Below are 72,089 nucleotides of genomic sequence, written 5' to 3'. Positions count from 1 at the left end.
CACTTTTATTGAATCAAACTTGCTTGATTACAACCAAGCTGGACACTCCCTATCCTAGCAAACTCAGGTCATAAGAAGAGAACTCAGCACACTACTCTCTTGTTCTCCCCTCTTCCTATTAATATCATATCACTACCTAAAGAACCACCTTCCAAAAAAGTATGTGCTTGGTGTGCCAACCCCCATTCAATGATTAGGTGTGTTGCCATGATCAACTACACCTCCGCTACAAAATTGTTGCCTGGCTGACCCCATCACTTCCAACTGAGGTCGATGTTCGATGACCATGCATGATTATTAGCCTAACCCTGGGGCTAACAAAGTTCCCAATTATCACCCCCCTTTCCACCCACTTCAAGGTTACACTAGTAGCCACTCAAGTAGAAGCCCTAGGTCAGATTTGATCCCAAATGTCCTCTCCCAAAACTAAGATTTTAAAAAACTTTTACAACACCTCAATTCAATTCTTCACACCCCTGCATTCTAGAGATAATGCCACCATACTATCTGCAAAGAGCTAAGGATACATCTGATTACTAGAAGGTAGCATCCCACATAGACACCTTTCTTAATCATATGAACCAGAGGGACTAGACAAATAGCAAATAAAAATGGGGACAAGGGACATCCTTGCCTCACAGTTCTCCTAAGTTCAAACTTCCCACCACTCCTCCATCCAAACAAATAATAGTAGTTGCATTCTTAAACAAAGCTCCTACCATTGTTTAAAAACAACACCTAAAGAGTGCCTGTGTTTCCTAGGTTAGATTCGATGAAATGGCAGATATTTGCAGTTCCTAGCTCATATGGCAATTCCCTTGAATGCACTCGCTCATATGGAACCGAAGGAATTTTTATGGAGTGAGGAATGCGGCAAAGCAAACCGGCAACTCAAAATACAACTCTCATGAGCATCGGTGTTGATTTCTCCCGATTGGGAGAAGAATTTTCATATGTTTGTTGATGCTTCAGATAGGGCAATTGGTAGTGTCTTGATGCAGGAAGATGCCGACAAATGGTATCGCCCAGTCTGCCATGAGACCATGATTTTGGGCATACCTTATGCAGATCACTTTGGTTATAGTTTGAGCTATGTGTGCTCATTTGTGGTTTGCATTTGGTTGCAGTGGATTCTTTATAGTCCAATTGGATGCATTGCGGTCCATTCTCCACAACGTCATATGAAGTTGTGGAGAATGGCACTTGTGCCATTCCTCACATGGATTGTGGAGAATAGCACCAATGCCATTCTCCACAAACTCACATGGAGATTGGCATCAGTGCCATTCTTCATGTAATTCTTTGGAGTATGGCACTGGTGCCAGTCTCCATGAGGGTTTGGCACTTTTCACATTTCAAAACTCACATGAAGATTGGCACCGTGTCATTCTCCACAAACTCACATGGAAAATGGGACTATTGCCAATCTCCATGTGAGTTTATGGAGATTGAATCTATTTCCAATCTCCATGTTTGTTTATGGAGAATGGCACTGGTGTCAATCTCCATAATCCATGCAAGGAATGATGTTAGGAGAAGGGCACTGGTGCCATTCTCCACAACATCATATGAAGTTGTGGAGAACAGCACCAACACCATTCTCCACAATCTATGCAAGGAATGGCACCAAACAAATTTTCCATGACACGTGATATTCTCCATAGTCCATGTGAGGAATGGAACCAATGGCTTTCTGACCTTACAAAGAGGGAGAATGGCACTAGTGCCATTTTGCCATTGCAAGAGGGGGTTGGCACTTGTGCCATTCTCCACAACCCATGCAAGGAGTGGCACCAAACAAATTCTCCATTGCAAGAGGAGGGGGGGGGGGGAGGGGTTGGCATTTGTGCCATGCTCCATAATCCATGCAAGAAATGGCAACCAAAAATCTCTATGTGAGTTTTGTGGAGAATAGCACTAGTGCCAATCTCCACACTTTGTGCAAAGAATGGCACCAAATATATGTTCCATGATAGCATGAATATTGCAAGTGCCATTCCCCCCATTGCAAGGTCCAACTCGCACTCCTAGTATTCTCCCCATTGGATGGGAAGAACAGCACTAGTGCCATTCTTCCCATCCAAGGAGGGAATGACACTAGTGCCATTCCTCATGCAAGGGGGTAGATGTCTTTCTACTCTTGCAAAGAGGGAGAGGAGAATGGCACTAGTGCCATTTTGCCATTGCAAGGGGGATTTAGAACTTGTGCCATTCTTACCTTTGCAAATGGGATTGCCACCAAAGCCATTCTACCCTTCAAATGGAGGGAATGCCACTGCATCATTTTTCCCTTCAGCTGGGGGAGAATGGCATTCTTCCCCTACAAGTGGGAGCATGGCATTGGTGCCCTTGCAAGAGGGGGGGGAGGGTGTTATACAAATTCCCTATGGGGGTTGTGACTATGAGTGCCTTTCTTCATACCTCATATTGACAATGGCTACAGTGCTATTTTCCACAACCTCATAGAGATAGATAGGATAATGGCACTAGTGTCACATCCCAACACCTTATGGAGAGAATGGCACTAGTGCCATGCTCCACAACCACAGCCGATTAAGGATTTTGGATTATTAGTTCAACTTGTTTGAGATTGTCTAATGAAATAATTCGGTTGTGATTTTATTTTATAATTGGAATGGTAGGGGATGGATTTCAAAAGTGGGAACAAAATCATGATGATGATGGGGAATGAAGTGGTAGGAATTGGTTCAATCTATATGATAGACACGCAGAGGGCTAATGTAGTGGTGTGAAGATTAAGGCAAAAAATGTATTGCCAGTTCCCACTATGGATGCACTGCTTATTGGTGAAGCATTTTAGAGTGTTGTTTGGTAGCCTAAGACCTCTCTAAAACATGTTGGTGATGCTTTAGATGAGCTAGTATCTCAAGGAGTTGCACTAAAGGAGCCTAAGCAAACTTGTGTTGAGGCAGTGCTAGTTTTTTCATTAGAAACTGACAACCACATTCAGGAATCTTGGAAGGAGAAAAAAGGTTGTCTTGTGGGATGAGGGCAAAACAAAAACCATGGGTATGGTTTCCCAAATTACTTTATAAACTTTGATCTATCAGGTAATGATTGCATTGGTGTGGGTATTGAGAAGAAGGAACAAACTACAAGAAGTGGCTTAGAGTCTTCTATGCAAGACATTGGTTGTCTTAGCCTAGTTAAGTGGTCCATCATGCAAATTACCTTATTGAATGGAATCCCATTACAACAACATGTGCCCATGGACAAGGACACTAGCATACATGAACATGGTGGCTAATGATCAAATGTTGCAAAAGGATGATCCACCTTCAAGGAAAAGAAGATACATTTTTGTTCAAAGGGAGCCTAAGCAAAGAGAGCCTCCAACATCAATGTACAAAATATCACTAGATTCGGTGAGCATGTGTCTTCCATAGATTGTTGCAAGAGTAGATGTTTCATGATGAGCAAGACTTCTTAATGTCTGTAAGGAAGAATTTTAAGGGTAGCTCCTTTGAGTCTCATAGAAACTTTGTATATGATGTGTTTTCACAACAACTTGGCATCGTGACTTGGCTAGGAGGATATGCTATAACTTTAGGATGAATGGTCGAGAGGTGTGTTGTAGAGCATGGCATGAGATGCATAGAATACCAAGGACATCATTTTATGGATACACGGAGCAATTTGATAATGGTATGCAATGATATGTGCATGGGAATTCAGGGATTATGAGGAGGAGCAAGGAGCACAAAGGTATTGGTAGGGCTTTCATTCAACAATTTGTGGATAATAACTCAAAGCAAATGTCTCACAAGAGTAGAACCATATTAGATGACTCTAGAGAGACACAACTAGTGATACCTAAACTATACAAGCAAATAGACATCCTACATGAGGTCAACACCGTTGAAACTGTGGTTATGAGAGCCTATCCACATCTACATTTGGCAAGATTTGGAATGCAGACTTAAAAAATGTAGCCCTTGCTAAGACTAGTGAATTCTCTAAATGCAGCTTGTGCAGTGGGATCAAGGCTCAAATGGCAGCCACAAAAAGTCAAGATTGCTATTTGCTACTAAAGGAGAGAAAAAAGCATATGATACAACAATAGATTTATTGTTGCCAATAGGTTGTCCAAATATAGTGCTAATTACTGAATTTGTGAGAGTCCACTTGCAAATAAGATTAAGGATAAAGGATTACATTAATTTTTGGGAGAAGTGTGCAAGTGGAAAGAATGCATCAAGTGAGGGTGAAATCATGCTACAGTGTATGTACTATTGGCAAAAATGTAATCCTATATATTAGTATTATTTCAAAATAACTTGAGTTAATGCATGCACACGTAATCATGCACACACACGAGACAAACTTAGGATACATTCAATAAAATCTTTTCAAAACTTTCCAGGTTCTGGCTTTGTCTTTTGTTTTCAAACACACGTTGATTCAAGATTCTATCAACCACCTCATTCTCACTATGACCTCTAGCCACCTCAGTCTCAATGTGACCTCCAACCACCTCATTTTCACTATGACCTCCTCATTGGTTTAGCATTTTGTCAAACACGTCGGCTAGTCAATTGAACTATTGAATCTTTCTTTTCTTCCGAATAAAGAAGTGCATCTAGGCAAGAGAGTGCACATCGATTGGAGGGATTCTAAACCAAAAGGTGACTATTTGAGTTTCTCTCTCTTTCTCGCTCTCTCTTCTTCTTTTTTGACTTTCACCTCTACATATCACTTTTGCAAACTGTAAAAGGCGACTCTCTCTCTATCTCTCTTTTGTAAACAGAAGCAAACACGTCTCCAAAGAAAGCCTAAGGTCACTAGGAAAGATCAACAAATCCAAGAAAGAGCCACATATCCTCTCTCCCACAAAGAGAACTATAACAAAGGAAAAAGGGAAGGGCAAGGCACTTCAAACCCTTTCAATTCCAACTAGGGTGAAGCTTGGGTGGAAGTTTTTCCTTAAATCTAGGCCAAAAGTTTACCAGGACATGGATGAGTGGATGTAAGACTCCTGGGGCACCCCGAACAAGGCAAGACGGCAAGGCTATGATAGTAGAAACCTCAAGAGAGAATTTTATGAAAACTTTAGTTTTATATATAGAAGGATATACCATATTGGCACAGTCATGAACAATTAGGTAGGCACTATATTGGCCTGTGCATATACTACATCTATTCATAGCACTGAGGTGGATTGGGACAATTTTGCCCACCATTGAGAAACCAACGTGAGGAGTGCTAGTTAGGACAACACCTGTATCAAACAGGAGCATGCTGTGGGAACCCCATTGGAAAGCCTTACAAAGGAACATCCTATGAAGATAGACTTGAGTACTATGTTGTGTGAGACACTAGCTAAGGATCAGCAAGTGGTCTTATCTAATTGGGGCCTCGAGGAGAAACAAAACTGGACTTAGACTTAGAAATGGCTACTGCATTGAGTCAAAAGCCACAAAATAGATTGACTCATATGAGAGGGAATGTGAGCACTGCAAAATGGTCACCCAACTCAAGCATGTCTACCATCTGGTCTCTATCCATTGAGAGTTTACTATATCATATTCTATGGCTCTTGCATTCAGGGCTCCAGCATGCAAGGTCCATGTACCTGCATGAGATAAATTGGTGCACTTGTCCCATGTTTCATCCATACAGAATGAACAAAAGCATGATAAACCTCTAATTAGGGCTTGTGTAGGATCTTTGCAACTAAAACCAAATATGCAGTGTATTGACCGAGTTCCTTTGATGGTCTGGCAATCCCATGCTTTAGTCTTGTCTTCATCTCCCCCCTTTACTTCCATGGAGAGTCTTTTCTTCACATCTTTTCCTATCTTCTAAGTCAACCGGTCCACAACCTCATGATCATTTTGTAGCTTCACACCATTTGCATCTAATTGTTCGGCAGTTAATGCACCCTTTATCACTATAGGATCGTCATGTCTCCCTTGCCATCTTTACTACCAAAAAAGCTCCACATCATCCGAATACCAGCAGTTAAAGAGTAGTACGTAGCACAATCAAAAGAGGAAGAAGTTTGTTATATAGTACTTCCAAATATATAGCATCTTCACATTGATGTAGAAAACAACAAGGACCTATTGCGAATTCCTTACCTTGCAACAAAGTAAAATCGGTATGCTCCCTTCAATTAAGATGTTGTCCCATCTTACCAAATTCAGTGTCTTTTCAACTTCATGCCTTTGGATGGTAGCCATTGGTAGTGGATCATAAAGCAATGTTGCACGAATAGTGTGTCATGCTATTTGTCACCTCAAATGTAAAAGATGGATTGCTTTATAATCTCTCCCACCTCCCAATAATAGCAAATCTGAACCATGATGGTACATTGGTCATTATGCCAATGCATTGGTTGGATTTCATTCTACACTTTAAAAGTATAGTTCTCTGCAAATTTAACTACTGACACCACCACATCCTCTAGGAAATTTTTGATACACTCTTTAAATTGAGAGTTTTGCTAGTAACTATAGAAGTTATGCAAGTTGGATGATGGTGGGTGGAGCTGTTTCATTGTATGCAAGTTTGATTTTTCTCTTTTGATTCTTAGTGACATACTCATATGTCTTCCACCTTATCAATGCACCATTTGCATCATTCAGCTCACGTGGGAAAAAGAAAGGTTTTGGGCATTGTTCACATTTGCGACATAAGCAGTCAAGATTATGCCATTCAGCATCCTCTTTCTTTGGACATACTACTGACCTCCACATTTCAGATACAAAAGAGTAGATGCTAGTGTAGGAAACAAATGTTCCTTCTCGTGCTGTGCATAAGTAATCACACATAGGCCCATGAAAAGACACCGAATCTTGTCTCAGGGCATTCACTGCTACTCGCAATAAATCTATCCTTGTATGATAAATGCAACAGCAAGTATTCCTCTCCTTCTGTTTTTAACATAGTATAGCTTAAGATTCTGAAATGCGCAGCCAATGTTTACCTCTGGATCAATCTCTCTAAAAATTCATGAAGAATTCTGCATGTGCATTCAATCATCAAACATTCTATCATCAAGAAAGGGTTGTGCAATGAAGAGAATAAGTATCTATGATTGCATTGGCCTTTCATAAAATTACAGATATTACACATTACAATTTGGAGATAGAAAATTTATTTTTTGATTATGATCTTGTTACAATGGACGTAATATTCTTGTATTGGAATATATTTATAATTTTATTAAAGGCCAGTGTGCACCACAAGCAAATGCCTTATATATGAAAGTGGTACTTAGCTAAATAGTACTAAATATGATAGTGGTACCTAATAGTACTAAGTATTACCTAAGTAGTATCTAGAAAGTAGCGTTAAGAGTATGACAATAGTACCTAAATAGTACTAAATAGTGGTGACAATACTACCTAAATAGTACTAGTAATACCTGAGTCGTACCTAGAAAGTAGTGTTAAGAGTATGACAATAGTACCCAAATAGTACTAAATAGTGGTGACAATACTACCTAAATAGTACTAAATAGTGGTGGCACTATTTAGGTAGTACTAAACAAGATAAAAAGTAATTGAGAATCAAGTACTAAGCAAGATGCCACCACAAGTATGAGAGTAAAGTACCAAGGTCACCTATTATCGATAAAATAGAGATATTTTTTGGCAAAGCATTTACTTCTTTAGAAGTATTTTTTGGAAAACATAAGAATTCCTTGGTAAACCACTGACTCCTTCAGAACTATTTCCTAGTGAATAGAACTATTTAAAACTATTTCCCACCAAATAGGACTATCTCCTCACGATGTAGATTGATGAATGCAAATTTTGATCGATTGAATGATATGTCTTTGATATGTTTGATGATTGGCTTGTGATATTAATGATGACAATAAAGGACATGATGCAAATGGCATTGCCAAGTTGAAGAAGAATATACAATTACGAAAGTACAACTATATCAGAGTTGTCAGCAACTCTTCTAGTCTTAAATCTAAAACACAATTTAAATTACCTTTTTAGATTATTTCTTTGAAGATAGTCCATGAAGCCTTTGATACACTCAAAGGTCTCTTGGTCTTCTCCATATATGATTTTCTCTTGGATTATATCACGTTTAGAAATGTTAGGATACTAGGCAACTAAGAAGCATATTTTGTATATAAGACGTTCACATGTATAACAATCAATTTTTCATAATGTGGTTCAAAATATATAAAAAATGCCAGTATAGACTAACATTTTGGTCTTTTTTTGCAAGGCAAATATTGAAGTATTTTCTATTATGCTTTGCAGAATGCTACACTACAATCATGGCTAATCACTTCCCTTAAAGATAAGAGAGTATAGTCTGAGGTGTCCCCAACCTTGAGTGTTACACTACAATCATGGCTAGTCACTTCTCCTAAAAAGAAGAGTGTGTAGTCTGAGGTGTCCCTAGCCTCAAGATAAAAAGTAATTGAGAATCAAGTACTAAGCAAGATGCCACCACAAGTATGAGAGTAAAGTACCAAGGTCACCTAGTATCGAGAAAATAGAGATGTTTCTTAGCAAAGCATTTACTCCTTTAGAGTATTTTTTGGCAAACATAAGAATTCCTTGGTAAAATATTGACTCCTTTAGAACTATTTCCTAGTAAATAGAACTATTTAGAACTATTTCCCAATAAATAGAACTATTTCCCACTAAATAGAACTATTTCCTCACAATGTAGATTGATGATGGAGACAGTGAGATGGATCGTGATGCAAATTCTAATCGACTAAATGATATGTCTTTGATATGTTTTATAATTGGCTTAGTGATATTAATGATGATAATAAAGGACATGATGCAAATGTCATTGCCAAGTTGAAGAAGAATATACAATTGCAATTATGAAAGTACAACTATATCAAAGTTGTGTACTACTTAAATATTACTAGATATGATAGTGCTTCCCAAATAGTACAAAGTAGCATATGACAATGGTACTTTGGATCTGAGAGTATGGCAATAGTACCTAAATAGTACTAAATAATACTAAATAGTACTAAGTAGCATATGAAAATGGTACTTAGCAGCTGAGAGTATGACAAAAGTACATAAATAGTACTAAATAGTACTGAGTAGCATATGACAGTGGTGAGAGAATATAACAGTAGGACCTAAATAATACTAAATAGCATATGAAAATAATACTTAGCATCTTGACGAGTAAATATCCTATGATAAAAGTACATAAATAGTACTAAGTAGCATATGACAGTGGTGAGAGAATATCACATTACGACCTGAATAGTACTAAATAGCATATGACAATAATACTTAGCATCTCAGAGAATAAATAGCATATGACAGAAGTACCTAAATAGTGCTAGATAGTACTAAATAGTATCAAGTAGCATATGATAATGGTGCATAGCATCTGAGAGTATGAGAATAATACCTAGAGAGTCCTAAATAGACTGAGTAGCATATCACAGTGGTACATAGCATCTAAGAGTCTAAGAATAGTACCTAGACAGTACTAAATATTAATGAGTAGCATATGACAGTGGTACATAGCATCTAGGAGTATGACAATAGTACTAAATACGATATGACAGTGGGTAGTATAAAACTTAATGGTGTTAAATAGGTACTAGTACTCATAAGATGTATCAAATAGTAGTAAGTAGTAGCACTAGCATATATAATAGTGACAGTTTAATGTTGTTTAGTACTAAATAGTATTCAATAAAACTAAATAGTACTAATAGCACTAGTACTTTTCAAGTATACGATTGTAAAATAAGGCTGATGTACCTTTGTAAGCTCCAAGTAGTGGGTGGAATGTCATGCATACTGATTTGGGCTAAGCCTCTGCTTGCAAACATCCTTCTTATTTGGAGACACCCTAGTGTTGTCTCTCTAAAAACTGATGACAAAATTAACCACCTCAGAACTTAGGCAATCTTGTATGTGCCTTGGACTTCCATCAGCCCATTGAAATTTGCTCCTTTAATGTTGACACGATGCATCTTTAAATTGTGTGGTTGAGTACCAAGGGCTTTAGCCAATTTTATATCACTAAATTGTTTTACCATTGATGTGTTGGCAATCATGTGGAGTGCAGCTCTCTTTGTTGTAGTTAACTTAATAGAACTTTGCGCTTTTTTGACAACACTGAGTGACATCTTCAAGTTATCAACAATCGCCCTTAATATTTACTCCTTGGGAAATTCCGTCTCATTCACTACCTTTTTCATATGTCTGGATGTTGTATAATCTTGGTCAAAATGTCTGCCTTTGCACTCAAGTCAAATTTCCTAGTCACTTGTTTGAAGTGTCGCACTATTGTTACCAATGTCATGTGTTGCATGCTCTATTCCGATAACTTTAATAAAGATGAGCAAGATTTGTCTTCACTTGGTAGAATTGTGTTAGATGGTTGGGCTAATGGGATGACATCGATGTCATACTCCACTACATTTGAAGTTGAATCAACCAACGTGTACACAACCTTTCAATGGCTACACTTCAAAAATCTATCTTGCACACAAATGAGGGACTCAGAGGCTAATCTCGATAGCTTAATGAATGGTGACACCAAATATTGATGAACTAATACAAGCATGCTTGGTGAAGAAATATTACGTATTGAAAAGAGAATATCGTGTCTGTTGAACCTTCTGGTGTTGCTTTTAGATCACATCAAACGACAAGAATTAGTGTCCTTAACCTGCATGTGAGAGAGAGCTTAAGAGAGGGAGAGTGTACAAAAGAAGCAAGGGAGGGACCTATGCGAGATAACAACAGAGGGATTGGAAGCCTGCAAGAGAGAGAGATGAATCCTACGAGATAATAAGAGAGACTAGAGATGAAGAGAGAGAGAGAGAGAGAGAGAGAGAGAGAGAGAGAGAGAGAGAGCACTACTAGAGGGACATCGAGAAATAAAAAATCATTGTTGTGTGGGGGAACATTTGATTGGAGATCATAGAATCCTTGATGTGCAGGAAAGGATCCCTCGTTTTACAAAATACTACTATACTATTTAGTACTAAATGGCTTCTCAGAAATCCATCATTTTTTGCCAAAAAGAGTACCTTTTACATACACCGTAGCGTGCTTTCACCCATGAGTTATATATTAGGTCAGTGAGAGATTACTAGAAAAACCTGATCGGTGAGATCTCAAAGACGCACATTGATTTTTGGTCGAGAACACAGTCACCTGATGAGGAGGATAATAAAGATGCTCATGGTAATGAGTTCGAAGGCTATGAGGAATGGAATGATCCACTATTGCGGGTCTCTTAGAGGTAAGATGAGGGAGGAGTTTAGACCAAAGGTATATGTTAAGCAAGGTGATGTTGTCTTGGTAAGGCCATTAGATCCTATATACTCCATATGACTTGGGGTTGTTTGGAGATTGGTTGGATTTCATTTGGAAAGTTTTCGTTGGATTTCCTTAAATTTGGGAAAAAAATTGTTGATTATGAAAAATTCTATGAATTATGCGAATTATGCTAATATTGAAAATTTTATTAATTCTAGGAAAATCCAATGATTATGGAAATTTTCATTGGCTGTGGAAAATTTCATTGCTTGTAGTAACTGGATTGTAGCATTATGGTAGTGTGGTAGAGTTTGAAATCATGTAGTTGGTGGTACTAATAAACACCATTTGGAGACGATGTGGATAATTTATTAGCAATGTTAATGAACACCAGTTGGTGATACTAACAAGAGTGCATGTGTGCACAAAAGCACTGGCTTCAACTATGAGGCTCTATCAATTAAGACTCTATCCAAAAAAAATTTTAAAATTTTTTTTTTGCACCCATGTAGTTAGAAAAACGCATTAAGGCTACTTCAAAGTGGGTAGCTTCTACTTAACCCTTGCTTATTATTATCACTAATAGCAAGAACCATGATTGAAAGATAGGACCCCAGGGGATTCACAAGAGGAAACTTATGATATCACGTGAGTGTACAATAGGGGGGTTTTTTTTAATGAGGCATAAGCTTATACATTAGGGGTGGGGGGCCTTTATTTTTTCCCAATATTGAATTTAAGTTAGGGGGGCCATGCCATATTTAAGAGGGGGGGACATAGTATAGGCTACCTTGGGTGACTAGTCCAAACAAGTTTGGTTTTGTGTATGGTTTTAAATCGTCATAGGGAAAGTAATCTAAATTGCTTATTGTGTGATCTAAATGCTTGAGAAAGAACGTAGATTTAAGGAAAGGGGGGACATAATAGAATTTTGGTGGTATCTTATAAGCTTAAATAGGGGTGTTTTATCATCCTACATGGATCTTAAATAGGGGGTTTTCTTGAAGTTCATGCACGCAGGTGATGTTCCCCTTTCATGAAGAGTGAATCCCCCGGGGATAGGACTTGTTGCAATACGGGACTGCTTGAATGAGACGGTTGATGCCACATTATTGATATGTAGCTTTGCAAGATAACTGGCATAATAGTTTTTTTGACAGAATAGCTTTTTGGCAGAGTAGCTTTTTTGGCACTATATAGTTTTGCAGAATAGCTTTTTCGACAGAATAGTTTTTTGGCAAAATAGCTTGTTTGGTAGAACAATCCTTTTTTTTTTGTAGAACTGTTTTTTTCTCTTTTTTTATTTTTTTATTGAGTAGATAACAATGTTTTCACTGGAAGGCATAAAGCCCGTTTGGCAGGCATAAAGCCCGTTTAGCAAGCATAAGGCCCGTTTCAGCAGGCAAAGCCCTTTTTGATTGAATAACTTCTTAGCAGCTTCAAATGCATCAAAATTTCCCCGATAGTAGTGCAGCTTTTCATCATGGAGGTGGATGATATCAGTGCATACGTAGTTTAGGAAGTCCCGATTGTGTGACACGACCACGAGTGTTTTTTTTTTTTTCCACCGGTATGGATATTCATCCAACCGCAGCACAACCCTCAAGTCCAAATGGTGGTAGGTTCATCCAACAATAACAAGGTCGACTACACAAATAGAGCTCGTGCCAACAAAATTCACATCCTCCAACCTGTACTAAAATACTTAATGATGTGTGTCTGGTGAATTCGAACCCATGCTAAGATTTTCCATGCCTGCTTCGGCCTATAACTTGAAGTCTTTCATATACCTCTGTCAACTTTATTGGCTTCGCACAATGATCGTCCTCATCCAAGGTAAGTTTCCAAAGATGTTCAAGTTGAATCTCCAAACACTGCTGCCTCTGCAAGTGCCTAAGGATGAGTTTCCAAAGTGCCCAACACCGCACCTTTCGCCTAATGTTTTAGTGTGTTTGGACCACCCAGTAGTTCTTGATCAGAAGGCCTTCAGCGAAATATCGATGACAACAGATCCTTTACTCTTTTGATAATCTGCAAGAGCTATTTAGGCTACACAGGCCCCATCCGTAGATCTATTCCAGCTACACAGGCCCAACGAGATGAGACGGACAACTAACACATCCTTCCTAACGATTGCTCTCAATGCTACCTTCTTCTTGGCGCTTAGTCGTCACAACCCAGAGTAATTTAGCCAGCCTCTCTCTCCTAGCACTTATCGGGCAGATCCAGCTCCAAGAAGACACCATGAGACGCAACTCTTCCTCAAATGCTCCTGCAACTCCTCAGGCCTTCCACACATCCGCCTGTGGAGCCTGTCGTGGTCGTGGATCACGCTTTGGATGGGGTTCCTTTTCTCGAGCAACTGCGCCACCTTTGCTTCCAACCCCATCCTCCGCGGGGTCCTATAATACATCTCAACGGTTTCCAGACTTGGAATCGTCAACGAGGATGCTGTGGAGCACGGAACCCTACCCCCTCCCGTTCCCGCAAACTTCTCCGTCTGGTCAGATGTCTTCCCTTCAGCTGTTCTGACCTTCTACATTGGTATCGGTTCCAATTGATCACAACGACAACACTTGGTACCTTGATACGGCTGCATCTGAACACATGACCTCTCAAAGGTCTTGGTTCGTCCAATACACTGCCTTCTTAGCCCCTCTAGCAGTGTTTCTTGGTGATCGTTCCGAGCTCCAGGCTCATGGAAAGGGCATCATCGTCTTCAAGTTCTTGAACGGGCAGGAAGTTACCATATCTGAGGTATATTATGTACCTCGTCTTCGCAAGAATCTATTCTCAGTTGCCTCTGCATCCCTTCCTGGGTGCCGATATCCACCTACAAGGCAACACATGCGTAGTATGTCTCTCCCATATCGACTGTAGTTGTCCACAATCCAATAGCTAGGTTGTACACGATTGGCACCAGTCAACCCCAGCAACTTCATACCACTGCTGTGTCTACTTCACAGAGTGTTGCACACCTCTGGCATGAACGGTTGGGCCACCCCAATTTTGCTTACCTGCATCGCCTATCAGATGATGGCCTTGTTGATGGACTCCCAATGTCCCTCTCCACCACGGATCCCTTCTGCACGACCATTGTGTCCTTGCAAAACATACCCGAGCCTCCTTCACACAGGTCCATCTGCGATGAAAATTTGGGACGCCATTTACAAAGACAATGCCTTACTGCCCATACTGCTCCACGAGTTCAGTGAGGAGCCTGCACAGCCATCGCGACATCATAAACTCTGAGCCCACTAAGATTTGTGTAGTTTCTAGTGCACACTGCACACTTCCGGGGACCATTGGCCCTTGATGCATGGCCTTTTGAATTCTCATGCGGCCTGATATTTACGGGCTTCCTTCCTGGTGACTGGATAGTCGATTGTGTCTCCTTTGGTGAAGCCTTTTCATGCAGACCTCCTCCCGTTGCATGGATTGAGATGAATCCCTCTGTCTGCTCTAGCGAAGTGAGTACTTTTGCCAAGGCTTCCGTCTGTACATTGTAAAGCCGAGCTACTGGAAAGCTCGTTCCTGCTCTTTGGCCTTTCCTCATCTTGTGAAGTTTGCCTAAAGCCTTCCAGTTCTCTGTACTTCTGATTCTCTCTTAGCTGCTGCAGATCGAGAAGTTGTACATCGTGCGACGTGGACTCTCCTCGCATATGCATATAAGTTCTGTAAATCTCGATGAAACAAGCAGCTGGCTCGTCACACATGGCGGCAAACCCTGTTGAGTTTCGAAATGCACGTCTTTTCTCACATGCTCAGGATAGTCCGTGAGAGGAACATGGAGGTGCTGTCCGTGTTCAGGGATATTGAGAGGTTGTGTATGGTCTCCATCGCCTGTTACAAGGTGATTATTCAAAAGCCCCGAAAGCCCCACGAGGTGTTGTTCCACTTTATCACCTCTGCAAGCAAGGAACGAAAATCTTCAGATTTGTTCTCTTCCCTCTTCTAGGGCCTCTCTGAAGGTGGCGGGGAGTTGAGAGGAGGTGATGATGCAAGGGGAGGCGACGAGGGTGGGTGTCCATGAATGTGGGAAGCTGGATCGATTCCAGTTTTTGGCAAGTCAAGTGCTAAAGGGGAGCTTAAGAATTTTAAAAATTTCCCCAAAATAAAGGATAATCACAAAACTTTGCCCAATTCGATCCTTAAGCACTATCTCTAGGACACTGCTAATAAACACCTTGAAAAAGTAAACCACAAGGAACAAATTGGTATAAGATTTCAAATAATGTAAATTGCAGTATTAATATACAACTATGCATCGTTAAAGATCACAACAAAATTGATGAGAACCTTCACATGGGAGAATATATTATAGCAAGGCTCATGGTTCGAAAGATCAACATTGTCAAGGAGAAAATCATTGCCATTTTCTATACTCGGATACCAAGCAAGATTTCTTGTGCTTTGACACATGAATTTTGTGGAATTTTAAAGTTCTTGGGTCGATTTATGGCTTTTGATGTCTATGACTAGGCCACCGCATCAATACACCCTATTTTCTACCCAATACTTGTTCCAATAATCAACATAGACATCCACATCACCAAGACCTTTTCTCTTAGCTGCTCATGTGCAATATTGAATTAATAATTTCTAGAAGGTAGGAGATGTAGCATTCATCTCGACACTTGATTAGAACTCCCAAAATGCGAGATTTTTCACGCTTTATTTGATATGGTGCTAAAGGTTAATGGTATAGAAAGCTCCATGTATGTAGCCTAGATTGGTCATATTTGTGCATTACAATACATGCTCTCTTTAGAAGTGCTAATGTGGATGGGATGTGGATTTAGACAAAACCTGGAGGAGAAAGAAGGCTTTCATAATTATTTATTGGACTTGAAATCTCAAAGGCCCTCGGAAGAAATTAAAGAAACGTGCAGAATGTTTAGGTAAATCAATTCCATGTGTTCTAATGTTCCTCGATGTGTGTATTTTAATAGAACAAAATATTAATGATGCTACACAGATGTTTAGGTAAATCAATTCCATATGTTCTAAAGTTCCTCGATGTGTGTATTTTAATAGAATAAAATATTAATGATGCTACAGGCAAGGCGTTCTTGTCCAATGAATCATCTCGAAGTTTTTACCCAACACTATCCCTAGTCCTAATAATGATGCTACTCCCCTATGAGACTTATTTGAAAGAGCTTAGAAAGAAAATTCCATATTAACCTTCACTTTAAAGAATTGACTATTAATTTATATATTGGCATAATTTTTTGTCCAAGAAATTTTCATGGTTAAGATTCATTGAGAACTATGCAACATGGGTACTTGTTTGAAAGAGCTTAGAAAGAAAAATCCATATTAACCTTCACTTTAAAGAATTGACTATTAATTGATGCAATATATCCTTGTATTAAAAAGTCCTTGTAAGCTTTAGTCAAATTGAGCTAGTGCATACCGGAGTGGGTACCAATGAAAATGGGATTCCTTTGTAGGTGGGAAAAGACATAGTCGTAGGTGGGAAAAGACCCCTATTACAAAAATAATCTCTACTTAACACAGAGAAGGGCCTGAATAACATACAAGAATGATAGCTGTTGTAAGGAGGGACAATATCTGCAATTTTCCACACGTAAATCTATCTATTGAACAGGCGGGTGAAGAAGTTCCCAGTATTGGACTTCTCCAGGCAGGCGACATGGGCATACCGCCCAAAGTTATCAACAGTCCGCGGCTCGCTGGTCGTCTCTTTCCTGCAAAACCTGCATCTCTTGTCCACCCATCCTTCCTCCACATATTCTCCGTCAACTGCCATAAGCTTACCAGCGCAGGTCAGAACCATGGTGTTAGAGGACAATTGCAAACTTCTAAACTCAATGCAAAATCTATTGTCTTACCTTCGATGGAATCTTTGAAGAAGTCTTTATATGTTCCCCCAATCTTCCTTCTAAGCGCTCCGTACTGCATAATCAGTTTGTATATAAGTTAACAATCAGGCAGCCTGCACGAGAAGTTCTTAAGCAATATCGACAGGCCATACGAAGGTCCACATAGCAGGTCCCGGTCTACCTTCTTTCTGCCTGTCCATGATGCGCAAATCAACGAAGACATGGAAGCACAAAGCGCATTACTCCATGAGAGCTTACCTGCTCAGGAGTCATTTTCTCCCCACCACGGGCCGCGGAGCGAGCGTCATCAAGCAGTTGGGCATCCCTCTCGGACCGCACCTGGGAAAAGTCGAGGGCGTCGGTAATTCTCCCAAACAGGGACTGATTCTCCTCCTCAGGGGAGGTCGAGGGCGTCTCGCTTGAACCCTGGGCGGCAAACAGGGAGGTGGAGGCGGGAAAGCGGGAATGGGGCAGCTTGAGCTGAGGGGAAGCAAGGAGTCGACCAAGGGAACCAGGGTGAGAGAAGGATGACGACGAGGGGACGGGTTTACAGGATGAGATGGAGCTGTTCGCCATGGCACCTCTCACGACTACCATGACTCCCTCACTGCTTCTTAACCATGCATGACCAGTGCCAAGGCCACAAACAAAACACGTGGCATCCTAACAGCCCTCATCTTTGCTACTCTTCGTCGATAACTCCCCCCAAGTTAAAGAAATTTGTAAAATGTATCATGCATAGGTAGCCTATTCTTTGCTCCTGATGGATCTCCTAATCTAAGAGGGTGAATTGCATTCCGTGGGCTTGCCTCGGAGCATTTATTGAATGTTTGATCGATGCTACCTGCTCGAACAAGAAGTCCATGAACTTGCGACTCCAGATGTCAATGCAGCTTGTACAAATACGATCGTGCACGGAGCTTAATGCCCACAGCGATCTCTGTTCACAGCGTGTACAACAGGCAACTATCCATATTGAAATAGCACCATGGTGGACAGGACTCACGGTTTGCAGCGATGAGCATGTAGACCTGGAGAAAGAAGACGTGTATCCTTGGCGATAGGCTAATGACGAAGCGCTAAAAAAGTCATCGGAATTGCAGAATAAAAAAAGCCTAATGAACTTCTTAAGGATCGACTACATTACATATGACCTACCCTCTTACCAGGGCAGGCCAAAAAAATCATTATCTACACATTCAAGCATCAAATTTCCCCTGGATTTGTTCCGGTGGGTTTGTAATTTTGTATCTCAATTGTCTTCACATTTAGAAATTGGATTCGATCAACAAAAGTTAACTTGTTTGCAAGATTCACTGAAAAATTAATTGATAATCTGATTAGCACTTTAGCCTAGGTTTAGTCCCTAATTAATCTAATTAATTAATTACTCTAATTTATAACCTTCCCTCTATTGCCCTCCGTGTAGCACAGCATGCCCGTCCCCCTCCGCCTCTCCGCCCCCCCTCGTCTCTCTCTGTCTCTCTCGCATGCGCGCCGCCATCTATGTGCCAATCTAGGGACGGTGGACTATAAGACGCAGGGGACGTAGGGAGAGCACCAGGGATGGTGGAGTTTAAGACGTAGAGGGAGGAAACAAGATAAAGCTTGATATATGTTTCTCTATCTTCTTCAGATGCATAGTGCTCTCTCAAGTAATAGGCTTCACAATATGCACCACCTATGCGTAGGCATGGAAGGTCAAAATTGGTAGCCTGCATGACCTTCACCATAGTTGGGGGACATGAATGGGATCGCAGGGTGGTGATGACGAGGGTGCGGGTTTATATATTCTTCGTCCAGGATGTGTAGAAAAGTCTCTAAGGGACATGCAACAAAATATCCTTCCCCTCCCCATTTCCCCCTCTCTCATGCTCTAATAGCATTTTTCACAAATTGGGGGTTCCTATTGACTAGAAGTTACATAACTTGATAGGTTTACATCTTATTATGATCGATCAAACTATCAGGGATCGCTTGCATGTTGAAGTAGTATTCTTTTATCATGGAGCACATAATGGCTAACTCTCGGCTAACTCAAAGCACAATTTGAACCTTGCCATTCAAAATCATGGACATGAGACACAATATGAAGTCACTAAGTTGCTCTTGACCAAAGATTGCCACTTTTTGAGAATTAAAGCATAATAAATACATGAATAAGGCATTTCTTGCATGAGCTAGTAGGTTTTTACATGAATTCTATCATTGTTGTGCCCTGGATTTGACCTAAACATTGGTGTTGTTATCCTTTGATCTCACATCCCACCATGGTTATCTCTATTAATTTCCTAGCATGCCTTGGAACTAAGAACATGAATTAAAAGAGGTTAGGTTCTCAAACTAAATATAAATCTTGGAAAAAAAAACTAAATATAATTTAAAAAAAATCCCCCAAAGTCTATAATGCAAGAACTTGTGCATGTGCTCCCACCATGGTCAATTTCTTCCATTTCATGGAATTCCAAGAACATGCATTAAAACTTTTGTTTACTTAAATATAACAAAGACTTTTCTTGTCCAATGGGATCGTCATATGATGAGATGAAGACTTACATTAGTACTAATAACATTGCCAAAGAATTCTAGCATAAATAATCTCTCCTTATAATATGGCTTGCTCTTTAAGCTCAAAGCTCCCTAAAAACATGCATCCATGTGTGATCAACTAAGTATTAGAAGAAAAATAGTTGGGAATAAGATACCTATGGCAAAAATTTATGGAACCCAAACTAAACTAGCTAAAATTGATAGATTTAAAATTAAAAATGACATAAAGATGTGTCATACAAACTTTTCTAGCTCCATGGCAATGTTGTTTATGAACAGTGAAAATTGGGCGATATTATTGTAAGCCTAAACTAAATTATGTGGCCTTCACTTGTATATGGATCCTCTTTCATGGATTGATTATGCTACACTTTCTTGAATTGCTTGCTAGCTTGTCTAATCTCTTTTATCTACTTTATGTACCTTATGCTCCTCTTTTATGACCTTGAAACCATGAAGCAAGAGACACTGTGAAGCAAGATGAATGTCACAAATAACAAGTAGCAAAAATATTGACATTTTATCTGTGTACCACCTACACATCGTAAAATGTTAAAAATTTCCCATATCAACATTATACTAAGGCATAACTACATCTAAACCCATTATATTATAACAAAGATTTTCTTACGTCTTAATTGATTACCAAGCACAACAGAGAGACATTGAACCAATGCAAAACCAAACACTTGCTTATATTTTATGTCAAAATGAGCTCGCCCCTATTGGGCTTATGGCTTGACTACATACACTCATCTATAGCTACTACTATAGCTAGATCTCATGCACCTCTCCATTGACATGTGCTCCCATAGATGCAAGTTGTTGCATCAAGTTGGTTGGTAGTTTAGGCATCATTGCTGCTTGAATGGAAATCTTCGTGCTCCATGTCCAACATTGTGATACACAAGTGTAGGAAATTAATTGAATTAAAGCATGAATAGGGAAATTTTTTGGTTGATTATGAAGAAAAAGAGAAATAAATTGAAGCAACATAGACTTGCTTAGACTTTATGGAAAATTGTTTTCATCCCTACAAGGCTTGTTGCTCATCTAAATGTGCTTCGTTGTAGCTAGTACGAATGACTAATCTGATAAATATTGATCATTATTTCAACTCTCATAACAAACTCACACACAGCATTGGCAAAGTGACTCAGTCTCATATGTTGACTAGCCTTATAAAGAACATATTGATTGCTCACAGTCCTTAGTTTAGTCATTTGCAACACTAAGGTTCTCATTTGTCCAGTGCTTATATGCATCAGGCTTGCTTTGTCCCCAATTCGCATGTTGCGCTTTGCTTTTCTCGTCTACTCCTATAATCCTGGCTTTAGCCTTGCTCTCCTCACTAGCCACCTAACCAATAGTAGTTTCCATCAGACTACCATCGGTTGTCCACTGACAATGTGAACGATAAGTCTAACCATAATAAGTCAAACTGATAGTCCAAAAGTCAGATATAGTCAAGTAAATAGTCAAACAATCCATGTCATCATCCACATCAATCCTACCATGTCATCACTACCACATCAACTACTACATCATCATAGTCAAACAATCCACATCAATATTACCACGTCATCACTACCACATCATCATCAATAGTACCACATCAACTACTACATCATCAATACGACCATGTTATCACTACCTCATCATTGTCATGCCAACTATTACATCAGCTACCACATCATTGTCATGTTAACTATTACATTAGCTACCACATCATCATTTGGTACCACATTAGCTACTACATCATCATTAGCTATTATGTCATCATGGCCAAAGTTGTACAATCATAGACAATTATTCAAATAGCTGAAACCACAATTGACCAATGGCTCATGCCCTATATATTTATGATCTCAATTTTACTTTTTGACATATACAATATGTAGATTGACATAGATTCATCATCGGGACTACTCCAAATTCATTTGCAACGTCTCCAAAGTAGCACATGCAAGGAACAAAGAAAAAAACTATTTTGCTGCATTTGTTGTATGAACATGCAGTCTAGTTGTAGACTAGCACATACTTAGAGAAGATCAAACTCCATAAAGCCAATTTAGCCCTTACTTGAACAACATAATTAGTTTTTAATAGAGTCAATGAGCTCGGATCTATAATTAATATTCACATTCACACATCTGATTCCATATGACAATGGGTAGTATTAGGGCTTTATGAATCACTTGGTAGTTTTATCCTTTGACTTTAGAATAATTGCACTCATTTGCATGCATATGACACCCTTATAAAGTTAGAAGTTGATTATTTTGGCATTGGTCCTTGCACTTGTGTATATTAGCCTTGTAAAGCCTTTTGGCTATCTCTAGCATGTTGTTGCCAGGATATTATGCAGGTTTTACCTTTTCACATGGTTGTTTCATCATGGCAAATTTACATGATGATTATATCTTTCTAGGTCAAAACAATAGGCTAGTGGTTAGAATAGTAGATCTAGAAGTCCACATCAACTTCAAGCAACTAGAAAATATAGTCTACACATCATGCCTATGATGAGGATAACTCTGAGGATTACCAGTAGCACGAGGTCTTTATATCTTATTATGCTCCAGAGAAGCTAACTGCTCAAATTCACAAAGATGAGGATGCATGGTGCAAGCAACCACATGATACCAAAAGGGATTGGTTCTCAGAACATAAATCTGTAAGAGAATATTGTGATGATACACACACGTCACAAGGTAGAAGAAATTGGAAACATACCTCTGCATGGGGATTCAAGCACCACAAAGAGCATCGAACCTGCATTCAACGTCCCAAAAATGGCATAGGACCTTCTTTCTATTGAACATATGTGATAGAAAGTAACATGGAGGAAGCATGGAGGTTGTCTTTACAAAATATGGATGCACAATGAGGATGCATGGTGCAAGCAACCACATGATACCAAAAGGGATTGGTTCTCAAAACCTAAATCCATAAGAGAATATTGTGATAGCATACACACATCACAAGGTAGAAGAAATTGGAAACATACATCTACATATGGTGATTCAAGCACCACAAAGAGCATCAGACTTGCATTCAGTGTCCCAAAAATGGCATAGGACCTTCTTTCTATCGAACATATGATAGAAAGTGACATGGAGGAAGCATGGAGGTTGTCTTTACAAAATATGGATGCACAATGAGAGAACCTAAGAATCTCATCATTGCCTAAAGTGTCAAGATTAGAAATATCTTTAAACTACTTCAGCAAGTTCAATTTAAAGATCCTTAGTAGGTCATCATCAAAATTAGGATGCATATACTAGTAGAATATGGCATAAGAGATTTGGAAACCTCATCTTCAAAAGAGATGTTCTATTGTGCATGGAGTTCCAACATAGATAGCCTACTTACAACATCTTGGTCTCAAAGTTTAGATGTTCTTTGATCAAACATTCTAATGTATGGAGTTACGCTTCCACATAATGTATCAAAAAGAGCATTATACTTTATTTGATTTACTAATAATAACCCTTGGAAGACTTTGATTTACTAATTAAAATAAAGTCTAACACACGGTGTTTCCAAAGCTATGGTGAAAAAGCAAATTGGTGGTAAACACATCAAGGTTATTTGTTGTGAAAATGGAGGAAGAAATCAAATGAGTTCACTATCTTTTACAAGAAGTACTAAATTAATTGACAATTCATCTGTAGATACTCTCTTAAGTAGAGAATGGAGTATCTAAGAGAAAAAATAGAGTCATTCTAAAGTTAGAAAGATGTATGCTCAATAGGAAGAAAGTCCCAAGGCACTACTGGATAGAAGCCTATGACATAACGGAATGGCCAAGCAAAATATAATCATTGCAGAGTCAACAAGATATATGCTCGATGATTTGAAAGTCCCTAGGCACTAGTGGGTAGAAATATGTGCCACAACAATTTGTGTGATGAGCAAAAGCCCCACCTCTATCTTGCAAAGCATGGTGCTAGCAGAGGAGTTCATAGGGTTAACCCCTCTATCAGTCACTTGAGAGTATTTGACTCTATGCTCATGTTGTAAATGAAATCAAGATGTTCAATCAAGTGTGTCTTTATAGGGTATGTAGAAGAATCCAAGGCATGCATGTTATATGACCTGGTAGAGCAAGGATGGATCATTTATAGAGATGCTATCATTGATGAGGATTTATCAAAATTTGATGACACTACTATAATTTATGTACCCATTAGTCATTAATTCCAATGATGCAATATATTTTGTTGCCTACACCATTAGACAGTGCGGAGTCTATAATGATAACTTAAAGCAAAGACAGAAAAGGTCCTCTATAGAATTGACTCAGCCACCACCATTAATATCCTCGAGAGTTCGACTACAAATCTCAAAAGATTGACTTGTAGTCAAAAGTAACTTGAGAGAGAGACTATTGAAGAAATTTTGCATTTGTGCCAAAGTGACTAGATTGAAAGAATTGATGTCATTCCAAGAAGTAGTGCAAGATCCAAAATGTGAAATGGATAAAAGAGTACAATGCTCGTATCAAGAACTAGACTTGGACTTTGACAGACCTTCTTGCAAAGAAAATGCCCATAGGCTGCAAATGGGTTTAAAATGTCAAGCTCAGGTTAGAGGGAGAAGTTGGTAAGTGCAAAGCCAAGTTGGTTGCCAAGGGATAGTCACAATCATGGAATAAATTTTGCACCAATTGCATGACTACCGCCATTAGGATGGTTATACCTCTTGTTTGAACTTTGATTGACCCATAGATTGGGATGGATGTGAATAATGCATTACTCAATGGAACTTTGCATGTGGTAATTTACAAGAAAAATAGCCTTTAAGGTATGTTGTTAGTGGTTATAAAAATCTATTTATGGTTTGAAATAGGAATCCATGCATGGAATGCAAGGATTCACCGTGACTTTCTTGCATAAAGATTCCAACCATTGGATTTAAATCCATCACTCTACACTAAGAAGACTATAGAAATCATCCTTGTTTGTAGCTCTTCATGTCGATGATTTGATCACCATCAATTCCAATAGACATCTCATCTTAAAAGAAAATATCATCTCACCTTGGAATTTGACATGGACAAGGGATAGCTCATGATTTTCTTAGGATAGATATATGGAGGGATAATATAGGCATCACATTTTCTCACAACAAGTACACATAGAGGGTACATGGTAACAACTTCTACATGATTACAAGCTAGTCCCAAGGAAAGCAACATTAAACTGTCAACCTTGGCAATTCTCCAACTTTAGATTCTCATCATTATAGAAAATTCACTAGCAGCTTCATTATTCAACCATTAGTACTCTTATTATCTCTTACTCATTACAACAAGTCATACAATGCATATTTGACCATCAACCAATCATCCAATGATGAGGAATTAACTATATGGTATTAGCCGGACCAAGGGCTAATTGGGAAATATGATTGTTCAGATTTAATACTCTGATCAAAATTGAACCACATAATTAAATCCATTATTAGGATGACAATTCACATACTAATGAATATTTCTAAGGATAAGTGAAAATGAAACTAGGGATAATGAAATAGAAGTAGTGTATTAAATCCCATAGACTCGACTGCATTGGTACTCAACCACACAACACTTTAAGTAAAACCAAACAAGTAGAATAAAATACTTGTCCATCATAACCAAATTGTATATAAGAAGTTCACTTGATAAATCCTTAAGGAAGTCCAAGAACTGAGGTCGGGCTAACTTACCTACCACCATCCAAGAAAAACTTAGGTTAGAACATCATAGCTTCGATTGGGAAGACAAATAATGCATGCTTACCCCGGCTTGTTATCGCTCTTACCAAAGTACCAAACCACCATCCAGATTCAAATGTTGAAGATGATAAGTGTAGGAAGTAATAAATGTGTTTGAGTAGACATCATTTTGCATGTGCATACTTATCCTTGTGAGGGTAATCCCATACTTACTATCACAAATAATTGTGCCTATTGACGTATCAACCTATGCTAGAGATAGCCCGGCAATGTACTTAATAATTTCCTTTAAAAATTGCACTATAGAAAAGGTCGAAGTGGGTTGTTTCGCCTGTTGAACATGCAATTGCGCTCATCGGGCTCACCAACTGCACAAATATGATACCATAGCCTTGGAGGTGGATTTGATTTGTGCACTAATCCTAGACCTCAAGATGGGGCATTCATTTGCCATATGGTTTGCCATGCAATGTGGACACCAGACATTTCCATGCCTTGGACATGTTGGAGGTTGCGATTGAGATAGGCAAATCTTTTGGTCCATTGCTTGCATCGTTTTGTCTTTTAGTTTGAAACCAAAAGGTAATCTTTTTAACACACAAATTCACCACATAATCAATTGGAGAAGAAGAAACACAATCACACCATGAAAGCGACAGCAGAATGGGTACAATCTCCCCCCCCTAGATGAGTGGCTCACGCTTCCTCATCTAGAGTATTTATGATATTTCATAAAAGCACCAAGGAGCCAAAATTATCCCTCTCATCCAAAAATGAGGGATTTGCTTTACATAGCCATCTTAGGTCCCAAAATGAATTATGTCCTCAACAAAATATATTGCTCAATTTGTAATAATAAAACAAATACAAAATTGGCCCATGGCCATATATAATGCGCTGTGTGCGACACCTCGATCGGTACCCTCGCACTAACTCCAATCCTCGCTATGAGTTCCATCACCTGTACTCAAGCTGCCAATTACATTAGTTATTAACAATCGATTGAACGAATCATCGAATCAACCGATCCCAACATAACCATGGTCAAAGAACAATAATCAAGCACAACACTAATAACACTAGTGACATCAGTATTAACATGGAATCACCCACAATACTGACCATCTAGCATGGTAAAACACAAGCTAGTCAGGTGTCCCCAACTAACCACACAAAGTATCCACTAGGACCCCCGCCGCGTCCGGTGCACTCCTATGGAGTACTTTTCAAAAAATATAATATCCGTAACATCCCTCTTGCTTGGATTGCAACTGACCTCCATTGCGTGTTTGATTATAGGAACTAATGAGGTTTGGAAAAGTTTGAAAGAACCGCTCAGGCATCCACTAAGCATCATCTCTTGGATGATTCTTAAATTTGAGCAAATATTTAATATAGACATTTCCTTTTCGGTCGAGGTTTGTTGATGATCAATAATGCATTCAGGCTCTAGAATTTCTTCTTCATCAACAATCAATGGAGCCTCTTCATAGACAGGATGAATAGGTAAAGGTCCTTTGAAGGGCTTTAAGAGGCTGATATGGAAAGCATTATGTATTTTCCAATTATTAGGTAATTCAAGCCTATAAGCTAGATCATTGATTTTCTGAATCACCTTGAATGGTCCATAAAAACGTGGTGACATCTTGATTACTGGCCATTTCTCAGCACTCTTCAATCTTCTTTTCTCAATCCAAAGAAGTATATAATCATCTTCTTTAAAAAGCATGTGTTTCCGTTTCTTATTAGCTTGTTTTGTGTACTTCTCTTGAGCGATTGCAATGGCTTCTCGAACCTCTTTGAGAATATTTTGATAGTACTGCTTCCACTCTATGGGTCAATCGTGTGATAGGAATAGGTAAAACCTTCCCATAGATAATCTCAAAGGGTGCTTTTCCAGTTGTAGAATGAGGAGTATTATTATAAGCAAACTTTAAGAGATGAATGTATTTGTCCCAAGTCTTTGGTTGACTTCCTGCATAAGCTTTTATCATATCCAGAATAGTACTGTTTGTAACCTCAGTTTGTTTGTTCGATTCTAGATGAAAAGCTAATGAGAAGTCTAACTTAGTGCCTAGATTATGAAATAATACAATCCAGAAATTACTGCAATACTTCGAATCTCAATCAGACACTATAATCTTTGGCAAGCCATGATGAACAAAGATATGCTTGATGAATAAATGTGCAGCTTGTTGAGCTGTTAAAGTCTTCTTGCATGGGATGAAATAAGCTTGCTGACTAAAGCGATCTATTATCGTCTAGATCGTATCATTTTGATTCGCTGTAGTAGGAAAACTTGTTATGTAATCCATAGATATTTGTTCCCAAGGTTGCATAGGAATAGGCAAAGGCATAAGCAATCCTGGGGTCTTTCCTTTGTAACTCTTGATCTTCTGACAAGTGATGCATTTGGCTACAAACTTAGCCACACCTTTTCTTATAGTAGGCCAATGAAATTCTCCTTCTATCACTTGTAAAGTGGCAGTCACTCCCCTATGTCCCATATATGGTGGTGGGTGCATTTCCTCCATTATAATTTGTCTAAAGGGTCGAGTGATGCATAATTTCTTTTGATAAAAGAGGTATCCATCATTGCATGAATAGTCCAACATAGGATTCCAATTGTTTTTTTCTAATTTGTTACATATATCGGAAAAGTCTGGATACCCTTGATAAGAATTCTTCATACGTTCAAAAGAGTGGGTCTCTACAACAGTGATGTGGTTAATACTTGGCTTTCTTCTAAGAGCATCAGCAACTACATTCTCTTTTCCAGGTTGATACTAAATCATGGGCTGAAAACTCTGTATAAATGATGCCCACTTGATATGCCTATTGGATATAAGTGGCTGAGTCAACAAATGCTTGATACTTTGCTGATCGGTTTTGATAAGAAACTCAGATCCCATCAAGTAATGTTTCCACATTCGTAAAGCATGCACAATAGCGGTTAATTCTTTATCATTTTTTTGTGATTTTGCCGAGGGTTTAGAGGGTGAGTAGTTAGTATTTGTGCATCGTCGTACTAGTGTGGATACCGGCTCAATACTAATTTTCCATGCCCACTTCATCATGAAGGATGCTTCCACCCCGAATAGCTCCACACACTTTTGGAGGAGCTAGAAGTGTGCCTGCTCCACCTTTGCCTCTAGTGGCAATCTGATAACTCCTGTTGCCAAACCACACATCGGCTCCTCGCATGTGAAGCTCAACTTAAAGTTCACGTCCGCACCATGGGTGTCCCACAGGTCTAGTCCATGTGGCCCCATCCACTCATCCATCATGAGTGTTATCTAATTCCCCAAAATAGCATCAAACACCTCCAGGGACCATTTCTCCACCCCTGTGGAGGCAAACAAAAATCTCCAAACGGGGTGTGTCGGAGATCCCACTACACTGATCAAACCCCCCTTTCGGGGCTGAAGGACCATGAGTGTTACCTCCAATGGTAGAGGATAAGAGTCCAGAACCTCCAGATAGCTCCAGGGTCCTAACCTCCAAAAGTCCCATGGTAAGGGATGCCCAAGCTGGAGGTTAGGGGCTGCTGACTGGGAAGACAAGCCTCGTCCCGTAGGATCCCTCCCTGAATGGGCCTGCTGTTGTGATGAGGAGGCAGAATGGGGCATCATCATTCCCTTGCTAGCTGGTAGGGGTGTCGAAGCATAAGAACCTATTGCTGAAGTGGAGAGGGGGATAGCAGGAGAGGGAGTGGTGGGGACGCGAGGGATAGAGGGAGGGGGCAGGTGGTGAGGGTGACTATAGGAGGGGGGGCTGAGGGGGGGGAGGGGGTAGGGGGAACCCTGGAGGGGGAGGGGAAGTGAAGAAGAAGAGGGGGAAGGGTTTGTGGGGGGAGGGGGAGGAGGAGGGACAAGGACCATAGCGGCCCCTTGTTGGTCAAGCTTGCTGGGGCTCTGGATCGGCTCCTCCACAGCCCCCGTCGGGCTAGCATCTATGGCTTTCGCCATGGCCACATCTAGAGCTCCTAGGGCTCTCGCTGCTGCTGCAAGGGTAGAATCGGAGTTTGAACCTCTGAAGTTGGAGGACCGTTTGGATGGGCGGTGGCCCCTGCCGTTGGAGAAGGTGGCTCCTGCTGTTCCTTCTTCGGGGCCTCTCGGTCAATTCTGTCCCTCTCTCTACGATTGGCCCTCTACCTATGGCGCTTGTGAGCCTACTTGCTTGAGTTCTTTTCCTTTTTAACTTGGGCCTAGTCCCCTTTTGAGGGGATAACCCAAGGGGTTTGAGACTCCTGTTGCTCTTGCCTGAGAGGATGTTGGGCCCGGGCCTGCTGATTCTGTCTACTCTGTCGAGAGGGGGGGAGGCGCACAAGGGAGGCCACAAGGACAATCTCTAGCGAGGTGACCCATCTGTCTTCACCGAAGACACTGGCCTGGTAACCCAGAAATCTCCACCCTCTGGTGAAGTGTGTCCCTTTCAAGGGTTTCGAGAAGGATCAACTCTGGGAGGGACTCTGGGCTCTCAACCACCAATCTGATCCTGGGGACTCCATCATCTACTAAAATTGAGGCAGCTGACTCTGGCGGGAACTCAAGCACTGTGCCAAATGCCCTACTAATGGAAAGGAGGATGGCTCGATACTCCTTGGGGAGCCCTGGGAAGTGAAGTGTAACCAGGAAATGTGGAACATGATGTGTCTTACCCATGTCCTCCACTGTGAACCCATGATACCAAGGAAAGAGGTAAACAAGATGTGGGCCGAGGAGGATGGGGCTCTGCTCCACAAGTGTCAAGGAAGTATTGGGGGAGCTCAGCTGGATGATGAAAATGCCTCGTCCATAGATGGTGACCTCTTGGATGTGGTCTACTTTTAATGCCAAGCTTGCCTGGATCCACTCTCGCACCTATCTCTATGTAGGCATGAGGCCCACAATTCTGCGGCACAAGCGCCTTGTCCTGGAGGGACTGAATTGCCTACTATACCTGTTGCTTGTCAGCTGAGGAAAGAAGAACCTTAACGGCCGTGGGATTTAAGGGTGCTGCCATAGAGCCCCTCTAGCCACCAAGGTCTTCTTTCGCCTTAACAAGTGCAAATGCTCCCGTTGCAAGGAGGAAGAAGAAAAGGGAGAAAAACTTCAGAGGGGGAGGCAGAGACGAGGCGGAGTGAGGGGGGTAAGGACAGAAGAGGAAGGAGGGAGGCAAGGAGGGCAAAAGGTGGAGAAGGAGGGGGGGACGAGAAGGCAAGGAGGGAGAGAAGGTGAGGGCAAGAGGCGAAGAGGATGCGGGAGAAGGAAGTCGGCTGGGGTGGGGGAGGAGAGAAGGAGGCAGACAAGGCGGAGGGGGAGGAGGTAGGGGTAGCAGGAGGCGGAGAAGGCAATGGGGGGAGGTGGTAGAGGCAGCAAAAGGAGGTGGGGAGGGGTAGCAGGGGAGGTGGAAGAAACAGCGGGGAGGGGAGGAGGAGGGGGAGCGGGGAAGTGGAGAGGGGAGGTCGAGGGGCAGCATAGGGAGACAAGGCAGGGGGAGGCGGGGAGGGTAGGCGAGGGGAGACAGGGAGGGGGGGCAGAGAGGTAGTGGAGGAGGTAGAGGGAAGAGGCGATGAGGGGGAGCGATGGCGGAGGAGGTGGAAGGGGCTGCAAGAAGGAGGAGATGTTGGGAGGGGGGCAGTGGGAGTAACCACGTTCCAGCTCTCTTTTTCCCCTCTTCTAATCACCTACGGGTTCAGAACAGCCACTATAGAATATAATGCCACATGCTACAAGTAACTCACATTGTCCTCTTGTTGTTCCTACTCAACTTGATATGCATCTAGTTGATCCCCATGCTATTGAGTAGGCAGTTGAAGAGGAGAGGGCTGCCATTAGATAGCAAAAATCAGTCCCTCATTGGATTTTGGACACCCTCAGGGATAATAAATAGACTAAGCCTTTACTTGCCCGCACTAGACATGCGAAGGATAATTTTTTAGCTGTAGCTTTAATTACCATTTCCTATAATGAAGAGCCTCTATGTCACAAGGATGCTTTTGATAGAAAAGAATGGATGGATGCCATGAGAGCTAAGCTTGAGTGGATTCGTGCAAATGGCAATTGGTAGTTGTGTGACTCGCCTATAAGCAAGCATGCTATCATCACAAAATGGGTTTATAAGGTCAAACAAAAAGCTGATGGCCTTGGCAATGAAGACAAAAGTCAACCATTTGGCAATGCATCCAACAATGAAGACCAAAGTCAACTATTTGGCCTTTTATACAAATCACCTTTTGAAGGGAGGGCCAATCCTTTTTCTTTTTGCACTCTCCCTTTCTTTACATTCACAAGGATCTTGGGCCCATAGGGTGTCAAGGTGTCCTCTCTATCCTTTCCTTCCCTCTTTCTATTGTGGCAGCTCTTATTGTTACGCTTCTCTGTGTGTTGAAAATAGCACTTGTGGTAACCATATAAGAGTGCTTGGGAAATCTTTGGCATTAGGAGGAGATCCTAACGGGGTCCCCGGATGTGAGGCTCAAAACCTGGAGTGGTGAGGTCAATCTTAAGCCATTTGCAGCTCAAAATCCATAAATCATGTAACTGTACTCCCTCCATGGTTGCGACTGTTGAAGTAAATCATGAAGCCTAAGCACCTCTAATCACTCATTACCATGCATTCTACGATGAGCTGATGGCTTGCCCTTGGTCTTGGAGGTAGGTTCTTGTGTAACTCCCACCATTCTAGAGGTCAGTTATTGTGTTGCTTCCTCATTGGCCTAGGCAATCTTCTCATTGAGTTGTACAATTCGTGGTATTAGGGCACATCGAGGACTTGGGGGTTTGTTCGTCACAACAGGTTCGATGGTAGGTTCTTGTGGTACTCTATCCAAGGTTGACACAGGTTCTTGTGTTACTATGTTCTGAACCTGTGCGTGTTGGGATCGTGCATTCAGTGCTATGGCGATCTTCTAGACGCAGGCAACTTGCTTGCCTTTGTAACAACCCTAGTTTTCCAAGAGCTTGGTGGCAACCCATTGCTTGTGGGGATGTTGTGGTTGGAGGGGTGGATTAGGGCTTGGGAGCTGAGGCAATGGGTGGTGTTATGTACTCCTCTTAGGTGGGGTTTCCCACGTCAAAGTCATCCCAGGAGTGGATCAGAGACCCAACCCTTGCTTTTTATCTTTTTGGGCCGCCAGTTACTGTTGCTGAAGTGGCATTGAGCGTAGAGAGCCTCTTGTACCTGATGTGCATGGCATTCTTGGGTGGGCAACAAGAGTGGCAGAGTAACTTGCAATGTTACCCGAATGCCACCACGGTTGGGTCCTTGTACTTTTCGAGATCGAACTTTCTTCTGAGGGTTGAGATCCAGAGTGTTGGAGGTGGTTGGGGCCTTAGACTCGCCTTCATTTAGAAGTTCCTTGCCCCTAGCAGGTGGTGGTACTGTGGGGGGCACATGATAAAGTTCAAAAAGCAAAATTACTGTAGTCCTTCCCGCATTCGTGAGGGATGCTATTCTAGCCCTCTAGTCGATTTGGCAATTCACGGCATAACACCAGGTCCTTCCCAATATCATTTTCTTGTCAATCTCGCTTTTGTGGGGAGAACATAAAAATGGATCTCTACTTCTTAGTGAACAACCATTAGTCACAAGTCCACATATCCTAATGTACTTAAGCGTTGACCGTTGATAGCACGTATTGAAGCCATAGTGAGGTTTAGGGGTACCTGAAGCCTCTCACATACTTCATGAGAGATGAAGTCGTGGCTTGCTCTCGGATCCACAAGTGCTTGGATGTGTAAGCTCGAACCCTGCATTTGGACATTCAATCTAGCTAGTCCTACCATTAGCTCATTAGTTTGGCCTGGGAGTTCGAGTGTTGCCTTAAGCAAGGACAATTGCTTACATTGTCTAATTTTGGCATTACATGCCTTGGCTTCTTTGATGGACTTGCATTTCATCAGGGCTACCTTGGCCTTGATCTCCTTCTCCCTGTGCATGGCCTGAAGGGTTGGCAGGGTGAGGGGGCCATAGTATCTTTTCAATTTACTTCCATTGAGGTATCCTTCCATTTCTACTCCATCTAGGGTGGCTATTTGGTATGCCCCTTGTGAACTGATCTGCACCACGTGGTAGGGCCCCATGCCCCGGTACTTGAGCTTACATTTAGTGTTGTGGCGGATGCTATAGAGGAGTGCGAGATCGCCCTCCTTGAGTCCCTTATTCTTGAGGTTGCGGTCGAGCCATTTCTTGCATTGTGCCTTCTCCACCCAGAGGCAGTAGGCTGCATGCAATCTTGTCTCATCAAGCTTTTTGAGATCAATCAAGTGCTCCACCAAGGCATTATCTGTGAGCCTCTCTTTGACTGTAATGCGGAGGCTAGGTACTACACACTCCATTGGCATAACTACCTCCACCCCAAAGGCTAGTAGGCTGAAGGGGGTACAGTTTGTGGCTACTTTATAAGATGTTAAGTAGGCCCACAAGGCTCCAATGATCTTGTTCTCCTAGTCTCCACCATGCAAGTTATATTCTTGCAGCAAGTTTCATTGAGGAAATGAGTTCCCTAGTCATTGACCAGCTCTAATGGACACCCAAACTGTGTGATGACTTGCTCGTATAAGAACTTTTAGCAGTGGATCTTGCATCGGCTTTCCTGGTGGATCTCCCTTCTACCCATTTGCTGAAATAATCTGTGGTGGCCAAAATAATGTATCTGGCCCCTGTTCCTTTGGCTGCTGGGCTTATCGGTCCAATAAAATATATGCCCCATTTCTCAAAGGGCTGATCGGTCGATATTCTTGTTAAGGGCATCATATCCGCTTTATGTGGGATTTGCACACGTTGGCAGGGGCCGCACCGCTTGACAAATTTACCTGCATCTCCAAAGAGAGTCGGCCACCAAAGGCCATCCCGTAGTTCCTTACATGCCATAATGTTAGCGGCAAAATTCCCTCCTATAATCCCAGAGTGGGCTTCTTTGAGCACATCAATGTATCCGTGCTTGCACACGCATCTACACATGAAGCCATCCTTGCCCATGCGGTATAGCTGGCCTGCAATTAAGCCTGCAATTAATTGATATGGTATTGCATCCTTGATGAGTTTGTGGGCTTTGCATCTGCTGGCCAGATAGTGACCGATTTTGGCAGCTTAGGGATTATGTCGATGAGGAATAGGGAAGCATCGGTAGCCAAATCAAATATATTCTTCTAAAGCAAGGGTCCAATATAAGGATTATCCTAAAATATCCTATAAGTGACATAATAAAATATTAAGGGAGATTCTAATATGATGTAGGTCCTTTGTCGCCAAACATGTTATACGTTCATAAGAGTGTTGGGCCTTGTGTATTTAAAACTAAACCCAAGAAATTTGTTGGCCATTTATGAGCTCCGATAAAAGTTTTGCTAGGATGGTTATCTAACCTTACATGTTCCCTACCTTTTCTAATTCTAAGGCCATATCCCAACATGTTAGCAAATATGAAAAAATCTCATTGAATAAAGGACCACAATGGTTTGCAAACTATGGGTGAATATGCAAAAATCTCATTGTAATACAACAAGCTTAGAGGAGATTATGACATTTTTTTAATTATAGGAAAAGAATTGCGATAGTGAATTCCTTTTCTTTATGTGGCAATCAAGAGGACCTTGCAAATGAGCTCAGCAGTCATCTGTGGAGAAAATTTTGAGCATATACAAAGCAGAAGCATGAGAGCAGCTCTTGACTAGGCTTCTTAATGCAAGTATGAAGAGGGTATAAAGTTGCCAACTAAAGCTTCACATCGGATCTTATTCCACACAGCAAACATGGGCATATAACATGTACCTATTGTGTTCTCTTTTTCAAATGTTGGTGGGATGGGTGAAGTGAGAGAAGCATCTAGCAGAGACAGAAGCACCCCAAGTTTAGTTCTATGTGGGCCAATGCAATTATTTGGTGGGATCATTGTAGTAGAGACAAAAGCATGTAGCTCAGAGCCTCAGGTTTTCAACAAAGCTGATGCTCCAAGTTTTGCTATTAGAGTAGGCAAATTTAAAGGCTACCATGGACAAAAGCCTTGTGTGAAGAGAAAGCGTGCTATTAGAGCATGGAAATATAAAGCTTGCTCATGTGGAAGAAAGCTTGGCTCCAAGGTCAAGCTTTAGCATGCATTTTGGCTCTTCGAGATTTCCTATAAACACCAATGGTAGCAACAGACCAAACGATGATTGAGTTGTACTCAGAAGAGCTAGAATATGATTTGGTGTTGAACTAGAATTAGGAACTAGAATCAAACCTACAAAGGATGCAATCCAAAGCATTGGGGCTTGAGAAGTCTTGTGGCCAAATGAGAGCAAGAGTCTCAAAAGACATGAAGACCAACATGTTATTTGCTAAAAGTTTTCTTCACTTGTTTTTTCATTAATGGATGGCCAAAGTGTCCTTCAAGGTTTGATACAAAACTCCATGAAGATGAGCATTTTTTATGTTAAAATGAAAGCAATGTCCTTGAACGTTTCAACCTTCCATGAATAGAATGTCTTCTATGTTGAAAATGCTTTAACAAACGATTTTTTTATACACATGCTCATGGCAACAATCTTACAATCTCACAATCATGTATTCATGCTTATAATTACCGTGTGCTCACGTGCATATACTTATTTGATGATGTTTAAATGTTCATGTGTATACGTTTTTAACTATAAGTGTGCTAATGCTTAAAGATTCTTTCATGATGCTTTCATGCAAATGTCATTTAAATTATACTTTGATGTGTTTATATGTGCTTATGTGTTCATATGTTTTTTATTATATGCTCATGTGTTTATGTACTCATGATTATATGCTCATGTTATTATATGCTCATGGGTTTACATGTGAGGAAGGATGTGATTCTATATCATTTGAGCACAAAGTTTTTACATACACAATTATGCATGGTCGCTATGAGGATAGATTAGGGCATGCCTACATACCTCTTAAGATATAATGTTTCCTCATCTTTTCCTAACACACACATTGAGTACCAATCACACTTTATTTAAATAAACTCAACTATATTTAAAGCATTTAAATATGCTTAATTGGATGCTCATGTGCAAGCTTAAGAGGATACCTTGTGTGTTTATATGCCCACATGAGTTTATATGTGCTCATGTGTTTATATATTTTTGATTATATGCTCATCTATCTATCTACCCATGTGTTTATACATACTCATGTTTTTTATCTGTTCATGTTTATATGTTTATGTAATTATGTTTACATGATCATGTTTATATGCTCATGCGTAAGAGGTACCTTGTATATGTTTGTATGCTCATGTTTATATGCAAGATTATTATGTGTGCAAGTTTAAGAGTATATTCAAGTACATGTTCATATCCTACAGAAAGACATATGCTCATGGGTTCTCTCAATTCTCAAATTGATATGCTCTAATATAAATGATTATATGCTCTTGTATGTTTAGATTCTAGTCATGTTTCTATACTTAAATGTTGTTATTTGTTTATATGCTCAACTTTGTATGCTTTCATATGTTTATATGCATGTTTATTTGCTCATGTTTATATGTTTATATGTTCATGAGTGGTATGTTTGTGATGCTTCTTTGGAGTCGATAGCTTGAGGAACCATCATATCTTAATGACGATGATCATTATTGCATGCTCGTGCTAAAGAAAGGCATATGTTCATGGGTACTCTCAATTTTAAAGTTGATATGCTCTCATATAAATATTTATATGCTCTCACATGTTCATATGCCAATTAATATGTTTGCATGCTCCTGATTATATGCTCATGTTTATATGTTATATGTTCATGTCTATATGTTTATATATTAATATCTTCATGTTTACATGCTCATTTTTATATGCTCTTGTGTATATGTTTTTAATTCTAAACATGCTAATAAACACATTCTCATAGCATACGCTTATGTTTGCTTATATACGTGTATACATTGTCTCTGTCTTACATGCTTATGTTTGCCTACTCATTTTCAAATGCTCGTGTGTATATGTCTACATGCTCATGTGTATATGCAAGATTCTTATATCCTCAAGGTAAACACAATCTTGTCACACTGTGTTGAGCCATGAAGAACGGCCTTCTTGTATTTACATATTGATTTTCCTTCATTTGAGGCTAGTGGGTGTTGTTAGCAAGTGTATGTTTCAAAAGTATATGGCTCTCTCTAAGCTTTGAGTTTGCTTGAACATTTTTACTGGCCACCAATTAACATAAGTGCCCATTAATCATCCTTAGTGTAATCTCCCACTAATCATCGTTAGCATAACTATCTACTAATTGTATTGTGCATGGATGAGTTTTGAGTTAAACAAAGCTTAATCAGAACTTGAGAGAAGCTTAACGAGTTCTTTGTGGCATTACTCTATATAATGTGAACCTCATGAAGATGAATGTGTAACTCAAATGTTTTAATGCTTGAGATTCTACTACTGCTTTTCCATGTTGCATGCAACTCTCTAGTGTGGTTCTTCCTTTTTAATAACTCATGATGCATGAGTTTCTACTATCAATGTGGTAACCCCCTTGTGGCCTAAGTTGCATTAATTTGCTTGAATTTTTTTAATTCAAAAACATGTAAAATTCATGAATTCTCGATTCAAAACGAATCCAATGAATTTTCCCATTTTATTCGTACAAATAACTTTATTCTTATGAATTTTCCCCTTTTATTCATATGAATAACTTTATTCTCAATGAATTTTCTCATGTTATTCGTATGAATAAAACCTTGTTTGTGTGAATAAGCTTTATACAGTAAAAAATGATGAATCTTTTAGTCACTTTTATTTGGACGAATACAACTACCTCCTCTACACCTACCATCCCATCATCTCGCCTCCCATCCTACCTACCAATGTACTTGCACTTTTATCACATTCTATCTGTTTAATATATATGGACGTTTAGATAGGTTTACTCTCAGTTTGGCACTCATCTCTCTCTGAGAGTTGTGTGTTTTGAATTTTTGTATGTATAATATGTTTGCATGTTTAGATGGGGTAACACCACTTAGCATCTCTCTTCGAAGAGTTGTGTGATGCAATCTGACTTGTATGTTCCTATTGTGTAATATGTTGCATGTTTAGATAGGTGTACATCTCAGTCTGGCACTTGTCTCTTTGCAGAGAGTTGTGTGATGCAGTATGAGTTGTTGTGTGTTTAATGCGTTTGCATATGTTTATATAGGTTCGCATCTTAGTATGGAACTCATCTCTCTAATGAGAGTTATGTGATGCAGTCTTAGTCTTATGTTTAGATATTATTTTTATCTCAATCTGGCACTCATCTCTCTGATGAGAGTTGTGTGATGCAATTTCAATCTTATGTTTAGATATTGTTTTTATCTCAGTCTGACACTCATCTCTCTGATGAGAGTTGTGTGATGGACTCTGAATTTTGTATTTAGGGTTGCTTCCAATCTCAAGCAGCTCTCTATGAGAGTCGTATGATGTAGCTTGCATCTACACAAATGCTTAGTCTGGCACTCATCTCTCTCTTGAGAGTTGAGTGATGCAGTCTAAGTTTAGGGTTTAGGGTTATTTGCACAAGCGCTTAGCCCGACACTCAGAGATGCGTGATGAAATCTGAGTTTATGATATAGAGATAGTTGCACAAACTTCTAGTGTAGCACTTGACTCTCTCAACAACTATGCATTGTAGTATGAGTGCTTGTGTATGCAGACATGGTCAATTGTTGGCACTGAATCTAATTTGAATTCTATGTTGCATCTTGCTTACATATTAGATAGCTCACTCCAGTGAGTAGAGGAAGATTCATCACCCGGATCTTAGTAAACCCCAGAGGAAGTTCCTTAAGAATGAGAATGTCAAATTCTTGATGACTGTCATTCAAGACATCCTCGAGACTGCTTTTAACAATGGCAAAAGTGGTGTGCGAGATCTTGGACCTCCATGATGAAGCGTGGAGTAAGGGCCTTGCATGAATTAATAAATGTAATGTGCATTACTCCAAAGGAAACGATGTTTTTACAGAGTATAGTACTTCTCTAAAAGAAAAAAATTCACCTTACATTTTAAAGTGTATGAACGAGCAATTGCGAAGATTGGTGGTAGCGATAATGTTACTCCATTAGTAATAGATAACGTGCCGACTTAGGAATACTCCTCCTGAAAATCAAGTCGTGGAAGCAAGTCTTTCCCCTAAAAATAAAGCCTATAAATGGTACAAATGTGCACACCTTGTAGAGTCAAGTGCATTTTGGAGAAATGTTGAAAGAATAAAACGTGCAGAGCCATTTGTGCTCATGTTAAGGATGGTTGATGCACATGCCATTATTATGGATAAAGTGTACTGAAAAATGTCTGAAGCAATTCGGTTGGTTAAAGAATATGTGCGCTTCACGATCAAGGAGAAGCAACGGGTTGTACAATTGGTCGATAAGAGATGGAAGAATATGCACACCCCTTTGCATGGAACTGCATTTGCATTGCATCCACAATGTTAGATGCATGCCCAATCTCAAAAGTCGTAACTTTCGAGAGATTTGTAGAAAGTTTCTCCCGAGAGGACAAGGTAAATTAGTCTACCGGCAAAGAGCAAAATACATAAATCATGAAGGTTCATTTAGAGATCCTTAGCATCTTGATGCTATAAAAACACCATTGCACCTACTTGGTGGAAGAAACATGGTGGAGGTGTTGTAACATGTTACCACATGTGTGCTCTTTGTTGCTCATCATCCGATGCATGTGAGCGAAACTAGAGTGCATACAATTTCATTCATTCAAAGAGACGCAACCAATTAAAATCATCATGAGCTGATGACTTGGCTTATTGTTTTGAAAGCTTGCAAGCGTTAAAAGGGTTGAATATTGCAACTAGGGTAGCAAGTAGATCTAATGCTTCAAGAAACGGTGATGAACGATTAACTACGGAAGTAGTTGTTGAGGGCACCTTCTTTGAAGAAGAAAATGAGTTTGAGCTACTCAATGACAATAGTGAGATGGAAGAGACTAATAATATCATATCTATGCTAATTGCAATTTAGAATACGATGCCCAGATGCATGTGAAGGGATGGATTTTAGAATTTTGGTGCATGCAAGGGGACAGGTATGAGAATATTCTTACTCAATTCTTATGCATGCAAGGCGACGGATACAAGAATATGTTTAGTAACTAAAGAGTGCATATGCTCGTGTCCATCTTGATTGTATACATATCTTGCGTTACCATGCATACAAATATGACAATTTGTATGTGGTTGCAGATTTCAGATTTGTGGGCTCCGTTAAGATACAATTCTAACCATGCTTAGAATTCAAAGTTGTCCAAGGAGGATAAGGTTCTCCATATTTTAGGGAAGCTTGCAGGGAGCCCTAAGGCATCCTCTCCACAGAAGCAAGCAGAATGAGACGCCATTGCCTGTGCATACCAGCAGAGATGATAATTACATGCACTAATATTGGTATACGAGGGAAGGCTAGAAATTGTCCCAAAGATATCTCTTTGCTAGCTTCCTACATCATGATATAGGCCGCCTCAGCCACAACTGCAAGTGTCTCAAAAGCATGCTGATGGGTCAAATTAACTAATAAGGATGGGCTAATAACACGATATTGTTTAAGCAGTAGCAGACTAGTCAGCTAATCAAACTACTACAGAAGTGCCTGAAGAGGTTTGACCCTAGACAATGCAAAGGGAAGAGCCTTGAAGACTAGAACCTATGTCCGATAGAGGCATAAAAAAGGCAACCAAAACCTACAGTCAAGTGCACAATCTTCGACTACAGAAAAACTGCACTTGAGGAAGCACATTCAACATCCAGATACAAAGGTTCTATATTCCCAGGGACAAGAAGAAATTCAGTCCCGGGCCTGTATGTTATTTTTGTTAATAAAGAGGCTAGGCATTCAGCAGACAGAAATCTTTATGCCAGACGCTCTTTCAAGGATGGGTTTGGCAGCATTATCGAGAAAATGAAACAACATAAGCATGGCTTTTGTACACACTGCTGTGTTGATGGTGGCTGATAAAGGGCGGCTGTGGAATTTCAAGAACTTGAGATTCTTGGTCGTTCAAATGTAGCTGTAAGGGATTTATAGAACCCTTGATTTGATCTCAAATGGTGCAATCTGTATGGAGTACAAAGCATTCCAAACCAGATGGCATGAAATACTTCTGTGATAGGAAAGATTCTGGTGCACACGTGAGCTTTCTTTTTGCTTCCGGATTGCACGTGCTGCTCCAAAGCCATTTTGTAGACAAATCTTCAGTAGCCTAATACTCAAGATTTCCAGCATTCATTTTTAAAGAATACTAGTAACAATCCCTACAACAACATGCTCCACCTTTGAAGTGATGGATACAATAAGCATCTGTTATTATAATCTCCCGTAGCTCAATCTTTGATATAATCTTAGTTGCAATGTGGCAGTCAGCACACATTCGTAGATTTTTTGTTATTCGGATAGTCGTACCTGGGGGTGTCGAAATAAGACCAAAAGCTATTGCCAGTTTCTCACAATGCCCACACAAGATATCTTGCTTATCCTCAGCTGAGACTGAATCCAGAACTAAGTCCAAGCGTGGCTTGTATCCCTCCTCCCTCATTTGCATGCTTAGTACCTTCAGCTTTGCATAGATACCATCACTTTGTGGGTGTGTTCTATCAGCTACATTGAACTCATGCACCTCCCTCTCGATCTCGATAAAGGCCTTTCCGGTCTTTTTCCATGCGTTTGCATATCTCCTTAGACTCTCCACTTTCTCTGCCTCCTCCTGCAGGCCCGCATGAGCATAGACATTAGACATAAGCACATATCCAGCAGCCTTTCCACTATCCATTGCAACAACACTGTCAAAACATCGCTTTCCTACAACCAAGTTGCCATGTGTTCTGCAGGAATTCAGCAAAGATGTCCACCCAACGTTATTGGATCGAGCTGGAATACTTTCGAGCCAATCTTCTGCCTCGCTCAAGAGGCCTGCATGACCAAGGAGGTCTACCATGGAGTTAGAATGCTCTATGGTTGGAACAATGCCATGCTCGTCTCTCATCAACTTGAAGTGGAGACAGCCTTCATCTACTAGGCCTAAATGACTGTATGCAGAAAGAAGACAAAGAAAGGTCACACTACTTGGCTTCAAGCCTACTTGTTGCATGCATTGGAAATTTTTGAAGGCCAATGTATAATTGCCATGCAGTGCATACCCTAAAATCATAGTGCTCCATGTTACCACGTTTCTTTCTGGCAGTCGGTCAAACACAACGCGTGCAGCATCAAGACTTCCACATTTGCAATACATGTCGATCAGGGCACTGCCTACAAATACATTTGATTCAAACCCCCTTTCCATAATCTGCCTGTGAATCAGCTTGCCTTGCTCCAGGGCTGCTATGTAGGGACAAGCTTTCAAAATGCAAGCAAATGCAACCTCATTTGGCGCTGTACCCTCTTCTTGCATTCGCTGAAATAGTTGAAGAGCCTCTTGGCCATAACCATACTGTGCACACACCGCAATGAATGCGTTCCATGTGACTGCATCTCTCTTTGGCAATTTGTGAAATACTGTCCTTGCATCCTGAAGGTTCCTACAATTTCCATACATGTCAATAAGGACGCTGCTGACAGACAAATCTAACTCATAGCCACATTCAACAGCGCAGAAATGTATCTGCTTGCCTTGCTCTAAGTCTGCCATGCTTGAACATGCCTTTAGAACACAAACAAATGTGACCTTGGTCGGCTCCATTCCTTCTTGTTGCATTTGCTGGAAAAGCTGGATAGCTTTATACCCATGTCCATTCTCACCATAGCCTGCGATAATAACATTCCATGTTACAACATCCCGTATTGGTAATCTATCGAATACTGTGTCCACATTGTGGAGGCTCTCACATTTGGCATACATATTGATGAGTGTGTTGCCAACAAATACATGCGACTCAAACCCATGTTCAATGATTTGGGCATGAACTGCTCTGCCCTGAGTCAGGGCTGCTGTAGTAGCACATGCCTCAAGAACTGCAACATAAACATGTGCGTTGGGATCCACATCCAACTTTTGCATAGTGTGAAACAGTTTGATGGCTTGCTCATTCTGTCCAAGCTTGGAGTGTGCAGCAATAATTGCTCGCCATGAAAACACGTTTGGATTGGACATTTTGATAAAAACTCTCTGTGCTTCCATCAAACTTGCAAACACAGTAAACATGCGGATGAGATGCGTTCCCACAAAGACATCATTGTCAAATCCACTTCCTACAATAAGGCAGTGCAATTCTCTTCCTGCTGTCAAATTTTTCTCATTAATGCATCTCTGCAAAAGAACAAAAAATACGTTGTTGTTGCAAATGCAATTTGAGTCCACTGCCTGAAGTGCATCATGGAGACTCCCTTCCTCAAATAGTTTATTGAGATCTCCGGCAGCCAAAGCGGACCTTAACGACCCTTGCACCCTGCATGATCGAGGCAAAATCAGAATGATTCTGATAGATCAGATGCATGCCAGAAATTCACACAGAAAATTCAGCCACCACTGCAGCAGTTTGACGAATTTTCCTATCCACAGGATATTCAAACCTCGAGCCTAAAGGAACACCTGGGAACGTTCGCACTAGGAGGTCCACGTTTCTCAGTAAGATCTTGTTCGTACACCGCTGTCAGTCTCCAATTCGCGGAGAAACCGCCGAAATTCGTGTCCACCCAGCAAGTGCTCTCGCGACCATTTAACCAGAAGGTTTCCTCTGTCGTACCACGCACATAATCACGACAGTAAGGATTCCTCTGCAACAGCCATGATTCTAAAATCAGGACATTGAAGTACGGTATCCTGGAGCGGTAGGAACTAAAAAACATGCTCATATAACCATAAGGGTCAATATGCAGTTACCTGGAGTCTGTTGCGCCGCAACCTTGCGCTGATTACGGTACAAGTGTTAACGATATGATGTATCCCTTTATAATGCACAAACACGCCCAATTCTCGACTATGAACGAGATAAAGCTCAACGTCATGAGGGCTACTACTCAAGGGCCTCCATCCATCCTTAACCAAAATTTTCGATGTGTACATTGGGCCTGCCCTTACATAAAGCCTGCGCGCTTCATGGACAATGCTTATATGAAACGATGCATTTGCATGGTCTTACCCAAGAAGAGCAGCAACACGATTAATTATTCAAGTCGGGTAGTGGCCTTCTTCGTGGATAGCTCCACTTCCCAATATCCCAAACAAATTGCAACGTACACTCTTTATCCTCATAATCTATTTTTGAAATTGAATTTCCATTGATTATTGCGCAAGAGATTATTAATACAAGTGAGTAGAAGTACTCGTCAGCACTGCCTTAGGTTTTGCCAGACGTAAACAATTGTCAAGATGAATAGATGATGCAGCCGCTTGCAAATGCAAAGAGATTTGCAAACTCTATGTGTGTGTGTGCGTGTGTGTGTGTGTGTGAGAGAGAGAGAGAGAGGGAGAGAGTTCTAAAAAAAGAATGTGTGTGTGTGTGTGTGTGTGAAAGAGAGAGAGAGCCAAAATAGAAGGGGCCACTTGGCAAGAAACTATGTGGGACACTTTTTAACAAAAGTGCTGGAAGGCAGTGCTAACAAAATTAGAACTAGCGGAATATAGACGAGAAGTACTTATGCAAAATCATTTTTCAAAATTGTATATCTAAGCATGCAAGTAAAAGATCAATGTGAGACTATAAATTAAAATCTGCTTACACCTTCACATCCTTCTCGCGATTTGGCATGGCGAGAATCTTTGCCAAGTCGTGCTTTGTTTTATTTGACTTTGAAGTTTAATTTCTATTTATGATTAAAAACAACAAAACTGGTGCATGCATTTTGTAATTAAAACATCATTAGTAAAAGTAGAACTACACTTTATAGCAACGATAATTCGCAATAGTCACAAAAAATACTTAATCAAAATCCTTTTAAAAAAATACCATGGATGGTTTATATAATGTGGCGACGTTTTATGTAGTAATATTTTTTCTCACAAGGAGAGTGTCCTTTGAGATTGTTGCATCCTCTATTGCTAATCCTATCAAACGAGCTATGTATTTTTGTTCTAATATGATTGCCTCATTTATGTTCTCTGTTTTTGCTAGAATGTCTACATTAAAGTTTTCATCAAAAGGTACATATTCTTCTACGCCCGATCTCATCCTTATTGAATATGTTGTCAAATAACTTTACTTTAAAAAATTTGTGACAATAGCCACGAGAACAGTGGGAATAAAGCAAGAGGGAAAAGCAGTTCGACCAATTTTATTTAATGAGTTGGCACCATTAGTGATAACAAAAGATGTTTTTGCTATTGCAAGCTGCTTCATTGGGCGTGCATCGATGTCCTCGATCATCGGTGGTTCTATTGTCTAGATTGGCAAGGCAAGTATCGATGGCATGTTTATTTTTAAAAACATGAAAGTAAACAGTTATTTTCTTGGTACACTTATGCATCATGGTGGTGTTGGCTTGTATAACTTTATTATTTTTTGTGAATCGGTCCACCATCCGCAGTCCGTATACCTCGTTCGCTAGATCAAGCGTTGTTAATTTGGTTACCTTTTTTATTATCAACAGACTTTTGTCGTTTGAGTGCATGTATCCAAACTCATTCATAAACTTGTTCAAAATGTGAGCACCTATCTTGCGATCCAATGTTGTCAGGCCATCTACCGAGACATAGAGCCCGTAGTGCACCAACTCGATGCAGTAGCGAGAGATTTTATTTCCTTTACTGTCGAGTAACTCTTGCACTTCACCTCACAGCATATATAGATTGGGCTTGCCGATATTTATGTTAGCTACCTTAATATATTATTCACAAGCCTTGATATCCAATTTATTAAGCAATTGTTAATAAAACTCCATTGTTGCTATAGTTGTTGCTATTATCCATACAATCATATGACTTTAACATATGCTAGGCCGAGCGTGAATGCTTCTCGAATCACCACCATGGCGTTGGTTGAGATTGTGCACCGTTGTGCCTTATGGCCTATGACAGCTTGGCGAGTGTGATAAAAAACGTTGTCTTGCAGTACCATTGGCTACTGGTGGGTTTTCTTCATTCTCTGCTTCTGCGCAAGATGATCTGCCACGATGTTATGTCGATGACTGTATGGATAGATGTAATCTCATTACTGCTTTTTGGTGAGTGTTGGATGCTAGTGACTATAACAATTACCCCATTGGCTGCTCCTATAGTCAATTCGATGTTTTCTATGATTATTATCCTAGCTCTTTTTGTGATCTCATTGAGCTCATGAAACTTCTCGTCTTCCAACCATTCTTGCAGTGATAATTCATTTGTCACATTTGTGAGTAACCTGATCGGATGGAGGAAAAAGTTTCTGTAGCATCTTCAGGTTGTATTCCTTTGCATCAAGATGATGCAAGCAAATGATGGTCATGTTTTTGTCTAAGTACTTTTATGCTTCCTCTTTGTTAATGATGATGCCATCAAGATACTGTTGTATCTCGTCAATCATCAGCTTCCATATCTGTATGATGTTTAGGAATTGGAGGAAGTAGTTATGAAGTGTGTGGTAGACAGAGTGTTGCATGTTGTATATTGCCATGTTGCCAATGTGATGAGTTCCTGATGTGGCACATTTGGCAAAAGTCCACCTAGTGTTAGCATATCACCAGCAGCTATGCAAGATCTCCGAACAGTAGCACAAGCTTCTTTCAAATGGACTATAGATTGGCTATGATGTGACTACATGCAGCTATCAGATGACAAGATTAAATGCCATTCTCACCATCATGAATATCTCATTGATAACGTTGACATCAACTTGCATGAGTGGGCAATGCCACTCGTCCATCTCAGGAATGAAGTAGGGGTATAGCTACAAGTACTTTGTATCTTGACTTGACAGTGAACACTCATGGCAATGCGGCTTAGGCACATTGCTGTTGCACTAGTGGTCGTAGTTAATACGATAGACTTATCACACTTGACAAGCTAATAGATGATGTATCTAATCAAGAATGTTTTTTCTGCATTTGGCATCCCACAAATGATGTGGAGTCCATGTGAGTATTGGGTAGAGAGAGAGAGCAAGAGAGAGGGAGCTGAGAGCTGAAAGCTTGAAAGCTTAGTTGCAATAGAAGAGTGTGAGAGAGTACAACTGAAAGAGTGAGAGATAAGGTTTTGTCCTAGTGACAAAACCTTAGTAGTCACTAACCATAGTTAGTGAACTAACTGCGGTTAGGGGGAAAAAACTCTTAAAGAGGGAAAAGTGCCCCTAACTAGCTTATTAAATTCCATTGGTCACTGCTAAATTATATCTATAATTCTAACATCCCCCTGCCGTGCCAATGTCATGTACAAGGCTGATCAATCACCAAATGGATATAAGTTCAGGGCACTGCGAAATGCCTCAAACTTTTCACGTGGTAGTGCTTTGGTGAAAATATCTACAACGTTGTCATGTGTGGACACAAAGATCATACTGATCTCTCCTGCATGCAACTTCTCTCTGACGTAGTGATAGTGAACCTCAATGTGCTTCGTGCGAGCATGAAACACTGGATTCTTTGCCACTGCAATGGCACTCTGACTATCAGTGAGAATTGGAGAAGGACCCTCCAAAGACAGATGAAGATCAGCAAATAGACGTCGCAGCCAGACACATTCAACTGTTGCTGTGAGAGCTGCCCTGTACTCAGCTTCACATGATGAGGTAGCCACTGTAGATTGTTTCTTGCTCAGCTAGGAAATGCAAGATTTACCCAAAAAGAAATAATTGCCACTGTGGACTACCTAGTGTCATAATCACCAGCCCAATCTGAATCACTGTAGGCATGCATCTACAAGTCACCCCCCTGGGAAATAACAAGCCAAAAGACTTCGTGCCCTACAAATAATGGAAGATGCGCTTAACTGCCTGCCAATGCATAGTTTTTGGGCTATGCATATACTTGCTCACCTGAGATACTACAAACTGAATATCAGGTCTAGTGTTGCAGAGATATATGAGGCATCCAATTGCTTGACTGTAAGATGTGGCATCAACTGATTCTCCTGCATCATGCATTGTGAGTTTCAGCCCCGGCTCCATGGGAGTGGCTATGGGCTTACAATCATGCATGTTAAATCTGTCCAAGAGTTTCTGCACATACTTGGACTGAGACATAACAGTGCCACGTCTCTCTTGAGAGAACTCGATCCCCAAATAAAAGTGAAGCAGCCCCAAATCTGACATGTCAAAGGTGGTCTGCAAATCAGCTTTGAAATCTGTAATATTATCTTCATTAGACCCTGTGAGCAATAAGTCATCGACATAAAGAAGGATGACTAAAATTTCCCCCCCATCCATCTTGATCTAGAGGGTGCTCTCAATAGGACTATTGTGCAGCCCCTTGCTGGTCAAAAAGGCATGAATCTTGTCATGCCATGCACAAGGGGCCTTTTTCAACCCAAACAAAGCTTTGTTTAGCTTGCATACCTGAAGTGCATTTGCTGTAATTTCAAAGCCTGGAGGTTGTTTGACATAAACCTCTTCCAGCAAGTCTCCATTTAAGAAGGTTGTTTTTATGTCCAACTGATGAACATTCCACTCAAAATGTGCAGCCATTGCAATAACAGATCGGATGGTGGTCATCCGGGATGTAGGAGCAAAAGTCTCCTCATAATCTATGCCCTTTTTCTGAGCATAGCCTTTAGCAACCAGCCTTGCCTTGTATCTATCAATGGAGCCATCTAGCTTCCATTTCACCTTGAAAACCCATCCTGTGCTAATGGCATGTTTTCCTGGTGGCAAGTCTACAACATCCCAAGTCTGATTTTTCTTAATGGACTGCAACTCATCGTGCATGGCATTCATCCAATGCACATTGTGCTTTGCTTCTTCAAATGTTGCAGGCTCCTCCTCATCGAGAAGAGTACCTACATATGCTGATTCCACTGAATTAGCACCTTCCATGTGCCTTGCTGCACTACGAGTCCTGCAAGGTAATGGAGCATCAATCTTACTCTCTCTGAGAGTCTATAACAGCCAATTTGGGACTATTTTTGCTGCATGTATGTCTGCAATTTCTTGTTGAACCACCTGTTCCACTGCCTGTGGAGGTGGCAAGACATCTTGTGGCTAAACTGGAGCATCGGGAGGTGGCTGTAAATTTTGATTTGCATCAGAAATATCAGCAGGGGAACCCAAAGCAATGGGTAGTAACCCCTCCAAAACATCCTCTGAAGAAGAAGGCATATGAAATTCAGCCTGAGTGTGAGCTGAATTTTCTGCAAATATCACATCTCTACTGACAATGATCTTACATGTAGCAGGATTGTAGAGATGGTACCCCTTGCTTTCTGCACTGTACCCAACAAATATGCACTTACTTCCTTATCTGACAACTTGTGCCTAAATTCAACTGGCACATGAGCATATGCAAGGCATCCAAAGACTCGAAAATGATCCACTGAAGGCTTTCTCCCATTCCAGACCTCATAGGGAGTTTTTGTTTTCAAAGCCTTAGTGGGAGCCCGATTTAAAATGTAGTTGGCACACATCAGACCTTCAAGCCAGAATTTGTGAGGCATGTGTTTGCTTTTCAGCATACATCTGTCCATCTCCATAAGGGTTCTATTTTTCCTCTCAGCTTTGCCATTTTGCTGAGGGGTCAGCCTCACTGTGAGCTGATGCACAATACCCTTGCCTTTCAGAAAAGCATCAAAATCTGCAGACAAGTATTCCCCACCTCTATCTATGCGCAATGTCTATACCTTGAGTCTAGTTTTATTTTCAACCATGGCTAAAAAGTGTTTAAACACCATGAACACTTCTGATTTGCGCTTCAGCCCAAAGACCCAAGTGAAATTGGAGTAATCATCAATAAAAGTAACAAAGTAGAGATGACCACCCAATGATGGAGTCCTCATGGAACCACAAACATCACTGTGTATAAGCTGTAATTTGCGTACAGCTTTAACTGAACCATCCTTTTTGAGGGGGAATCCATGCATGTTGCCTAAAATGCACCCTTCACAGGCATGTGGAGGAGGTATCTCAAGAGGTGGCAATGCATCAACCATAGAGTGCTTCTGAAGTGTCATCAAGCTGTTGTAATGCATGTGGCCATATCGGGCATGCCATGATTCTGCATTCTGCATGGCAGTAGTAGGGGTAGAAACTGCAAGAGCATGGGCTGCTCTTTTCTCAAAAAGATCAAGCTGAAAAAGCCTACGCAGCAGAGTACCAAATAATTGAGAGTGCTCTCAACGGAAGCAAGAACGGAAGAGGGAGAGAGAGAGACAGAGAGCCACACAAGTTTTGGTGGGTGCAGAACCACCCTAATCTTCTTTTTCATTCATTTATATATGTGTTTGAGTATTATACATAACTGGGGTTAAGGCACAGTGACCTTTAACCCCCACAACCTTCCACTTAAAGGACAATGTGCCTTTAAGGGAGAACAACCAGTGAGCATACTATCCAATGCCCATCAATATACGACAATACTCAAATCGCTGACTCTTCGTCAGCATATCTGCAGGGTTATCATCTGTATGAACCTTGACAAGCTCTATGCGCTTGTCCTCAAGTACCTCCCTGATGAAATGGTACCTGACCTCAATGTGTTTGGTCTTTGCATGAAAGACTAGATTCCGTGCTAGCTGAATAGCACTCATGGAATCACTATGCAATGTCGGTACACATGTATGAATCCCCAAATCTCCTACTAGCCGATCAAGCCATATAGCCTCCTTGCAACCCTCTGTGGCTGCAACATACTCAGCCTCTGTGGTAGACAAAGCAATGCACTTTTGTGCACGAGACATCCACGACACTGCACCACCTGCAAAGGTGAACACATAACCAGAAGTGGATCTCCTACTATCCACATGCCCTGCATAGTCTGAATCTGTGTACCCAAGTACACGCATGTCTCCTTTACCAAAGCAAATGCACATCTCCTTGGTACCCTTCATGTACCTCATGATGCACTTAACTACCTCCCAATGCCTCTTTCCTGGATTAGCCATATATCGGCTAACAACTCCCACTGCAAATGCAATGTCTGGTCTAGTAGCTATCATAGCATACATAAGATTCCCAACTGCTGATGCATAAGGAACCTTGGCCATCATGGCCCTTTCCGCCTCCTTGCAACCCTCTGCATACCACGAATGAGCGCACACTGCTCAAACTGCAACCAGAGTGATCTGCATAAGGTATGCTCAAGAAATCATAGTCCCACGGTAATGAGCGCTACTGAAAATAGAACCTGAGATGCTTCAAAACATGGGCGCCATTGCATAATCGGACTCAGCAAGAAAATCTGCAAATATCTCTCTTCTGCCAGAACTCCAAAATCCCAACCGATGAATGAGAAATGGGAGTCAACACTTATCCACTGCCATGTGGCATAAATCTAAGGTTTCAAAACCTTAGCATGAAAAATGCATAACAGAGAGACGAAATCGAATACACAGAGATTTATAACTCTGAAAATCCTCCACCGAATCACGCAAGAACTGATAGGTAGGGGTTTTTGGGCGTCCGGAACGCAATGGGACAGACGGTTTTGAAAACCGTGGTCTCAATCACTGGGTCCAACACAAGGACTGAAAAACGTTTTTGGAAACAGAGCTATCTGTAAACTCCACCGGAGTGCGAATGATGAGCAACATAGAAGTTTTAGGACCTCCTGAGTCCACCGGAACTGACAGATCTGCAAATGGTTGCTCCAAACTTGAGTTCCAACACCCGGGCAAAAAACGCAGGAATTGACACAGTGAGTCAGAAATCCACTGAAATGATCTCAGATTCAAGAATGAAGGTGTTTCCAAGCTCCTGAAGTAATGTGGACACCAAAAGCAAGCAATAGTTGCCTCTACAAGTCAATACGGAGTCTCTGTCATCGAATGGAACAGGGAAAAGCTCAAAAAACGACTTTTTCTTTGAAAGCTCTTAACAGGCTCTCAAAACCACTTCGCAAAGCCAAAGTGACTTTTCCAAAGGTTCCTCCAAGGTCTCTGCACACTCGGATGCAAGTAAAGTCACCCACAAAGCTTCCCACAGAGCTTCTCCTTCCTCCCACAGAGCTGCTAAGCTTCAAGCATTCATTCACGCACGCTCAGCTAGATCACCCGGGCTCTGATACCAGTTGAGAGTGCTCTCAACGGAAGCAAGAACGGAAGAGGGAGAGAGAGAGACAGAGAGCCACACAAGTTTTGGTGGGTGCAGAACCACCCTAATCTTCTTTTTCATTCATTTATATATGTGTTTGAGTATTGTACATAACTGGGGTTAAGGCACAGTGACCTTTAACCCCCACAATAATCTCAAGGCATAATCATTTTCCCTGTCTCGGACAGCACATTTGTCATCCTCAAAGATGACCTAAAATTCAACCCTATTAAGAGTGGACACTGAAAGAAGATTCTTGGTGATACCAAGCACATATAAGACATCTGAAAGTCTGAAAACTAAGCCATCAATGGCAGTAAGCTCAACTTCTCCTGTGCCACGTACTGAATATGATGATTTATTGGCACAAGTGACTTTCTTACCAACAGGAGGTGGATGCAAGGAAGTAAAGAGACACTTCCCAAAGGTGATATGCTTGGATGCACCGTTGTCAAAATACCAAGTATTCAGTGTTTCATTGACACTGAAAGCAGATGCATCCGTAGAAGAGTCATAACTGCAAGTCAAAAAAGCATATGTATCATCATTACAAGTGGTTGTACTATCTCGAGCATCTAGAGCAGCCAGCCTAGAATCTAAAATGCAAGATAAAAAGGCATAATCCTGTCCAATAAAGTTGGCTGCAGCATCCCCACTGTCAGATGCATGAGGAGCTAAATCTGAAACAGCCATACCGGAGTTGTTTTTCTTCTCTTTTGCAAGCCTTTTCCTGCATTCTACAATGTGATGACCTGGCTTTTTGCAGTAATGACAAAAACCCTATTTCTTGGGCTTACTTGCACCATTTAGCCTTTTGTGAAGGCTGTCCTGACCCACTGGAAGGCTGATTTACTGATGTCTTTGCCTGTCCCTTTGTTTTTTACTTGAACTTTGAGAGCATAGCTTGTTCACCTGCACGTGAAGCCAAGTTTTTCTTGGTCTGCTCTTCCTAAAGCAGAAGTCCTATCAACTCATGAAAAGTGAGAGGATTTGCACCCCCCCTCAATGATAAGTTCAGCGAGGTATGAAAGCTGAGATAAGACTCAGGAAGAGAATTCAGAGTGGTAGTAATCATCTCTAAATTAGGAATAATCTCATCTATGTTCAATAATTGCTCTCTGAGATCCTGTAGCTTTGTGAGGTGGACTGACATGGAGTCACCCTCTTCCATATGTGTATTACTTAACTCTCTTTTCAAGAAAGATACCCTTGCATCATTCCGGGCTGCATACATGCTTTCTAAGATATCCCACGCTGCTTTGAGGTCTTACACGACCGGATATGCGGAATGATAAATCTTTTCACTGAAAGAGAGATGCATGACAAAGCTAAGGCATCCCGTGAATCCCATCTCTTCTGCTCTGGAGTAGTGGCTATAGCTGCACCCTGTGCATGACCTCTTCCACCTCCTTGCTGAGGAGGGGTATCAAGTGCCATACCTGCTGGTCGGATCTCACCCCCATTCACATAATCCCATAAATTGCGAGAAATCAGAATATTGTGTACCATAAAACTCCAGAGGGAGTAGTTGGTACCATCCAACTTGTCTTCCTGTGAAAGACCACCGAACTGGAAATCATTCTGATTTTGCTGGGCCATATCTGAGAAAGAGATTTTAGTAGATACAAGATTGAATTCCCTTACTGGGAATGAAATGCACGACTCCCAAAAAAAACACAGCCAAGCACTGGCTGTAAATGCAACTTAGATTTCTGCACTTACACTGTCAGAAATCTGTCCAAGCATCAAAAAACTCTCCAGAATCTGCCAAAAGTGCTGCAAAACACTTCAAGAAAGGCAGTATGAATTGAAATCTCCAAAATTGCTCTCCCAACACAAAAGCCCCAAAATAGGCCTGAAATTGCAACCGGAAAGGGGCAAATTGATCACAAGCCCCAATGTAAGAATTGCGCTCTGTCTGCAAAAGCCCCAAATTTCACTGCAAAATTGCAGTGTAATTACAAAATCCCCAAATTTCTTCAAGAAATTATACTGCAAAATTGAAAGGCCCAAATTTTGAACTTGATATTGCAACCAGAAAGGGGCAAAAGCATAGAAAGCCCCAAATTTTGCAATTTCAGTAGAAAGCCCCAAATTTCAGACCAAATCTGCAGATCTGTTTGCAATGTTTGCTTCACAAGCAACTGTGAACCTGAAAATACCCCAATAACTGCAAAGGATTGCAAATGTCTACTGGTACAATCAATACAGACGACCAAGTACAGATTGTACGGATAAGCAGATCGTATAGTCGCATGTACGGACGGGATTGCAAGATGTACCGCAACGGCATGCTGTACGAAATCAAGACCTGTACGGAAGCAGGTACAGACAATGTATGGAAGCAAGTATGGCAGATTCATGTATGTACATACGGTGAACTTATGGCATGTACGACTAGTATGGCACTGATGTAGGTAAGGCTGGTACGGCACTGCAGTACGAACAGCGACTGCTGTATGGCATGTAGTACAGAAACGAAAGCAACAGGTGCGGTACGTGCAAGTACCACAGATACAGTACGCACAGGTACGGACGAGTACATGTAGGTACGTGCAGGTATGGTAGAGTACGACAGGTATAGTAGAGTACGACAGGTACAGTAGAGTACGACAGGTACGGACAAGTACGTGCAAGTACGTGCAGGTACGGATGGCGTGCTCCAATGGGAATGCAGCAGGAGGAGGAGCTTGGGTAGGGAGCAGGAGCTCAACGAGGCTCTGATACCAAATGTGAGTATTGGGTAGAGAGAGAGAGCAAGAGAGAGGGAGCTGAGAGCTGAAAGCTTGAAAGCTTAGTTGCAATAGAAGAGTGTGAGAGAGTACAACTGAAAGAGTGAGAGATAAGGTTTTGTCCTAATGACAAAACCTTCGTAGTCACTAACCATAGTTAGTGAACTAACTGCGGTTAGGGGGAAAAACCTCTTAAAGAGGGAAAAGTGCCCCTAACTAGCTTATTAAATTACATTGGTCACTGCTGAATTATATCTATAATTCTAACAGTCCACTACCTTTTGAGATGATCTTGTTGTATATGTGTCACTGCTCTGGGGTCAAGTTGGCATGTTCCATAAGTTTGAACTCATCAAGTAGCCCCAACAATTGTGCTCGATCATGCAACAGATCTGCGTCATTTAGCTTGCTGACCTTAGGCGATGTCATAATGTCAACTTGTGACAATTGGCACTTTTTGATGATCTATTGTATCATGTCTTCTACTAACAACTGGTGCTTGGTGTACTTAGTGATGGACATCTCTAGATTGTCCTCTGTCTTGCTAAGACCTCATATCTAGCACTCCTTGAAGTAGGACCAGGCCATGTTATTTATATATATTAAGGATGCCTTAGTTCTGAATGGTATATGAAAAAGCAGGAGACTAAAGAAGAAGCCCTCTGTATGATGCCCTAGGTGATATTTTATGAAGCGGACCATGGCAGAAGTTTGATATATGAAGTTGTTGAGTGCATGCAAGCCTAAGTGGTCCTTGTTGGCCCTCCTACACTTCTCTACCATGTAATTTGAATGGAAGTCCCAGAATGGGGATGGGAAGAAGCGAGTTTTGAAGTGAGTTTTTTTTTGCAACCACCAAAATTTGTTCCACCTATTCCACTTGTGACACACCTCTCTCTCTCTCTCTCTCTCTCTCTCTCTCTCTCCTCTCCCTCTCCCTCTCCCTCTCCTCTCTCTCTCTCTCTCTCTCTCTCTCTCTCTCTCTCTCTCTCTCTCTCTCTCCTTAGTTGGATGCAACAAACATAAATTCATGATTGTTAAACCCTGTTCCTTTTCTTGTCTTTTTGCATAATGTTATCTCTCTCTCTCTCTCTCTCTCTCTCTCTCTCTCTCTCTCTCTCTCTCTCTCTCTCTCTCTCTCTCTCTCTCTCTCTCTCTCACACCTTAGTTGGATGCAACAGACATGAATTCGTGATTGTTAAACTCGAGCACATGTTTCTCTATGTCTATTTGCATGATGTAATCTCTCTCTCTCTCTCTCTCTCTCTCTCTCTCTCTCTCTCTCTCTCTCTCTCTCTCTCTTTGTGACACATGTATGTGCTGCTTGTTAAGAATACGTTTCTTTATTTCACAAATGTAGACGAAGAAATCACATGTAAGCACTGGACATAAGTCCATGCTACTTGGCTTTAAACAAAAATTTTAGCTCTTTGAGTCTCAAACAATAATAATTTTACTAACATTTCAAAGTAGCATTACAATTCTGTTTATTCTTCCATGGGCGGCACATGGAAGGGGTTTTTGGACACAAAACCCTCAACTGTCCCAGCATGGTTTGCTAATTGGTGTAGATAGGGCAAGAGACTTGAGTGGAGAACTGTATCCATGCAATCCCCCATAAAAGTGGGTGGGACAATGTACATGTTTGTGGGATTTTGATCCATCTTCTCCCCATTGTCATCCACAAACAACATTGCTAAAGGGTCAAAGTGTTGCCGATCGTTCTCGGGCAAGCGCTTCCCAAACTTGGGCTTCACACACCCCTGTCCTCTTCCTACATCTTTGGCTTGTGTGGTACATCTATCTCAGCTATACTCAAACACAAAGAAGGGTGTGTAGCTAGTGGCTTGGCGACATTCTCCCTTTAGTAGGCCCAACAATCTCTGCGGATTGTTCTGTTGTACTGAGCTCCAAATAGCCACATCAAACTGCCTCCCCACCTCGTGTAGGGACTTGGCCACACCAAATCTTAACAGGACCCAGTGGCTCCACAGCTCTAACACCTTGGCTAGCAAGGCACCCTGAGTTATTAGCCTCCTATGCAACAACACCCTGTTCAAATAAAAAATCACCAGCTTCCTCAAAGGTGGGGGCAACTATTCATAGCCACAAGCTCAATGAGATTACAAAAGTGCAATATTGCATAAAGGAAAAACCAAATTATACATAGTTGAATGTCAACAAACATTCATGCAGATGTCAAACTCGAATCTATACTCTGCCTCTTACAAATCGTGCTTCCCCTCCCTCTATGGCGAGGCACAAGTCTCTCCACCCCTCTTGGACTGTGGGTTCTGCCAAATCTCTGCACCCTTTATTGCAATCGAGGAGCGTGTCTCCATGGTCTGAGAAGGCCTGCAACAACCTCATCCAAAACAATCATCCGCATTGCATGCCATCTACCATAACACTAAAAATCAATGCAAGCCTAGCTTGTATTTTGAACTTTGCCAAATCTTTTACACAATTGCTAAGAAGTACCTCGCACGAGGATATCATTCGCATCGTGCACCCATTCCGTAGTGCTGATTCCATCCTCCATGAAGTCATCCAAGGGGGTGGCCTTATGCTCCTTACCTTGGCACACGTACACCATTACATGCATCACGTGGACCTACATATAACACATACATGAACAAATTAGAATATGTGTAACATATGCACCACGTGATCATGTCTTGAAAAACCATTTCATGATTGCAGCATGTACCTCTCTCTTTCCTTGCACACATTGTGGTTCCTAAGTGCACCACCTGCAAGCAAAAAAACATCCACTTCTTGTGTCTTGTTGCTTCATGTAGACGCCTATCCTCCCTGATCTTTATGAGAAGGGCCTCCAATCCTTTCATTGTCCCAGACTCCAATAACCAGTTGAAGTTCTCATAATTCTGCTCTTTCCATAGCGAACTTCCTACCTAGAATGATTTGCATATAACAACCCGCCATTTCAGTGGAATGTGCTCGATGGATGTCTCCATGCATGTAGACATCTCACATGCAACATCAAGATGCCTCTCTCGGACCTCCTCACCCCTAGCTGTGTTCAAGAAACTCACAGTTACAAGTGCCTCAACAATGGATTATTGATTTGCATGGATCTTGTTGCTTCTAGACCCTACTTACAAGTGCATTGTTCGTGCTCCCTTAGCAGGTCCTCCTCATTTTCTTGCATCCACCTGATGCTTGTATATTTACAGTTGTGGCCACGTTAATTGTGGCTGTAGTAGCATATCACATGCACATCAACATGCATGTAGACATCTCACATGCAACATTAAGATGCCTCTCTTGGACCTCCTCGCCCCTAACTATGTACAAGAAACTCACAGTTACAAGTGCCTCAACAACGGATTATTGATTTGCATAGATCTTCTTGCTTCTAGACCCTACTTACAAGTGGATTGTTTGCGCTCTCTTGGCAGGTCCTCCTCGTTTTCTTGCGTCCACCTGATGCTTGTATGTTTGTAGTTGTGGCCATGTCAACTGTGGCTACAGTAGCTAATGAAAATTATGTTTTAGAATGATGTTTAGGACGATACTTAAAAAACAAAGGAGCATGCTACTGGTGGATTGAGGGCCAACTAGCAACGGTCCCACTTGACTACTTTGTGTCGGAATTCTGTCACACAAAGCTCCTCCTCACCTTGATCTCCACATTGAGCTTCTCCCCCTGCAGCACTTGTTTGGGTGCTTCCAACTTATGACAGTGGCTTCGTTTCTACAGAAGCTAATACATTGCCAAATATTTGAGGCCCGCTAAAAAATAAAAAATGTCCGTGCGACTCTTAATCAACTTAATTTTTTTCACAATCTTGTCTCATACCTTTAGGTGGAGGACTGTCCCAAGTCTATTGGGTTTATCTGGCCTCCTAATCTTTTTTTTTGGCCCCTCGTTCTTTCAACTACTTTCTTTCCTACTCTAGTAGATGTAGGCACCCCCACCTTGCTTGCTTCACTTTCTTGTAGCGTAGAGTCCTTTGTAAGTACATAAAATAACATGGAAGAGAAATCTTTTGGGGAACACTTGAGTTTGTACATACTGTCATTGTAGGCGTCTATGGTTCTTTGGGCCCCCGTAGTTTGTTGTACATCATGTACATTTCTTTCTCCTCTCGTGGGTGCTCCCCTTCAGGGTAATCCAAGAATAGTGGGCACCTCATGAATTGATGCATCTAGATCATTTATTGTGGCCCAATCCTCGCACTTGCCCAACAAATGGCTCACAGCCCAGTTTGCCACTTTTGCAGACATGAAACTCGCATATCCAAAAGGTCGAGCCTGCCATGTTAGTCTCTCCACTATGAAACACATACATCTCACAAAAAAATGTGCGCCATCAAAAGAAAATTTTAAAAAAGTCCCAAAATGAAAGAATTTGCACTAAATTCTTTACCCCCTTGCAAAGACGACCCTTTTTCAGGGCTTTTCGCTCCGAATTTGGCTTTTTGCTTCCAAAAAGTAACATTTTTGAAATCTTTGCGTAGATCTAGTTATGCCATCGATTTTCCTGTAAAAAGTTTGGAAATCGGAGTTTCTACGAAAAAGTTATGGCTGTTTTACTATTTGGCAAAAATTCTATATAATTTTTACTAGTTTTCATGTTTTTCTAAGGGCTTGCTTGCCTTTAACATGAATCACCTACACTTTCTAATTGTTGCATAATTGTGATTGCTATGCCAAGAGCCAAGATGCTCATTTTTTGTGAATTTTTAAAATCTTTTTTTGTTTTTTGGGGTGGAGGTGGGGGGTATAGCTGTTTTTTTAAATATTTGACAACAAACAAATTACAAAAAATGGCATCTTCACCCTTACACCTTTTCTTGCATTAAATACTCATTGAATGTTATTTGTCAGACATAAACTATATAAAGGCCCCCTACCCCCCCCCCACACATCTCTCTCAAGCTCTCGTTCTCTCTCAACTCCTCCATACCCTAGCTCTTTGTCCATCTCTCTCTCCCCCCTATCTTACCTCTCTCTCTCTCTCTCTCTCTCTCTCTCTCTCTCTCTCTCTCTCTCTCTCTCTCTCTCTCTCTCATCCCTCTTGAAATGGCCATCCCAACTGGTGCAGGGTCTAGCAACCTCAACGAAGTGCGGATCTATTTGAACTCCCTCTTGTCGGAGCCAATGATACGATATGTGAATGGTGGAACCGTTGTGCCAAGTAAGGATGACCCCATGATAGGCAAGGGCATTCGTGTGATGGCCGTCACACATGTAAATGGCCGCCTATAGATTACGCAAGTAAGAGCCATTTAGGCGAGTGGATTGGGGTAGTTGTACATGTTGAACATGTAGTTGTTGCGTGACTATGTGCTGGAGAGAGAAAAGAGAACACTTGCCCACGCTCCACCCATAATAGATCTCACCCGAAGCCCAACCAATTTGAGGTAGAGACCATGCGAGTTGGACCCATCATTCCGAGCGTGAGGGAAGGCAGCCATTGCACAAGCTACACCCGCAATAGATCTCACGGCTAGCCCAGGAAGCCCGAGCTCAAGGCCGAGCTCAAGCCATGTTAAACAACCATTAGGAGGCCATGGCATGGTAATGATGGATGATGATAATGATACAGTAGCCAGAATGGAGGGTCCTTAAGCAGTCATTAGCATGTCGTCGTACATCAGGTCTTCTGGGGGATGTCATCGACTCCTTCATCAACTGTTGCATAATTCAACCACAGAATTCAACCACAGTGGAGAAGTTGATGGAAGTTCTGATAATGTACAATGGGAACATTGCATTCAAACTACCACCCATGCCGCATGGAGCAAGTGCAATGGATGGCATGGAGCAAAAGTATGGCGGCCATTGCTGGACGAAACCAATGTCGACAACAATGACATTTCCTGGCAAAGTTCGTCGCAGTAGGTGTGTGGGGGAACTAGAGTGTACAAACCCCCTTTACTCCGGCAAGTCGATGCACAGATTGTCGAGCTGCACTGCATGGATAGGTCAATCCATAGCACACCCATTGCCAAGAAATTGAGTTAAAGAACGTTGACTATGTCTCTTTGATTGCACGTTTTAATATTCTCTCATCTGGTGTGGGAAAAATGAACAACATTCCGACTGTTGGAATGTCTGCTATTGGCTTGGGAACCTTGGCCTGTTTCTTTTGCAAAAGGTCCCCCATTCTTTTGAAGCAATGCAAATGTGTGGCGTACTACATGATGGTGGGGCCCAAAATGACGAGACTCTTTTTCCACATGGGCATGCACAATCACAAGGTACAAAGAGGTACCTGTAGAGCCCACGTAAAAGACCTTAGGCACGGTCGAAGAGATGGTGAAGGACTTTAGTGCAGCAAGTCCCAAACACTAACAAATGGTAGTCACAAAAAAAATAGTATCAAGTGCCCTCATCCGCGACCCGAGCATCTCCCTTATGGATAATGAGTTGATGGCAATGCTTGAGGAGCTGGAGCCTCTTGTCCAAAGGCAAAGGTAAACCATACAGAGCCAACCCAATGGCAACTGCACACAAATGTGTTTTCTTTGCATTCTTAGAAGCAACATAATGCATAGTCGAATGGACAACTTGGCTCAAGTTCAAGCATATGGTACATGGTGCTCGCACTGAAAGTGATGAAGGCATGGAGTCCAGACTCTTGAAGCTAAAGCAAAGATGTGCTTACAAATTTTTCCATGGGAGCCTCTTCCTCAATCAAGCGGTCGATGATGAAAGCAAATGCTTTATCTTCAAGATGTTGACAACAGGGCCTGCTTCAAGGGTAGATCTGGTGAACCGCATGTGCTGCACTGGTGGTGGAGATCTACAAAATAGCTAATCTGTTTTGACCATGTATGTTGCATATGCGGGTGGACAACCATGGCTGCTCACGTATATGATCCAAGGTAAGGCAAATGCTAGTATTCCTACATTCCCTCCATCACCAAAAGGATGATGCTTATGCCTAACTTTAGTTGTATGATGCAGCGTCCAAGAGTTGATGATTGTTGCCGTGTGCAAGATGAAAGAGGAGGACAATGAGGCCCAAATCCTTTTCTGGTTGAAGCTTAATGATGTCATGGAGAAGTGTGGGCACCCCACTGCAGACTTTAAAGGCTTCATGGCAGACGAGGCTGGCGCGAACTTGAGGGCAAGACAAATAGTCTTCAATAATGGACCAGAGAATGGGATGCATGGCTGAGAAAGGTCTTGCCTTTTCCATTGGGAGTAAAGCTTATAGATACACACCTCCCAGTATATGCATAGGAACTTCCAAGATGAGCACAAACGCTTGTGCCAATTGTGGAGGTGTGCATTGACAAAGGAGGGCGCAACCACACAGCAAAAGTACATTTGGGCTTGGTGGGCCACAAGGAAGGTTTCTGATTCGAACATCCCTATGATGGATCGTTGGCTGAGCTGGTGGCATGTTCGATATCCGCATTGGCGGAAGCACTTTGTTGGTGTGAGTATCCATTCACTAATACAAAATTTTATTTTCCCACCAAATTTTTCAAACGAACCACTCACTGTACTTCACTCTTGATAGGACGCAGAGGACATATCGCACGTGCCCACGACAAATCTTGTTGAGCATGTACATGCAAGTTGGTTGGCTATCGAAGGATTCAAGGGGATGTTGAATCTGTATGATGTGTGTGTCAGTGACTTGGCCAATGCGTTGTTGCAAAGCACCAAGAGACACACATTCATTAAAGGGAAGTACCATGGTGCCGGCACTAGTGCAGAGAACCTTGCAAGGCGAGCTCAGCAAGGGAAAAGCCCAACCCCTGCAGCAACGTCGAGGATGGTGGAGGGCATCATAAGTGGCACTCCTATGCATCAAGAGCCTAAATTTAGGGGATACAATATAACAGTGGCTCGTAAGCGTAAAAGAATCAATAAGGTGACAACAACAGAGGAGGAAAATACCACTCACAGGCCAGAATTTGTGGCAACAAACCAACCTTGCAAGAAAGGAGCAAGGCAACTCAACTTTGAAAGCGTAGCGGAGCAAGTGGAAACGGAGCCCATGACGATTGATACATCTTTGGAGAAGGTGGTGGAGACTGAAGTTCACAATACCATATGGTCGATACATCTCTGGAGAAGGTGGTGGAGACTGAAGTTCACAATATCATTTGGGCAATTAGAAGGATTCCACCATGCAGTAGAGTGCAATGTCAAGGATGGCTAGGGGCACGACAAGGGAAGTGCAAGAAAAATATCAAGAACATAGCAGTAGGAGTCCCAATTCCATCCTTTTGGGGGATGATTGAGTGGTCCACCTCGCAAGGGCAACCAAGCAATCAAGTGGGCTCGCGAAGGCAATACATGTGGTTCTACAATGACCACATGGACCATACCTGGAATATATGCTCCTCAATCAAAAAGTCCCCAGCCAGAGTTCTACAAGTATGGCTAGTAGCTCATGGAACAAATCTCACTGAGGATGAGATAAAATCCCTAGAGACGGGAGGATTTGTTCTACAGAAGGCACCGATAGAGTGTCATTCGAATGCATCTGCACCAGGATATCGATCGGGAGTCTCAAAAATTGTAGCTACAAGGATCAATTCTGCCCTTGCTCTAGAAGAAATAGTAAAGGACCACATAGTATTGAAAGCCTTGAAACTTGAAGTTTTCAAGATAGAGACTGAAAACTCAAGAGTCATGGGGGAAACTTATAATGTCGACATTGCCAAGAACCCAGCATGTAGTTGTCGGGATTTCATGGATGGAGTGACGGAGGGGAAGGCTTCCCTTACATAGAGTTTGTATTTTGTGTACCTCCGCGTGTTTGGGATGGATGCCAATGCGAACATGTTCATACACCAACCCATGCTTTCATATGACAATTTGCAAGTCATTTTTGGCAACGAGAGAACATTTCCCAAAACCCCAAATATGTAGCAAAACTATTTATTTCCTTTTTTCCTTGGAACATAATTCCAGGCACAATCATGTATCATACACCAATATCATCGAGAAATTTGGAGTACTATGTCCTTTGTAATGTTGGGTTCGATTCACCAAAAAAATGTGTGATTAGCATGGACTTGAATGCATTGCTTGTTCTTCTTTCATAGAAGTATTGTTGTTCGTAATGGTTTCTTCTTCTTACACAAAATTGGAGCACACACCCTAAACCATCATTGTTAATTGGCCAATGATTGCAAAACCCCATCATCCAAAAATAAAATGCAAGGCTTTTGAGTTTACAAACCACATGCCATTTACAATTGCTAAGTACCAGAGAGAGAGAGAGAGAGAGAGAGAGAGAGAGAGAGGGGGGGGTGAGAGTTATATGCATGCATGCACGCACACACACACACACACAGGGAGGGAGGGAGGGATAGATATATATATATATATATATAGAGAGAGAGAGAGAGAGAGGGAGGGAGGGAGCAGTTTTTATGTGGTAGGAACAATCCCAAGATGCCTCAAAGGCATATCCCACGATCCAAGTGTTGAACCCAGGTGGACACAACCTTGAATAGTTGAGAGACATGTCACATACACACAGAGGGTTGGGAGGGACTAAGAGAGAGAGCAGTTTTAATATGGTAGGAACAATCCCAAGATGCCTCAAAGGCATATCCCACAATCCAAGTGTTGGACACAGGAGGGACACAGGTGGACTCAACCTTGAATAGTTGAAAGAGATGTCACAAAGAGAGAGAGAGAGAGAGAGAGAGAGAGAGAGAGAGAGAGAGAGGACTAACTGGAATAGGTGGAATAAGAAATAGTGGGTTGCCAAAAAAAAAACACTCCTCGCACACACTCTCCCAGACCGTGATCCACATCTAGCTCATTCAGCCATGCATAATACAAGTCGATTGAATGCATGACAGTGTGACCATGCATTGCATTCACATTTTGGTCTTTCTCATCCCACTTCCCGTTCCATTTCTTTGTTTCTTTCCACAGTAGTTATTAGCCCACTTCCATCCTCCTATTGATACCTCGCAATACTCTGATCCTCCATGCTTTGCTTATGCTCATTGTTAGCACACCCAGCTATCCAAGGCCCTACTTCCTCGTTTTTTCTCTCCCTTCACCTATCTCCTAGATGCTATTGGGCCTTTGGCCCGATAGCTTTGCTCAACTCCCATGTGTTGGAATGCCTCAAGGGTCCCAACTATAGTATCTAGAAGTCATGATGCTCCGTATGGTGCTGGAGGAGAAGGCACTCTAGCAAATCATCATTGGTGCCAAGAAGGACCCATCCACCATAGAAGTTGGGTCTAGATCCTCCATCCCTATCATTCCCTTCATTGGTGTCACAATTGAAGGGGTATCTTTCACACCAACAATCAACCCACTGATGACTCAGTCCATTGAGGTTCCTCTCACCACTACCTATTCATTTGCCCCCACATCCTTCCAAGCACGAGAGAGACAGGCCAAACTTATCATATGTTTATACTTGGGAGATGTCCCTACTAGCCAGGTCCAAGAATGTGAGATAGCTTATGAGGCCTAGGAGATGCTTCGATCCATTTATGAGAAGTGCACTGTGGGAAATATTCTCACTATGCAGTGCACCTTGGGCAACACCAAGATGAAGGAAGGTGAATCTATTGCTTCCCACATCAAGAAGCTCAAAGCCATGGCTCACCAACTTGATGAGGCAAGGACACTAGTCCCAGCTAGCTTTCATGATATTGGGGAGCATGCCCCCCTCTTACAACCCACTAATAATGACAATTGAAGTTCGTAGTGATGAAATCTCTGTCAAAAGTGTTAGAACTCAACTTCTTCAAGAAGGGGCCCAACAAAAAAGCATATCTCCTTTTGAAGAGCATGCACTTCTCAGTAGTCCCATTCTTGAAAGAGAATTGGATGAGATAACCACCACGACTACGCTTGTTATTATTGCAATAGGGGAGGGCAAACCTAGCAACATTCTCCCACCAAGAAAACTATCAATGGCAAGAGAATTGGATGAGATAACCACCATGACTACGCTTGATATTATTGCAACAAGGGAGGGCAATATGCTTGTGGCATCTTGAGATCTCAAAATGTGGGATCGAATGCGAGCCCACCTCACCGAAGCTAATGGAGAGGGACCACCCAAAATGATTGTTTTCATGCTTCAAGATACTCGATGTTGAATTTGTGCTAGCATTCGATGGAGTGTAAGCAGTGATTGGTAAGCCTGATGTCAATTTGTATCTAGATTCAAGTGCTAGTTGCCATATGTGTCTTGATATTTGAGAGTTTTTGTCATATCACACTCTTGCCTGAGGTTGAGATGTGATCATTAGTGAGAACGTTGCTATTTGTGCACTCTGACAAGGCTCTGTTAACCTCTCCCTTCCGAATGGTGAGCATGGTGTCATTCATGATGTACTACATGTCCCTCAACTAGCAAAAAATTGTCACAACTCCCATCAGAATGACTACCCCTTACCAATTGTAGCATGCACACAAACCCAATGTCACACATCTCCATGTCTTTGGATGCATTGTCTTTGTCCATGTGCCAACCGACGTGACAAGCTTGACCCTGTAGTGAGCGTGGCATATTCATTAGGGTATGCCTCCAATCATCGTGGATACAAGATCTTTCACTCGCAGTCCTAGAAGCTCTTGTTCTCAAGAAATGTCCTCTTCGTTGGTGATTATGCCTCTGCAAGCCACATGCCCGAGCTTCCTCTTTACTCCCCTTTGTCTATCATGCCCACCAACCCTCCTACACACACAACGAATGCTCCACCTAGCACCCCATGTCCTCTCTCACCTCTACTACCTTCCCAGACACCATGCCATCTAGCTCCTCATCTACCATCCATGTGGTGGGTACTGACCCCACCCCATCGTGCCACAACACACCTCCTCTATCACCCACACACATGTCCTCTACACATGCAAGTAGACCCCGTAAGTGACCAGATGGCTACAAACTCCAACCCCTCAACCATCCTCCTTGATATCCATCTAGCACCTCTTGATCACCCATGATAGAGATCCCCTCTCCATCCCCCTAATGCCTCGTCGAAGATCGACACCCCCCCTTCCCATTTCAATGAAGCTTCCTTCCTTGTCACACATTCCACCCCCGTAGAGCCTCATAGTATTCACAAAGCCCAAGCCTCTACATTTTGGCCACAATGGGAGGCCGCAATGCACTACAAGCTCTAATCAATTCAACGAAACCACACTTGGGATTTGGTCAAGCTTCCACTTGATTGACAACCCATTAGTAGTAAGCGAGTCTTCAAGTTGAAATACAATCCTAATGGCACCATCTCATGTTTCAAAGCTTGCCTAGTTGCCCATGGGTTCACACAATAGGAGGGTCTTGACTACACTGATACTTTCGCCTCTGTCATTTGTATAGCATCCATCCGACTTCTTCTAGCCTAGAGTACCATTCACCATCTCTACATCCATCAAATGGATGTGCAAACAACCTTCCTACATGATGGTCTTTAGGAGGATATCTATCTTTAGCCCCCTGTTGGGTTCCCTCACTCCTTGAGAACAACTTGCTATCTTCATAAAGCCCTTGATGGCTTAAAGTAAGCCTCTCGATCCTAGTACCTTAAAATTGATCAGTATTTCCTTCACAATGCGTTTCAAAAGTGCTACAATGACCCAAGCCTATACACATGCACATCTGCAGATCTGTTTTCGGTTGTCGCCTTATACATAAATGGCATGGTCATCGTTTGCAATGATCTACACTGAGTATAACTTTTCAAACTCGACCTCCAATCCCATTTTTTGATGATTGATTCAGGGCCCCTTCACTATTGCTTAGGGAATCCAAGTACTTCGAGATCACACCTGTGGCAAATCTTGGTTGCATCAGCAATGTTACATCCATGCTATTCTTAAATGGTACAATATGCTCAACTGCCAACCTGTTTTCACACTAGTCGACCCTAATGTCGAATTGTCTGCTCAAATGCCCATCTACCATTAAAGAAAAACCACAAATGTCCACCATCCCTTATCACAACCTTGTTGGTTTGATCGGGTAGGCCATGGTGTGAACAAGGCCGATCTCTTGACTACCATCACCAAGTTAGCTCAATTCATGTAGAATCTAGGTGACGCATTCTCTAGTATCTTAAAGGCACCTCTAATTTTGGCATCAGTTATCATGATCACACTCGTGACCTTTTGGGCTGTGTTGACTCTGATTGGGCAGGGATATGGATGACCATCACTGGGTACATCTTCCTTTTAGCCGAGGGACCCGATCTCATGGGCTTCAACCAAACAGCACTCCATTGCACTCTCCTTGACCAAAGCAGTGTATATAACTGTATGGCATGTTGCCAAAGAGCATATCTAGTTGCACACACTCATAAAAGAACTTGGGATCACATTCCCAAATGCAGTCCTCTTCAACAACAACAATGGCTACATCTGTTTGAGTAAGAACGACTGCCATCACAAGTGAAGCAAAAACATGGAAATTCAATACCATTATGTATGTGATCTAGTCCAGAGCAAGCAACTGATACTCCAATCAATATTTCCCTATGGTTGACACACTTGTCAACCTATTCACCAAATCTTTCCCCAAAGACTACTTTGACTTTCTTCATACTGGCATTGGACTTCTTCCTATTCCAACGACTCTAAATTGAGGAAGGAATTGTGGATTATGTCTCGAGATTCCTTTCATGTCTACATCTGTTAGTAGTATCCGTTAGGATTAGTGGTTAGACATGAGGGAGGCAAATGGATGAGTTCGTTACTTACCCATTCTTGGCATGTACTGTACTTCCTTATATATCAAGACATTAGTGGCTTGATCAGCACTCGGTCATTTTGGGCATCACCTTTGCAATTGCCTTCACATTTTGGTCTTTCTTGTCCCACTTTGTGTTCCATTTCTTTGTTTCTTCCCACATGCTCGATGATCAAAATTTGCAAAAAATTTAATGCCACCTTGGTAGGGGATGTTGGTATAGCCAACACGGAGGCAAAGACAACCTTCAGCTTGAAAATGCCCATTGAGAAATTAGCGCCAATCTCTGAAAGTAAAAAAATCCACAAGTTCAAACCCAATGTGCAGAGAAGACTGAACTCGACAATTAAAAAAAGAAAGAAAAGAAAGTGGGCATCGGTTCAATGGATAAGAATTTCCCACAACAATTAGTAGCATGAATAGTCACAAGCAAGCACCTTGCCATGCTAGGAAAGCCTTAGGGAAGTACCTGACTATTTAAATTATACAAGGGGAAATGCAACAATAGCCATGCCTAGATCAATCAAGGAATTAGAGATTAAGAAAACAAAAGGACTAGGGGAAACCCTAGTTTATGAGGAGCCGGCCAAGACCAAAAAATTGGATCTTGCCTTGGAAGGAGAAGAAGAAAAGCATGCGTACATTGCATGTCCTGGTCCTATAAGGACATAAAAGGGATCTCCCCTAAAGTTGCAATACATACCATACTAATGAGGGAAGAATCCAAGCTTAAGGTATGTGGACCCTATAGGACAAATCCAAAGTATGGCACCCATGTCTATGAAGAGCTAGAAAATTTACTCAATAATGTCAATGCATGAACAACTACCATTGATTGAGACAATTTTTAAATAGGTAGCAAGGTCAGAAGTATATAGCTTCTTGGATGGGTTCAAGGGGTATAACCAAGTACAAATTGTGCCTCAAGATTAGGCAAAGACAACATTTGCCACGCCTTCAAAGCATTTCTGAACAAATTCCTACAAGACTTCCTCGATGATTGTACATACATTCAGGAAAGAAGGATCACTTGAAATGCCTTGAAGATGTACCAAAACAATGTAAGGAGTATGGAATCTCCGTAAACCCTCCCAAATGCCAATTTTTGGTCACACATGGCATAGTCTTGGGACACATAGCCTCTCAACATGGGATTGCTAAACGACGTGGACAAAATCAAGATCCAACATGGAGCTTCCCCCCAAAAAAATGTTGAGGTTGTTCAAGTATTCATGGGCCAAACTAGATACTATACAAGGTTCATCCTTAGATATGCCATGATTGTAGGACCCCTATATAAGCTATTGGTAAACGTTGTTTGAATGGAATAATGCGAACAAGCATTCGAATCCCATAAGTGGAGAATGATCACAACTCCCGTACTAATGGCACTAAATTGGGACATTGAATACCATTTGCATATGGATGATTCCAAATATGTAATAGGGAGTTTGTTATGCAAACCTGGCAAATACAACAAAGACTACCCAATCTACTTTGCAAGCAGGATATTGAATGACACAGAGGTCAATTATACTACCACGGAAAGAGTAGCAATGATCTACAGTGTGAAGAAATTTTGACATTATTTATTGGACATTGAATTTGTATTTTACACAAATCATAAATCTTATGAATTGACCATGTGTCTCTGGTCAAATCACCCAATGGCTTCTGCTACTCCAAGAATTCAATTTCAAGATAGTGGTAAGGAAAGGTGCTCAGCACTAGATTGCAGATCATATGCCAAGATTGATGATAGGAGACGAGCAAGAAGGAATAGAAGATGACCTGTCAGATGTTGCTTTGTTTCAAATTGACGATATTCCCAAATGGTGTGCAGATGTCATTGGATATTTAATGACAGGAAGATGCCCCTAAATTGAGACCAATGGAGGCAAGGAAATTTATTCTAAAAGGTGCCCCTATTAACTGGTTGCAAGTCAACTTCACAAAATGGGCAATGATCAAATTCTAAGAAGATGTCTTATGCCTCATGAAATCATGCCGATCATAAGAGAAGTACATGAAGTCATAGTAAGAGAACACTTTGTAGGCAAAGAAATTGCAAGAAAAGTCCTCTTGGTAGGATATTGGTGGCCAATCCTTTGGGCAGAGGCTTAAGTCTATGTAAAAAGATGTGATGTATGCCAAAGAACAATCAAACCCCAGCACAAGGATTTCAACTCCCTAACAACAGTTATTATTCAACAACCATTTGAAAAACGGGGGATTGATTTTGTGGGACCCATACATCCAGCTGCAACGGGAACACAAGCATGCTACATCATTGTGGCAAAAAGCAGATGCCACAAGCACAACAAAGGTTTTATATGAAAATGTGATTACACAATCTGGATGCCCCATTGAAATTGTGTCAGATAGAGGCACACATTTGGTCGATGAGGTAATCAAGGAACTTTTGTATGGCTTTATGGTTATCCACAAAAAAAAATCACACCCTACGATCCCCAAGGCAAAGGACAAGCCGAGTCCACCAACAAAGTACTATGTATTGTTCTCACCAAAATAGTGGATCCCAAGAGATCGAATTGGGCAAAAAATCTTAATGCAGCCTTATGGGCATATCGAACCACACTAAAGGTCAAGTACATAATTTACACCATGTCATTTGGTGTATGGCCTTGAAGTAGTTGTCCCATTGGAATTTGTAATACCAAGCCTACACATAGCAGTACAAGAATGCATGAGAGACTATGAGTCCCTTAAGGAAAGACTCTATCAACTAGAAAAGCATATAGAGATAAGGTTAGTAGCCTACCATGCCATGACAATAGAAAAATGAAGAAGGAAGACATGGTTTCACACAAACCTTAAGGATAAGGAGATCAAGGAAGGTGAGCTAGTTCTACAATATAATGACAAAGTCCACAAGGGCAAACTCAAATATGTAGGCCAAGGGCCATATAGAGTCAAAAAGATGAATTTGTTGGGCCTTTATCACTATTCTGCTTACCTACCAGAGTAAACTTGCACTTGGACTGGCTATAAACACATGTGTTTGAGGGTGGATCCTAATTTATAATGATGGGTATGAATTGATAATTGATAATGATTGGTACTGATTGCTTGAAAGTGAAAGATAAGTTTTTTGGTATTGATTGACAACGGAGTCCTTGGCACTATTAGGGTAGTTTTGAGTAGGAAGAACACATGCGCATGCACACATGCACACACACACATGTGCACACACATGCATGCATACACACACACACACAC

General features: G+C 41.4%; 2 protein-coding genes and 1 pseudogene across 3 annotated transcripts; 1 reads left to right on the top strand and 2 right to left on the bottom strand.

Moving 5' to 3' along the window:
- Positions 1 to 16,629: 16,629 nt before the first annotated feature.
- Positions 16,630 to 17,760, bottom strand: LOC147895557 (potassium transporter). The gene is made up of 3 exons (XM_087384099.1): positions 17,360 to 17,760; positions 17,111 to 17,174; positions 16,630 to 17,021 (listed from the first exon to the last, which is right to left on the bottom strand). The coding sequence occupies exons 1-3, from the start codon at positions 17,696 to 17,698 to the stop codon at positions 16,852 to 16,854; spliced, it is 573 nt and encodes a 190-aa protein (XP_087240225.1). The 5' UTR covers positions 17,699 to 17,760; the 3' UTR covers positions 16,630 to 16,851.
- A 23,402-nt stretch (positions 17,761 to 41,162) lies between these two features.
- LOC147895556 (pentatricopeptide repeat-containing protein At3g12770-like) lies at positions 41,163 to 44,419 on the bottom strand. Of its 2 annotated transcripts, XM_087384236.1 has the most exons (4): positions 44,183 to 44,419; positions 43,892 to 44,076; positions 43,189 to 43,748; positions 41,163 to 43,107 (listed from the first exon to the last, which is right to left on the bottom strand). In XM_087384236.1, exons 1-4 carry the CDS (start codon positions 44,363 to 44,365, stop codon positions 41,606 to 41,608), a joined length of 2,430 nt encoding a protein of 809 aa, XP_087240362.1. In that variant the 5' UTR covers positions 44,366 to 44,419; the 3' UTR covers positions 41,163 to 41,605. The 2 variants fall into 2 exon arrangements, with proteins under 2 accessions (XP_087240362.1, XP_087240361.1); XM_087384235.1 differs by having other exon boundaries at positions 41,163 to 43,748.
- A 1,847-nt stretch (positions 44,420 to 46,266) lies between these two features.
- LOC147895555 (uncharacterized) lies at positions 46,267 to 63,329 on the top strand (annotated as a pseudogene).
- Positions 63,330 to 72,089: the final 8,760 nt, after the last annotated feature.

This window comes from Dipteris shenzhenensis, chromosome 13 (assembly GCF_047967505.1).
Source record: "Dipteris shenzhenensis isolate YYH24624 ecotype China chromosome 13, Dip_SZ_1.0, whole genome shotgun sequence".
In the NCBI taxonomy this organism is placed as follows: Eukaryota; Viridiplantae; Streptophyta; class Polypodiopsida; order Gleicheniales; family Dipteridaceae; genus Dipteris; species Dipteris shenzhenensis.
Note: the sequence above shows the minus strand (reverse complement) of the source record. Positions and strands in the feature narration are given on the sequence as shown.

Coding starts and splice junctions, on each gene's coding strand:
- LOC147895557 (XM_087384099.1), bottom strand. CDS start 17,698: ATGGTAGTCGTGAGAGGTGCCATGGCGAACAGCTCCATCTCATCCTGT. Junction 17,175..17,359: donor AGAAAATGACTCCTGAGCAG/GTAAGCTCTCAT, acceptor CTGATTATGCAG/TACGGAGCGCTTAGAAGGAA. Junction 17,022..17,110: donor CTTCAAAGATTCCATCGAAG/GTAAGACAATAG, acceptor AGCTTATGGCAG/TTGACGGAGAATATGTGGAG.
- LOC147895556 (XM_087384235.1), bottom strand. CDS start 44,365: ATGTACACATCGAAAATTTTGGTTAAGGATGGATGGAGGCCCTTGAGT. Junction 44,077..44,182: donor TGCGGCGCAACAGACTCCAG/GTAACTGCATAT, acceptor TGGCTGTTGCAG/AGGAATCCTTACTGTCGTGA. Junction 43,749..43,891: donor CCTAGTGCGAACGTTCCCAG/GTGTTCCTTTAG, acceptor TCGATCATGCAG/GGTGCAAGGGTCGTTAAGGT.